At 28.5% G+C, this 72,089-nt stretch overlaps 2 protein-coding genes across 2 annotated transcripts; both read left to right on the forward strand.

Annotated features, from left to right (window-relative positions):
* Positions 1–2,087: 2,087 nt before the first annotated feature.
* Positions 2,088–3,896, forward strand: LOC100207684 (leucine-rich repeat-containing protein 58). Its single transcript, XM_065788456.1, has 2 exons — positions 2,088–2,703; positions 3,103–3,896. Exons 1-2 carry the CDS (start codon positions 2,255–2,257, stop codon positions 3,689–3,691), a joined length of 1,038 nt encoding a protein of 345 aa, XP_065644528.1. The 5' UTR covers positions 2,088–2,254; the 3' UTR covers positions 3,692–3,896.
* A 13,882-nt stretch (positions 3,897–17,778) lies between these two features.
* Positions 17,779–42,191, forward strand: LOC101241404 (ragulator complex protein LAMTOR4 homolog). Its single transcript, XM_065788457.1, has 4 exons — positions 17,779–17,916; positions 25,202–25,291; positions 34,464–34,581; positions 41,645–42,191. Exons 1-4 carry the CDS (start codon positions 17,914–17,916, stop codon positions 41,737–41,739), a joined length of 306 nt encoding a protein of 101 aa, XP_065644529.1. The 5' UTR covers positions 17,779–17,913; the 3' UTR covers positions 41,740–42,191.
* Positions 42,192–72,089: the final 29,898 nt, after the last annotated feature.

Raw genomic sequence — 72,089 nt, forward strand, 5'->3', positions numbered from 1 at the left:
AGTTTATTTTATGTCTGAAAGTTATTTATCTCAAAGATCAAAAACAGTTTTTCGAACGTTTGACTTCCAGCTCCGGCTCCCAAAATTTTTCTCCAACTCTATAAATATCTGTTAAAAAAAAATAACTTTGTAGTTAAAATATTGGCATCATTTAACAAACACAAACGATGTATAATTCTTTTATCAGTTTAAGTTTTATTTGACCGTAACATAGTTATACAATTGTACGATATATAAATTGAATTGAAGATTTAAATTGCAAAGTTTAAATAATAAAGCAAAGAAACCAACCATGTTTAAAAGGGTTCGGCTCCTGCCAGTGGCTTAGCAAGGGTAGGGTATTATTTTAGGGGCAGCAAATTTATTTTTAAAAATTCTAAAACTTATCTGTTTTGTATCCCTAAGCAAATACCATAACGCAGTACTTGATATTTGTTTTAAAAAATATCAAGCTAAATATTATAATGCAAAATAAAATCTTCAATCTATAAATTCAACGGTAACGACTTCGAAAAATGGGCATGTTTTTTATTTCTAAATGTTTATCTTTAAGGTCATCGAAAAGAATTTTGCCATCAAGATCAAGATGAAACGACTGGATATGGAGGAAACTTTTTAAAATTAGTTCATTTGTTGAAAAAATATGACCTCAAGCTAGGTGTATCAAACTTGAAAAAAAATTCTTTAACTTACTTGTCATCTACCATTCAGTTTAAAAAACCGAGTTTATTAAAGTTTTTGGATAAAAAGTCAAAAGAAAAGTTATTGAACTGATACTAGAAGATAAGTATTTTTCAATAGTGGTTAACAGCACCCCTGATACTTCTCATAAGAATCAAACCAAGTTTTATGTTAAGTTAGGATTAACAAAATCAGATGTATGTTGCGGAATCCTCTCTTGATTTCATTGACACAAAAGGGAAAAAATGCTAAGCCATTTCAACCAAAATTTGGAAAAATTAGAAAGTGATGGAACAGATGTTCAATATTGTTGAGGACAAGCATACAATGATGTTGCTGTGATGTCTTGCCACATCAGATGCGCATTAAAGAAATCAACGAAAAAGCAGAGTTTGTTGCATGTACAAATCATTCAGTAAACTTAGCAGGTGTGCATGCAGCATCAACTGCTTTGAATTCTGTTAGGTTTTTAGCAACTAGGCAGCAGTTATTCATACTCTTCTCTTACTTGACTCAATGCTGGAATGTTTTTACTTATGTCACCGGTCAAACTGTCAAGTGCAAAATAGAAACACGATGTAAAGCAAGGGGATATGTAGTTAGTGTTGTGAAAAAAAAAGTTACTCAAAAATCTTAAATGCTATTGAACGATTAACTTTTGAAGAGGAGAATAGATGTGCTATTGTGGGTAGTTGTGAAAGAGATTTTTTTAAACTAAAATTGATAAAAATAGACCTTACATCTTCAATGAGTACCCGCGTTTAAGAAACCTTGCCATACTATCCATTGAACAGAAACTGATTAATGAAATTGACTTTATAAGCCTCATTGATGACTTTGCTCACAAAAAAGAAAGAAAACAAACCTTCAAAATGTTGTAACAAAGTCGATTTTTTGCGAATAAAAATCAAGTTAAAAATAACCTTATATTTAAATAAGTCTTTTGATAAATGCAATGGTTGTAGTTTTTATGTAGGCGGCACAAATTAGATTTCTCCCCGGGCTGCATAACCCCCCTCCCTCTTACCTCCCTCCCCCTCCCTCCCCCAGGTACAAATACGGTTTATAAAAGTTCAACGTTTAAAAGTCGAAAATATTGCAAAAATTGCATTGGTTGGTGGATGAGTTTATATTATAAAGAGGCATTCGTCTAACCAATATAGGCGTGAAAAAACAGTAAATTTTATTGGACATAGCAATGTTATGTAAATTTGCGATTAAGGGTTTAAAGTCCGTTGTTCATGTTGTTCGGAAGTCTTGTTATTATTATTTTCGAAACCAAAATGATTTAATTAGCATATGTGATGTAATTTTTTTATAATAAATCACGTTTAAATCCATGTTTCTTAAATTGTTTTTTAAATTTTCGTTGTGAGTTCAAAGTTTAATTTTGTACTTTGCGGGGTTTTTTATTGTTGTTCTTTTTTTTATTTGTAAAAAGCTTTGAGTGTGATTACGAGGTGACTTTTTTAAGAAAACTAAATTTTAATCTAATTATTACGGTTTTCTTATTTCAGAAACTTGATGTATTTATCATTCATAAATTTTCACAAGACACCTTTTTTATGAACAAATGGAAGACCTAGATACTTCAGATGAACTGGATTTGTCTTGTTTACTTTTAAGTAATTTTCAACTCAAAAGTCTGAGTGCACATTTTGGGTTTAACCCTATAAATATTAGGAAACTTGTACTTCGGAGTAATTCATTAAAAGAATTGCCGTCTAGTATTTCCGATTTGTGTAATCTTCAAGAACTAGATGCTTCTTCTAATCAAATATCTTGGATATCAGGTGAAATTTTTTGTCTAAAACAAATAAATAAACTCGAGCTACGAAATAATCAGCTTCAAACTCTTCCTAAAGAATTTGAAAATTGTTCATCATTGAAAATCCTAAATCTTGGAGGTAATTTGTTCACTGACATCCCACCTCCAATATTTAATCTCAAAGGACTTCAAAAACTTTTTCTTGGTGGAAATAAAATAGCTGTTTTGCCACCTCAGATTGAGAAATTAACATGGTGAGAATTTAAAATTTTCTATTTATAAATGTATTACTGTTATAATTACTTCATTAACATTATTCACTACCACCATATTCTTTATTCACTCATGGTTTTTCTCTGGAAACTACAATTCTCACAGTGCATTAGCAAATCGTTTTTAATATATCTAAAACAGAAAAAAGGTCTCCCCTACGATATTCTATTAAATAATTTTTTTTTAAGACAAAGTTTAAAACAAGCATTACACTTTAAGGCAAAAACCTTTAATTTTCTAAATAAAAGTTTTAGTATCATCATTATTATTGTTAATGATAGTATTGATGTTGCTGTTTATTTTTATTTTTGAATTCATTATAAAAAAATTATTTTACAGATTTTTTAATTATTTATAATAAATTTGTTATTATATTTTAGCTTGGAAGTTCTTTATCTTGGAGGAAATCTTTTGAAGACTGTATGCCCAAATTTAGGGAAGTTAAAACATTTAAAACAACTGGTTTTATGTGATAATCAATTAGAAGTAATACCACAAGAGTTTGGTTTTTTAAAGAGTCTTGAATCATTAAGTTTGCATCAAAATTATTTAAAAACACTTCCAATGGGTATTTTATCCCTTGTAAATTTACAGGAATTGACGTTGCGTGACAATCCATTGGTGAATACTTTTATTAAAAAGCTTGAGTTCAACCCGCCAACTCTTCTTGAAATTTGTGGTAGATGTATTAAAAAGGCAAAAGTTCCATATACACAGCATGATTTACCACGAGTTCTTTGTAATTATTTAAATTCTGCTCAGTGTTGTGTTAATCCTAAATGTGATGGTGTTTATTTTGACTCTCGTGTTAAGTGTATCAAGTTTGTGGACTTTTGTGGTAAATACAGGTTGCCTCTTGAACAATATTTATGTTCTCCTTGTGATAATGGTGATAGTAAGTTTGATGCAGTTGATTCATATATAATGCAAAAAGTTCTTCTTCCAAAGAATGTTGTTGACTCTGATTGAAAAGATAGATAGGGTGAAGAAGTGTATATATTAGATTTTGTGTAAATGTCAATAAACTGATTTGAGTCAAAAAAAAATTTTTAAAGTTTTGCCTTTTATTAGAAACTCTCAATTTACGTGGTGCAATAAACTCTATAACTAACTCTATTGTAAAGGATTTTATTTTTTTGCAAAAATGGTATGGTAAATACACTGTTTACTTAAATGATTTTTTTAATTTTGTATTACATTAATTGGGGTGGCGGGAGAGAAAAGATAAACAGCTTTTTTGATGCTAATGATCTTCTGGACATAAAAAGATAAAAATCTAGCATAGTAAATTTTGCTTGTGGTAAGTATATATTGCTTGTGGTTAGGTGCAGGGGTACCAGAGACTAGCGTTTTACACTTTTAACAATTTTTTGGTTTTGTTAGAAAGAAACATAAGATAATCTAAATAAATATATAAAAAAATTGAGCATAAGAAAAATAAAAAACTGATGCCCATCTTTCTTTTTGTAGGTTTGTAATTAAGTCAATAATCAAGGCAAAGGTTATAATAATTAAAGCATGAGAGCTGCATATGATTTTTTGTGTGGATATTTCGATCTGTTTGGTACATACTGTCGTCAGACGTTCGTCTGACAAAGGTCTTGAATCAGAGGCTTTAATTTTTTCTTGCAAAAAATCAAAACATTTTTGAGGGGAGGGGTCAATATAAAAAAGACAAGGGGGGGTCATCAGAAAAGGACGTCATGTTACAGAATTTTTTATTTTAGTTAATAATATGGAAGTTATTTAGTAATACTAGTTTTCCGTGTTATTACTTTATTTTAGTAATAACATAAAAAACTATGTAAACATGTTTTTATGAAGTCAACGGAAAACGTAATGTTTTTATCGTAATTAATGAAAAAGAATTAGTGTTAATATTTGTTCGCCTTTTGCGCGTCATCGTTTTACTTGCTGAACATAGACCTGCTGCCCACGATAAGTGGCAATCTGAAGTGTATAGGGTGAGGGTACAACTTTAGCTAATAAAAATTTCTGTTAAACTATATTAGGCTTAAATATAACTTTTTAGCCTCTAAACTTATTTACTCATAATTTTTTAATTACTTTGTAATGAATTTCAAATCGTTCAACGAGCTAGATCCCGAGCTCAAAAAGAGAAGCTACCATCTTAGCAGAAGTGCTTTATATACTCGGTTGATGCCAAAATGGAGCAAATTGTTTGAAGGAAAGAGACGCATCCACACGTTCTAGTCAAGTTGATGTGAGCCCAAAACAATCTTCATTCAAGGAGGCTACTTGTGGTTATAACCCTTCTCTCAACTCTATAACTCGGAAACACAAACCTTTTCAAATGGATTATCCACTTTGTACACCAACAATAAAGGATGTGGAAGAGGTTTGCTCTTTTATATTCCCCAAGGATGTGTGCTTTATAAGTCAAGACAATAAAGCTAGGATCCCATTTGTAATCACCGCTGCTAACAAGCAGGCTCTTATATTAGTGCATATGCAATATCATGTTTCTCATCCTGATCACAATTGAGTCATCGCTGCAAAGCACAAGCATATCTCGTCTCTCTACTCAAGCATTGAAATCAAACCAGATAGGCTTGGAAAATCTGACGTAGTTTCCTATTTTGGTCCCACTTATGTTGCTATTTGATCTGGAAAGCATTCATTATCAACAGCGTATGCTCACGGATCGGACTTTGAACAACTTTTGACTCTGCCAGAGTTTGATTTTGTTACAAAATACCTTTTGACCATGATGGTCAAGCGAGAGATTGTCTTCAGTGTTGATTTAGTGGGATAGATTCTCCCTCATGATCATTATGGAAATGATCTAGACGCTCAAGAAATTCAATTCATTTTTAATATCAACTCTTTATCAAAATGCAATGTATGTAGCAAGACTTAAGGAATTAATTATCTGCATTGCGACTTACATTTAAGGTAGGACTGTGGATCTTCTTTTGGAGAAACAAAATTTTGATTTCGCTGGAAAGATCTGTTCCTCAGTTTTTTCAGGTCTGATAATTGATCAGTTTTCAACGGCGGTCGAGTATATCAATCCAGACAGCAAGATGGAGCTCGGTGCTCCTAATCTTTTATCAAAGGATCAGGAGTGGTTTGCCTTTCATGTGCGCATCTGTCAATATTTCATGCAAATTTTAAAATGTGAGGATATCGAATGCTGTTCTTTGAAAAGAAGTTGTTCTTATTTCCATGTTATTCCCGGTCAATTTTTGCCTCTACCAATTCCAATCTGCCAGTCTTAGCTTGAAAGTTGTAGCCATTTCAGACGTCACTAGCAAGAATCGTTTTCCTTCTGTATTTTTTCATTATCCTCTTCGATATTTAGAGAACCATTCCTCGATCATTGAAATAATTCAAACTTCCTTTTTACGATCTGTTTTGTTTCTCCGTGCAATCAAGTTTGTCTCAGAGAGTCTGTAAGCTTGGTATCTTGTACTTTAGCTCCCAAGTCATGTCAAAAAAAACATTTCAGCATTAATCATTCCAATCTTATTAACCAAATGGCTATTACTCTTTCGCGAGTTAGACCTGTTTGCATTGCCGCCAAGCGCAAAATGAGTTAATGGCTGTAATTGCGGAAGAAGAGAACGAGTCCTTTGCTGAATGATTTGATGAGGACAAAATTGAAACAAAAGGCCTTAATATTCCTAATGCAACTATTTTAGACGAATTGGACTGCCCTATTCCAATCATATTAATTGATAATTGTTTAAAATATCCTTGGATGGACGAAGAGTGAGCATATTTCCTTGACACGCTTTGATTAAATTTAATATATAGAATAAGAGTAATATAACAAAAAAAATTTTTCAGGGAGGCCTACAAGAACAAACAACTGAAACAAACGTGAAAATACCTAATAAGCAGCTTAATGATATTTAAACACATAAAAATGAAATTCATGTGAAAATTTTCACACAAAAAAAGTTAAAATTAAGAACGGACTTTGTTTTAAAAAATTGGGGGGAGGGGGTACTAATTTTATTTCATCTTTTTTAAGGGGGTATAGGAAAAAAAGACAATCGGTGACAAAGTTAGAGGATGAAAAAATGAGGACGCTATTTATGAATGGTCCTTAAGTATTGCTCAAACCTTAACGGTTTTAACCAAAATTTCAATAAAATTTAACTTTCGATATTTTCGGACATAATTGGAGTTAGTTTTGTTACCAATTTTCAATTTTTTATGTAATTAAATGAACTAAATTATAGCAAAAAATATTTTCAAATGAAGTTTTCTTAAAAAAAAACCTAAAAATTTAATATATTTACAGTAGTCGTGACGTAGTGGTTCGAGCGCTGGGTTAAAAAGCAAGAGGTTCAGGATTCAATGCGAGCTCTGGACATATTTCTATTCATAAGTAATGGAGGAGTGAATTTTTTAGTTAAATACTCTTTTGTGGTACTTTCCGAGACGATATAACGTTTTTTTGGGGCACCTAAAGTAAAAAAAACTTTAAAAATGTTTTAGACAACTTAGTGCTAATTGAACTTTTTGAAATTTAAATAAAAACTTTTTTTCTATCCCTTTTAGTACGGTTTAAATTTTTTTTAATATTTTTAACTTTATTCTGTTTTCTATATTTTAATCTTTAAAATGAGCTGTAGCATTTTTTTTACCAACGCTTATTTATTTAAGGTGGTACACTATTAAAAAAACTCTTTTTTAATAGCAAGTTGCATATGCAGCTTACTCAAAACCTCTTTTACACAGAGATAAAGAGACTTCAGCAACTGAAAATAGTAAGTAATGACAGACTTGGGGTGAAAAATGATGCAGAAACAAAATAAAACTCTACATACTAGATGATGGGAAGAATTCATTTCTTATTTCACTAGCAACAACACTTTTCAAAATCCTAATCAAAGAAATTTATTTTTTTGAGAAAAAATTTAATTTTGAAAATTTTAGGTGTGTTCTAAACTTTAAATTGTTGCTACATTACAATTTTAATGTAGCAACAATTTATTATCCCTTCAGATTACACTTAATAGTGAAGAATCACAAAAGTTAAAGGAGCCCTTTGGTTGAAAATGAAAAACAAATTTGCTGAAATGAAGTTGAATGATTAATTTTCTCAAGAAACTCTCCAACATCCAAATTTCAAGAAATATTTTTTCAGGTCTTCAGAAGTATTTTAACAGTTAAAAAACAAGCTTTTGACAGAATTAGCTCTATTTTATGATCCTACGCAAATAAACATATTGTCACAACTAAAGAAATTGTTAAAGGTTTCTTCCAGTTATAGACACAAATACTTTCTCTGTTCAAATATTAAATAAACTACAACTAAAATATTGGAGCTAGTGACAAGTCAACATGACCAATTGGGTATTTGTCGTTAGTCGCAACAAACCTAAAAAACCTTTCAAGCAACTTAACATTATCAATAGATATCTCAATAGATAAAAATGAAAAAAACAAAAAGAGTTCCAGAAACTTCTAATAACCAATAACAATTCCAGAAAATTCTAATAAACAGCTAATTGCTGGCTTCAAAAAACCTACAAAATCCATTTTATATGAACAAGCAAATGCTTTGGTGGAGATTAAAAAAATACAAGCTTACATTAGTAGTACCTAAAAATCAATACAAGTTAAGCGATTCAACAAATAAAAAGATGAAAGAAAACCAGGTCTAATTTTTGAAGAACTTCCAAATAAGTCAAGTAGAAACCTTCTTAAAGCTGCATCTGGTTTAGGAAATAGCAAAGAATATAAAAATGTTTATGTAAACTCTGATTTTACAGAAGCCAAAAAACAACTAGATTTTCAGCTAAGAACTGAACGTAACAATTTAAATAAAAAACTATCAAATAAAAGTACCTTTTGTTATGATATTCGGAGTAACAATGTTGTTAAAATCCAAATCAAGTAACTTTAACGCATTAAAAGGAATGAAAATAATAATTGCAAAGAAACGTCCAGCTTATTGTATATATATGTTATTGTATATATATGCCATCACGTTAAACAAACAAAAATTGTCGAAGTTGAAACTGATAAGTCTAGATAGTCTCCACATTTAATATTTATCCCACAAATTTGGTTCTTTTACGAATCCATAAGCAAGCTAGGTAACAATCATGTTTACTGGCGTGATAGGTCAGGTTATGATAGCGGAGTAGCTATTTATATAATAAGCAATCAAAGTTTTTCAAGTTCTTTTAAAGATACTTTTAAATCTGACTTATGTTATTTGTATTCACAAAAACTTTGGTGCCTATTTTTCCATTAATAAAGAAATATTCTTCTAGGTTGTATTTATTGACCGATTCGATCTCTAATCATTAAATTATTAGCAAAAAGAAATTTTGTACAACAAATTTACTTAAAAGTATGGATTATATAAAGAAAATTAGTATCCAAGAAATTTTGGATTATTATTATGTTTTTTGATTTTATTAAGGCTTTTGACACAATATCTCATAAGAAGTTAGTTTACAAACTTGAAAAGTATTTTTAAAAGCTTCTTAAATGGATACGCTAATTTTTATTAAATAGAAACCAAAGAGTAGCCACGAGAGAAACCGAATCCAATTTGAGCAATCCGATTCAGCCAAATTACAAACTGACAAAATGACTAGGTTGACATCAAAATACCAAATGGCTAAAAAACATAACTAAATGCAAAACTATGCATATCGATTGCTGTAATCAAAGCACGAAATGTTTTTAAAATATAAACAAATAAAACTATGAATTAAGTAATAAATTATGTGAACGTGATCTTGGTATCCAAACTTTAAAAGTTTAAAATCAAAATACCAAGTTAGTAAGTAAATCCTGCTCTAAAACAAACTAATTCACAAAAATTATTGTGAACGTGATCTTGCAATCCAAATTTTAAAAGTTTAAACCAAAATACCAAGTTAGTAAGTAAATCCTGCTCTAAAACAAACCAAATGCTCGGTATGCTAAAACGTACATTTTCACATCTTTGAGTTCTGGTTTGAATTTTCACATTTATTAAATTGGTTGAACTCTTTCGATACGCCCATTTAATTTTTATATTTGTCCAAATATATAAAAGTTACAATATTTATATGGAATTTATAGGGGAGAGTGGGGAGAAGTGTGACGCGGGAGAAGTGGACACCCCTATAATTTTATTTAGGAGTGGCACCTAATTACTTTTATTTAATGAAAACGTATATATTTCTTATGTTCTTTTTATTAGACAACGTTTCACCTTCCTGCGTGCGGTAGAAACCATTTTTTTTAAAAGTATCACTGAGAATTATTTTTGCTCACAGCCACTCATATTTGTATTTGTTTTCGACTGTTGTTGCACCTTTAGTCTATTTTATAGGAAAATGCAATTACCATCTAACATTTGATACTTAAATTTGAATTTTAACTTTAATTGTGCGGCTGTAATTTTAGCTTTATTTTGTCTGTCCTACATAGCACAGTGGGCCAGAGTTTAGCAAAAAGGTCAAAACGAAAGGCCGTATTTTGACTTTTTTAATCATTTGCAATTAACATGCATATTTTAATGGCAATGAATGTTTATTTTATAATCCACTTGATCAATTTTGTAAACCCTTTAGAATACTTCAAAGCCAAAAAGTTGTTAAAAATGTGTGAAAAACGTGAAAAACATGTAAATACTGGTAAAATATCTGTGACATTTAGAAATAATCTATCCTTATGGAATTTAAAAATATTTATACATATTTACCTATAACTTTATAATTATTTAAAAAAACGGAGATTTTAAATTTTTTAGCAGGTTTTTTTACATTATTAAGACAAAATTTTTACGGTTTTTTTATGTAAAAAAAACTTTGCGGTAATAAATTTACCACACGTTATAAAACGTTAAGATGAAATTAATTTAAATGCATACTATATTACTTTAACTAACACATTATAAAAAGGTTTTCTGCCCCCCCCCCCCCTCTCTCCGGTCGACGCTTGACCAAATTTTAAAAATTTAACAAAAAAATTACTTTACGAAAGTATATATGTAATTTGCTTAAGTTTTTTATTCGAGTCATTGTTTTTAGTAATTAGATAAATAATAAACACCTGCTACCAACGTGTTGATCAATTAATTTAAATTGACAACAAGCCGTTGCAGCGTTGACCACAAACCGTTAACGGTTTATGGTTAAAATAAATAAACTACATAACCCACTTTTAATAGTTAAAATTGAAAAAATTTGAATATATTGGGTGAGATTAAAAGGGGTTTTTATATTTTTATTAAACATTAACTAGAAATGACCATATCAGATGGCAAAAGTAGCAACAGCCCACAGTGATGTAGCTCATTCAACTCTTTGTTGCTCTATTTGTGGGACACAAATAGAACAATAAAGTAAAATAAACAATCTAGATACTTTTAGAATATAATTATTATTTATTATTTATGAATTATAATGAACTTATTTATGAAGGAGAAGAAAATATTGGTTCAGCGAGGATTAAAAGAGAAGATATCCAATGATGGTAATATGGCAAGTCGTTTTTTCATGGTATGTTCTCTTATAATCTTTATAATTTAAGTTGAACGATAAATGATCTATAAAATATTTATAAATAAAAATGTTTTCAGGATTATTCTGATTCTGCGAAAGTATTGGGTATCGACGAGGAACTAACCTATTCTTCAATAATTTTAATATCTTTTTTATACAACGTATGTACTGCACTAAACAAGTTTTTACCAAATAAAGCATCATTTCGAGAACTGATCCTATCACCTAAGATTGACCAGGTTATGAAAAAAGTATATTTTTGATTATAGAACAAGCAAGTATTAACAACATATTAACAAAATATTTTAACAAAAACTATTAAAATCGTAAACCACGTAATCTTCATCAAAAAATTCAAATGGTTTCCACAATATAATTACAAAAAAGTAATATGGGATAAATGGGAGATCAATTACTTTTCTTTGTCCCACTTTACCTCTCAAAAAACAACTTTTTGTTCCCACCTCTCCTCACTCTTCCCTTTTCGGTTTCGACTGGAGAGTTTGACCAATTACAGTTGCGTCAGATTTTGGTTTTAGCCTAAAATTTGAAACCAAAACCAAAGCCGATTTTGGTTCTTTACTTGTCATTAGTGTTTTTTTAAGATTTGATTTTATTGTGTGAAGATAAAAGTTTACAAATAAGTTTTTGCTACCGTCCACCTTCGGCGACACCTTTTATGTATCTTTACAAAACAATATTTTTAAAAAAGTACTTATAAATTTAAACGGAGTTGCATTTTTCTAAATGTTTTATCAATACAGAATATTATGATTTGGTCTCTATTTAGGTATACATTTTTAATTGACATGTTTTTGAATCCTGCGTTAATTGCAAAATTAGTTCAATAACGGTATTTTTTTAAGTAACGGTAACGTTAGAATCAAGAGGTTCAAGATTCTATTCTGTTTTGCCAATATGTGCAATATCGTAAAGAAAACAGCGTGGGCATTCTCGTTAAATGTTTTTCCGTAGTGCTTTAAAAAAAACCGTCAGGTCTATTAACAAAAATAAATGACATGCAATTAATTTGCTTAACCAATTAATATCTAATTTTTGATTTCCAAAGATTAAGTCACATTATTGTCGTGTAAGTACCAATAAAGAATATCTTGTGTCATGATCTTTACAAAGTTACAAGTATAAATAATGGTATAGAGCCAGTGAAAAAATCCATTTACTGTCATATGTTTTTCGCAGAATTTAACCATGGTCTTATTCTTCCCAAGCAAAATAAAGACGAACTTTGCGAGAGGTTTAAAGTTGCTGAATGGTAGAATGGAATAATGTTAAAAAAATTTGTAGTTTGGCTCTGCATGCAGAAATTAGTTCACTTTTTTTTTTCTTTTTTTTTTTTATCGAATTATAATTTGTATATGTACAAATTATAATTCGATAAAAAGTGTATAATTCGAAGGCGCATTATTCAACAAACAAAAAGGAGTGCTGTGCATTATGGACTGAATCAATGGCTCGCAGAGCTGGAGATAATATTGTTGATGCTTTTTAAAAGATATTGGATGTTGATGTTACCTAGTTACTTGATCTGACTCTTATAGTGCTTGGAGCATAGATCTATGCTCCGAGCCACCTAACCTTGACTTACGTGTAAAAAAGTTAAATAAAGAAAAATTACTACCAGTATATCTGATAAATAAAAGCTAAAAATTTTAAGTACTTATTACTAGTAATTCAAAATCACAAGTAATCAAAAGTTATTATGTTTTCTGTGTAACAACTTTCTAACAAAATGCTATGCAAGAAAATCAAAAAAATAAGAAATGAAATTTGTTTTTAAAACTAAAATTTCCCTTTAAAGTATCTTTCTCCTCTCTCTTAATGCAACTCTTTATTCAGTAAACTCTTCCTTCTAACCTTTAGTCTTTTTCTTTTTGCATTTATTTTTTGTGATGCTTTACTAATTAAGATTTGGATGCTGCATCTGTTCATTTTTTTAAAATAATGTTAACACGGAAGACGAGTATAATTGTCGAATGAAACTCTCGTTGCGTATGAACGACGAGTATACTCGCTTGACTTTAAATGCTTATAATTTTTTATTCTGAAATTTTTATTTTCTAAATATGCTTTTATATTTTAAATTAAACATCCATCAATTGTAATAACCTAAAAAATTGGTGGTACTACCAGTTACCTATAAAAATGGTGATTCTAGACTAAAAATATTTTGAAAAAAATATCTTTTTAACTACTTGAAGATTACGGCTAAAATTTGTATCAATTGTTCATCTGATTACTTTGAAAGGAATTGACCAAAACGAGATTTTTATAGTTGGCTGTTGTTGAGATATTGATATTGGCAGCACACATTTTACATAAAAATTAAAAACCTTGACTTAAAATCCCGCCATTTTGATACTGTAAATGATGTGATGTTGATTCTGGTCAAATCCCTTAATCAACATGTTGTTAACCTTCTTGCAAAATTTTAGACTCAAACACTGACAAGTTTAGGAAAAATACTTACTTAAAAATGTAGTTAAAACTGCATACTTTTTGCTGACTTGCATGTTTATGAGTATATTTAAATTTTTTATTAGATTTACTCAAAATGATTTTTAATACACACAGTTTTTTACAAATATTCAATTTGACTGTTATATTAACTGTTCAAATTTTAGTACCACCTTAAGTTTTTAAGTGGTATCATATATTTGACAATATTTCATTTTGTTTTTATATATAAAAGGCACTCTTTACGGTTTTTAGGAGCAAGATATTTTAAATATATGTGTTTAAGATATACTTTCAAGTATTTCTTTATTGAAAAAATTACGAATTTAACTATAGCATTTATATATAAATATTATATATAATTAACATCGCTCGAAACCGTTAATGCGTCATTTTGTTGTTGTTGTTGTTGTTCAGGTGCCCCAAGAAGACAAGAAGACCTAACGGCCTTGTCACAGAGCACCGCAGAAGTGCATTTAACTTGGAAGTTCACGCTTCCTTCCTTACCGTGACGCGAAAATATGTCCACAGCTCGTTTCGAGCCTGGATCTCCTGCTTATGAAGCAAGCGTTCTAACCACTGCGCCACTGCCGCACAAACTATTTCTTTTTTTTTCTTTTTTTTTGTGATACAATCTAAAACAGAGATCAATACAGAGCGCTAGTTGGTCATTGCAGTACCCACAAGCATCTCTTGATTCTCTTCTAACTTGATTTTTTATACAATACTCACATTTCTTTGTAGATTTTTTTTTCACCTTGTGAAACTGTCAATAGGTTATGGAAATTTGCCATTTGTCTTCTTGCATCTGGTCACTTCAATCAATCCCAGACATAGAGTTATTGTAGTCTCGGACAGTATTTTTTATTCTTTTTCTACTAGTTGAAGTAGAGGTGTTTTTATATTCTGGTACCAGTGTATAGTACATATTTGTTTGTTTACAAGTCCAATACATTCCAGTTTAACAGGTGCTTACAAATTTTGTCTTTATAAGTCTATATATATTTATTAATAAAAATTTCGCTAAAAAGTTTGAAAGTTAAAGAAAAAAATTTAAAAAAGATATTATAATGATTTACTAGAGAAGTATTAATATAATTCAAAGCGCACATAGTCAATTATTAGTCAAATTAATGGAAATAATAAATTAAAAATATGTTCTATACTTATCACCTTAAAAATTGATGACGTATTTTTATATGAACCCAAACATATTGCACAAGAGTTAAATAAGTATTTTGTATCTGTAGAGCCTAATTTAGCTAAAAATATTTCAAATATGATAAATCCAATAAATGATTATGTGTTTCCATTAATCTCGAGTTTAAATACATTCGAAATATCTTCTTCAGAATTCGAAAGTGTTTTTAAAATGCTTAAAACTAACAAAGCAAAAGGTCCTGATAACACAAATTGTAATATAGTTAAAGATTCATTCAGTACTATAAAATATGTTCTTTTTAAATTTTTTAAATGTTCAATAAATCAAGAAGTTTTCCCTGATCAGTTGAAAAGAGCTAAAATTACGCCTGTATTTAAAGGTTGTGAACCATCAAATGTCAGCAATTATCGCTCAATACCTGTCCACTCTGCTTTTTCAAAAATTTCAGAAAGAATTTTGTTCATCAAAATATCTAATCATCTTACTATTAATAATATACTTTATAAAAATCAAAACGGTTTCAAAAAAAAACTATACTAAACATGAAATAAATCATCTTACTCAAAGTATAACTAATTCGTTTGAAAATCCAGATTATGCTTTAGGCATATTTATAGACTTATCTAAGGCTTTTGACACTATTTATCGTGAAATATTATTTTAAAAACTTGAATATTATGGTATCCCTAATAGAACTTTAATGCTATTTAAAAGCTATTTAAAACATCACAAACAGTTTGTCCACGTAGAAGAATCTTTTTCACATGATTTTTTAAATATAACCTGTGCAGTTGTGCAAGAATCTATACTAGGACCCTTATTATTTCTAATTTATCTTAATGATCTCTATAAAGTCTCAAAATTAACAACACTAATGTTTGTTGATGATACAAACTTATTCCTATCTAATGATAACATCGATAACCTTTCTTATGATATGAACGTTGAGCTGTCAGAAATCTCTGACTGGTTCAAATATAATAAACTTTTACTCAATATTGATAAAACTAAACGTCTCTTTCAACCAAGTTCTAAAAAAAATTTACATCCAAATGATATGCATCTTCTTTATATTGATAACATTCAAATAAATAGAGTAAGATCCACAAAATTTTTAGGTATTATTATAGATAAAAATCCATCTTGCAAAATTGCAAAAAGTATTGAAGTTTTATATAAAGCAAGAAGCCTTTTAAATAAACATTTATTAATTCAACTATCTTACTCTTTTATACACTGTCTCATGAATTATGCTAATATTGCTTGGGGTAGTACCTATAAAAGTAAACTGAATCAAATTTATTATCAACAGAAACATATTACACGTCTTATAAATTTTAAAAGTTATCTTACTCATTCAAGGCCTTATTTAGCATGAATATTCCTATTATATATCAATTTACATTTTAAATGTAAAACCAACTTATCTCCAGCTTCCTTTTTTGATTTATTTTCTTTAAAGGAAGAGTAAATATTCTTTAAGAAATGATAATTTTATTAAGCTACCAGTTTTCCAAACAAACTTTAGTAAATCTTGTATTTTTTTTCTTTTTATTGGACGAAATAATTTTAAAAAATTTTAAGTTTTCTCATTAATAGAATTATTATTTGTTCAAAAGAAAACTAAAAGAAGTAATTGTTTCAATTGAAAATATACTTATATACTTTTAAATAATAGACAGTTTCGTTTAACATAACTATATTTAACTTTTATACAATATAAACTTGAAGTGTGAGAGCTTTTTTTTTCTCTTTCTTTCTCACTTCTTTCTTTCTTATTTCTTTCTTTCTCATACGGCATTATTTTTTAGTGATAATTTGGGTTTTGAAAACCCAGGTGTTCTTCTACGTTTCAATTTATTTTTATTAGAAGAATATTATTATTTAACAATTTATTTTTATTTTAACTTATAATTTTTATGTATTTATAATTATAATATTGTATTACGAAATGTATATATTTAAAAGTAGTTTAAATTTGGAATGTAAAGGAAATATAAAGACCCGGTGTTCTTCTATCCGTGTTTAATTTTGTTTATACGGTCGACTTATTTTATTTATCGAATTTTATTTTCATTTTAATTAATAGCATTGTATAACGAACTTTATATACTTCTAAATATCAAATTTAGTTTTGTAACAAAAAAAATGTGTAAATAAAAAAAAATAATAATAATAAACAAAACAAAAAAATTACAAAAATATTAGGAAAAAAATAATGATAAAGAAGTCAATAACAATATACAAAAAACAAGAATTGAAAAATAACAAAAAATAAAAATATACAATAATAATGAATGGATGTATGTGTATGGATGCGTATCTTTAAATGTTTGTTATGTATTATTGGAGGTGAATTATCCTTTGACAGTGATTTGGCGTTTTTGTTGGCGGAATCGTAATCGCTCCTACCTTTTGTAAGTTAATTTCATAAAATCTTTTCACAATCTGGAAGTATATTGTGAAGTACGTCAGTCCAAAACTATTTTTATTATATTCGACGATTTAAAATCTCAGTGAAAAAGATGTGTTCTTTAGAAAACAATGAAATTTTTTGATTGAAAAGTGAAAGCTATTATTACTGTTTAGATGAGTCAGTGATTCAAAAGATTTAGTAGACTTTTTTTAGACACACAACAAATTTTAATTTGATTGACTATGTTCTTGAACAAAAAAGTTTAAAAGTTTAAAATTTTTAATTTAACTGATAATATTCTTTAACAAAAAAGTTTTTTTTGTCTCCTATCAAAACTAAACTTTTACTTTTCCACAGATAACGCTGTAGCTACTGACATAACTTTTGACGTTTCTTGCAACGTTACCTACGTACTTTACCACGTAACGCTACCTATGTACGTTATCGACGTAGGTAACGCTGCAAGTAACGTCAAAATAATATTGTAAGTAACCCAGTCACATCGCTTATGCATTTTATAATTAAAACCGAAACAATAAATGTAAACATGCCTCGATAAACCAGTACAATAAAAATACAATCATTTTTTCAACCGAATTAATTTTCTTTTTTTATTCCTAGTTTTCTATTATCCTAATTAACTTTTACAATTATGGTAGGTTTTATTTAAATTTTCTTTTTTTTTGTCTATTTTTTTGCCATACTAGCTAAATATACATTTTAGATATTTCATTTATATAAATAAAGTTGAGTTATTGACAAATCTAAATTGGTATAAAATCATATAAATTATGATTAAATTGTTTTAATAAAACAATTTAAACTTAAATAATATGGTTTATAAAATTGTTATAGTATCACAAGCTTGAAAACATAAAACTTTTATGTTTTCAAGCTTGTGATATTATAACATTCTGTGTAAATTTTCTCTAGAAGTTACATTAAAAATTTCATAGGTTGTTAAAATATCAATGCAGAAATTTTCTTTGATTTTGATACATTTGCTGTGATTAATTTTAATTTTGTAGTATATAATAATATTCTTCAAGAGTTTTATTATATACTTTATAATTATTATATTCTATATAAGAATTCCTTGTAAAGAAAATATCCATTAATTTTTTTTATTAATAGGTATGTGACATGAAATTTTTAAAACAATCAAATACTAGATTGTCATATATATTTGGAAAGACCTTAAAAACAGTATTTTAAAGGTGAAAAAATCAAAAAAAAAAGTTATAGCGTTTTAAGTACCAAATTTTTGATATATGGATTTGTTGAAGAAACCGTGACCAAATTATGAGTTTTTCTTAAGTTAAAATGTTATATCTTTGTCAATTCTTATCAAAATTTATACAACTTGGTATCAAAGAAAAGGTCTAAGTATGTATAAAAGAATAAATGTATATAAAAATGGCTTTGGGGCATTAGAGGGGTGTCTACTATATACTCTAATATGTTCAAAATCTAGATTTCTTTTAAGAAAACGTTAATTTTTTATTGAAATTTTGAAGTTTTTCTTTGGATTTTTAAAATATATTCTACCAAATAATCATTAAATTTGATTGAGATATCTTGGGTTGGGTGGAGAGAAGTTTATTTGGCACTAGTTGGCAATAGTTGCCCCCTTCAACTTAATATCATTGTTAAATCAATGTATATTTATAACTAAATGTATACCATTTAGCATCAAAAGAAAGAAACTTTTAGGGATAACAAATCCAATTTAAGAGCATAAAGAGAGTGCAAAAGGGAAAATTTTCAAACCCACTCCATTTTGGGTAGATAGAGGGGGGGGGGTGGCTCTAAAAACTCAAATATAACATAATATTTTTAATAAAACACAAATTTTATATACAAAAAATAAACTATAAATATATAAAAAACCTAATACACAAAAAGACTATATACAAATATAATCTTATAAAAAACACTATACATACACCTACCAATAGTTGATGTAGATACACCTATAAATGTATCTACATATACATATTATTAAGTGTATGTATAGGTTAACAGATAGGTGATTAACAAATATGTTTGTTTTTTGTCTTTCTTTTTACCACCTCTTCTGTCATCCTTTATGCCACTAGAAGGCTGAAATTTAAATTTAGGGAAGTTTTTGCCTCCATATACAATAGACCCATTTTGATTTAGGCACAGGGTGGTTTTGGCGCCAAATCATAAAATCACATTTTGGCAACCCTATATTTTATATAAAGGATTTTTAAATAAAATAATCAAAAAACAAAAATGAACAAAAAATTACAACAAAAACTTACTATGGAGGCCTTCACATAAATTTGTTGGCACCAGATGGCAGTGGTAAAGGTGGCATCAATAAAAAGGTAAATCTGAAAAATTATAGTAACTTTAGTAAAATTACAAAAATCTTATTCTAACCTGTCTATAAACAATTTTTAAGAAATAAATTAATTAAGTAACTAACAAAATACCACATCTAATTTGCTCTGCAGCAGTTAAATTAAAAAAAAAAGAGTTTTAGCTTCATTAATAAATCATTCTAATCTACTCAATAAAATAATAAAAAGTGTTTCTTTTTTTTCTTTTTTTTTAGATGTCAAGCGAGCACTATTAATGTGAACACTTTCAGTTATTCTGTTATTGTAGTGTAAAATTTTATAGTAAGATGATTGTTTTTAAATACAATGACTAGTTTACAAGTCATTTGCTCATCAGTTCTGCCATTGGGAATATCAGTAAAAATGACCAGTAGCCCTACTATATACTATATTAACATTGGAATATTACCATAACAACCTGTTATAAATTATCATTTCAATATGTATTTTCATCTTCTGAAATTTTCAAAATTGTAATTTCATCCTCTTCTATCAGAAACATGTAATTTTTAAAGCAAAAAATCACTGTTATTTGCCATTATATTTGAGTTTAATTTTTTTCAGGTCTGTAGTTTTTGTCCTTAAAAACTTTGATAATTTTTTGCCTAAGTTTGTGTCTTTTTAAAAGATGCATTACCTGAGTTATATAAAAATATGCTAATTATGAGACTATATTGCTCTGCAACATGTTGAGTATTTTTTTAAATAACTCACCATTGTTTGTGAGTATAAAAAGTATGTGCCCATTCCTACCACTTGTAGTGCTGTTCGCTGTTCAATCAATATTTAGTTGTGAAGGTAGTGCAAAAGTAGAAGTTAAATAATTTTTAGCATAAAAAAACACTTCTCTTTGGGTCACATTACATTACAAAAAAACAGCAACCTGGAACTATAAAAAACAATTAGGCCTTGAAAAATTTAATCACATACATTAGTCTATCATTCACATTTTTTTAATCAACGAATAATAAGTATTTTATATACCAAATACAGATATACGAAATATAGATAAACACAAATAACATATTGTTTCAACCTATAACAATATAATAAGTGTTACTATAAGTTCAAACAATAAGTTAATTATCTATAATTCAGTCACTAAGTTATTAAAATGTATACATTAATCATTAACCTAAGTAATTTGAAATAAACTTTAAAAAGTATTTGATTTCTTCGTAAACCAAAAATGAAAATATACAGCTTTGCCTGAAATAGTTTGAAACAAAAGAAGTTGTGAGGTTATTAAACAATTACTTACAGAATCAATGATAATTAGGTTTTTAAGTTTTTTTTTGCACAAGATTTTGAAGCATTACATTTTCAAACAGAAAGCAAGTACAATTTCAAACTGAATCTACAATGATTCACTTGCTTTATCAAAGCTAATAAAGTATCAGAGGCGGATCCACCATTTTTTGATGCTTGAGGTAGCTAACTTTTAGACATGGAGGAAATTTCAAATATTTATATGTTTATACTTATTTTAAACAAGAATGCTTTGCAAAAAAATTGAAATGATTGTAGCCTGAGAACGAAAAAACCCTAAACTTTCAGCTACACTTGCCCAAAATGTGAGAGCAACAAGTTGATAAAACATTTTTTTTACTATTCTCAACTAAATTTATATTCAGTAGTAAAGTAATCTCTTAGTGTTCAATAATTATAAGCTTTTAAAATTTGTAACCTCCTTAAATTGAGGGGTTCAAGCTTTATATGGTCATAATTTTTAAAAGCTAATTGATTATTGTCTTACAAAAGGATTTTTTTTAGAACTGTTTTTATTATTTTCTAAATTATTTAATAAGTGCCTAACTAAATCTTGTCTTTCTGCCCCCTGACAACTTTATACTCTATTCTTGAAAAAAGATCTTCAGTTTTTCGATTGTCATAAGTGGCAAATCTCCTTCTCTTTTCTATAAATATTACCATGGTTGCTGCTCAACTGAGTTATCACTACTTGTTTCATTAGCCAAAACTCAATCTTGTATGACTTGTCATTTAGATAAATTGAATCTTTAATACTGTAAGTATTTCTTATATTATAACTATTGGTTGCTTACAGAAATAATATAAGTTAATATATATATATATATATATATATATATATATATATATATATATATATATATATATATATATATATATATATACAACCCGTAGATGTTGTCCGAAAGTTTTTTCCATATTTTGTTAACAAAAAGTAAAAATTAAAATGCAAGACCGGAATTTTTTTTTTTTATTAATTGAGAGACTGCCTGCCCCAACCAAACCCTCAGTCGATGTAGCAACACTCCCTTGCGGGTCAGGCTAAAAGATAGTAGATGTAGCAGCACTCCGCGCATGATTTAGTCAGGCTATTTGTCAGTCGATGTAGCAGCACTCCCTTGCGAGTCAGGCTATAAGATAGTCGATGTAGCAACACTCCGCGCATGATTTACAGTAAAAAAAAATAAAAATAAAAACATTTTATTAAAAAAATTAAAAATAAAAACATTGTTTACATTGTTAAAAACATTCAGAATGTTTTTAAAACATTCTGGTCAATTAAATTTGCGTTTTTGTGGTTTTTTTTTAAAAAACGATTTATTTATAATTAAATTAATGGTTTTTACTTTCGTCCAACACGCAAATGTTGGACGAAAATCAAAAGTAATTAAAAGTGACGTATGTGTTGGCGTAAGAATCACTTTTTTCCTTCTGCTCTTCCCAAAGACAACAAACTATAGATCTATATATATATATATTTACATATACACAGAATATATATATATATATATATATATATATATATATATATATATATATATATATATATATATATATATATATATATATATATATATATAAACTGATTTAAAACATCAGATAATTCGAATTCTCTCAATAATAAATAATTTATTTGAAATTTATTTTGAATTACTTGGTTAGAAGAATACAACCGGTCTTAAATAAAAATCCTATTAGGTTAAAAAATTCAAAAGACTTTATTAACAAAACTAAGTAGTGGTTAATTGACAAAGATGAAATACAGGTATCCTTGATATTGTGAACTTATACCCATCAATACCACTAAAAGAAACAACTTTAGTACTTTTGGATCAATTAAATAAAAGCGTTTCTTACAAAAACTCAACTAAGCTTACTTTAACTGAAACAAAACAACTGATTAAACTTTGTTTGTTTTGTTGTTATTTCTTGTGGAATGGTGAGATTTATGAGTTAGAGAATTCAGGCTCAATTGGATTGTCTTTTATGGTTGTTTTGGCTGAATCTTTTTTACAATACCATGAGGAAAAAGCAATAAAAATAGCAATGGCAATGATTCCTTCAATTGATATTAAATCCTTTCATAGATATGTAGTGGTAGCCACGCTAGGTTTTCTAACTTAAAGCAAGCGTAACAGTTCCAAACAATCCTTAATAGACAACATCCTTCTTTAAAATATACTATTGAAGTTGAAAACAAAAATAAAATACTTAACTTTTTGGATATAACTGTTATTAATAATACACATGGAAAATATCAGTTCAAAGTTTATAGGAAAGATGCTATAACATATATCCAAATCAAACCTCATTCTAATCACGATATCAAAATTTTGAAAGCAATATTCAACGGATATATACATAGAGCATACTTAATATGCAGCGAAAACCATTTAAAAGATGAGATAAATTTTTTAATTCAAGTGTTTACTAAAAATGGGTACGATGAAAAAATGCTTAAAGATATTTCTTATCACGTTCGAAAAAAACGTTTAGCAAATAAAAATTAAATTCTATCAAACTCTGATAACCTTCCTACAATTTCTTTACCATGGATACCAATAATATCTCCCAGACTTAGAAGAATATTCAGAAAAACTAGTTACAGAACTGTTTTTAAGTCAAATGCTAACCTAAAAATGCTATTAACATCTAGAAATAAATCAAAATTACCATGCAACAGCCAACCTGGAACCTATTTAATTAAGTCCAAATGCTCCAAAGTGTCGGTGAATCAAAACTTCAAATAAGAACAAGGGTTTAACAATACCAAAAGTTTTTGACTGAAGGCAAGTTAAACCAGTCTGCATTAGCTTTGCATAAAGTAAATTGTGATGAGGATATTCAATGGGATAGGGCAGAAACACTTAAAGTTGAGGATAAAAAATTTGAAAGAAAAGTCCGTGAAGTCTTGGAGATACAAAAACATCAATGCCCTCCAATGTATGGTGGTATAAATTTGAACAATGGACAATATGTTAAAACAAATTTTTGGACTTCATTTTTTTCATACTTAGGTAAAAGAAGCCATTATAAAGGTGACGTCAAAATTTAAAAAATTTTTGTTGTTATTTAATGGTCACAATTTTTGTAATTATATTATATGCTGATGATGTCGGTGCCTATAATCTGTCTAAAATTTCAAATAAATTATAAAGTATTGAGAGAATTCGTATTATCTGATGTTTTAAATTAGTTTATATATATACTCTCATACAAGATGTTAACATTTAAATCATATATATATATATATATATATATATATATATATATATATATATATATATATATATATATATATATATATATATATATATATATATATATATATATACACACACACACACACAGTAATAATATAAGTTATAATACAAGTTAAAAGTGAGTTTGTTAGTTTGTTAAAAAAAAAAGTAATGCTTTAGCTTATCTATTCTTAAATTGTATACAAAAGGCATTAATAGATATAAATCTACCTGAAAGTGAATCTTTGACTTTACCTAAGAATGAGATTAAAAGTGTATTTACATTCATAATATGTTAGTTTTAGTGTAAGTAACAGTTGAGGCTCTTTGCTTTTGGGATGCTAATATGTTCACAACTAATATTACCATAAGTTTTATGTTAATAAAACTTAAAGATGCTAACAATGTTATAAGTTGAAAATTTATCCTGTAAATTCATAAAGAAAAAGAAACAACAACCATAAATTAAATTTCATTAATGCTAACCTCAGAATCAGTTTGGATTGGAATTGATGGTCTTGGTTGCAAAAATGGTAAAAAATTTAAAATAGAATGCAAAAAACAGTATTATGAGAAAGTAACCTAATAATCATTAAAAAATGTAGGGGTTGACTGAATGAGTTATCTTATCTAGTTATGTGTTTTGTGCAGGCAGGTCTTTTTAGTTGTGGCAAAAGCAACTTACCCAGGAAAATCAAAATACTAATGCAAAACCCCTATTTTAATTGTGGCTATAGTTAGAAGGAGCTCATAAATCTTAGATGTCAATCATACTAATAGTAATATCACAATGAAAATACTTAGCCTTGATCTGCATACAGGTTTAACTGGATACCCTAGAATGGTATCCAGTTGTAAAAAAGGGGTTTCAACTTTTGCATAATGTACTATTGAAATAAAAAAATCAGGGAAAAGTCTCTAAACCACACAAGTGGAAACATGGTTGTTAAACTTTAAAAAATTAACAAACAAAAAAATATTTTTTAAATATATTTTTGTGTTGCTGGTTTTGTATGATTGCTTAATTTAAAAAAACTTTGTGGTTTTTTTACTAATTTAGTCTGGATCATCTGCTCTTTTAATGGGTATCGATAAAATTGCAGACAACTCTGGTTATTTTGTTTTAAACCGTGAAGGTGCTGTTTTGTCGGTAGGTTAATTTTTTTTATCAACAGTAATAACTCATTTTTAGAAAATAGTAAATTATTATTTTAATGATAAATCAATCAATATATCAATCAATATATTTCGACAAAAGATCTTACAATAGAGGTCATTTACAAATAGTAAAGAGCTAATCTCAAGTAAATACCATGAAATAGTATTAATAATACAAATAATAATGATAATAATGATGATAAATTAGCAATTATTAGAATAATAAGTAAGTTATACAATAATAAACAAATTTAAAACAACAAATAAATATTATGCACAGACAGGAAAGTTACAAACAATATACTGACAAAATGTAACAACCTACCATGTAGCTAAAACAATTACTGCAAAAAAGTAATGATGATTTAATAAATATAATAGTCTTAATATCAATAATCATAATAAAAACAATAAAAGTAGTATAAATATTTCATTAAAAAATAACAATAAATAAAAAAGAATTTTTAAATAACACTCACAAATAAAAATGTGTCACACACACCCACACACACACACAAACATTTAGTCACAAAAAGTTTAGGTTTTTTAATAATAAATGAAAATATTCAAATAAAAAAGAAATCAGATCATAATACCCACCAAACACATATCCCTCAAAATTAATAAAATTTAAAAGTTATTCTATTTTTCTTCAAAAACGGAGCAATTTTTATATTTTATTTTAATTCTTTTTAATTACTTTCTATTTTTGAATATTTTTTTTCTTTTAACTTTTAATTTTTTGTCTTTCTTTTCTCGTTTCTCGTTTCTTTTTTTGTTTTTTTTTTCTTTTGTTAATTTGTTTGATTTGGTTTTTTGTTTATGTTTTTTGCTTTTTTATTGTTTTTTCTTTTTTTTCACTCTCTTTATTTTTGTTTTATTTATTTTTTATATGTATATTTTTTTCTTTCATATTTTTTTTTTTTTTTATATAAAAGGTTAACTGTAAAAGGTTAATTGTTAGCTGTATTTGTGAAACAGCTAGACACTTGATGATAAACCTTAATATATAAGAAATTTTCTTATATATATTAAGGTTTTCTACTTACTAACTTTTTAAAACATAAGTTTTTAAAAAGTTAGTAAGTAGAACCCCTTAATATATGAGAAAATTTCTTAATTTATACAATTGTTTCAAATCTTTTTTGGGTGATTTGTTAAATGTTATAGATTTGGCAAAAGAAGCAAATAAATTGAAAATTAAAGGATATTAAGTATCTACAGTCTTCTTTAAATATATAAACATCATTTATGCGTAGAGCTGTTGGACTTTCAGTGCATAAACAAACAATGGGTGTGGGCGTATATATAGATATATATATATATATATATATATATATATATAGATATATATATATATATATATATATATATATAGGCCTGGCTGGGAGCACTCATTTACTCCCACCAAGGATTTACTCCCGCCGCACTCAGCTCTTCTAAAACAAACATGGCGAGCCATGCGAACTGCTCCTCTCAACAGTTTCTTATGGGAGCTTTTGGTTTTTGTACAAGTTATCTGTTTATTTATTAAAAAAGTTAAATACAAAGTTTGGTTTTATACATGCTACAAGCATATGTTTTTAACTTTAATATTACAAGAATATATATATAACAAGCATCATTTATTGCTCCGTGAAAAAAATTCTTTAGACAAGTGTTGTGTTTGAGTTTTCACACTAGTTATCTATTTAATTATTTACAACATTACTTATTTGATAAAAAATTTGACAAAGACCTATTAAAGATTTTACTGATAATAAAAATATATTATATTTTCTTATTGTAATAGAATGCAGGCATTTTAAGAGTTATTACAACAATTAAAAATTCTACAATAAAAGTGAATAATATATTAAAGTTTATAAAGTATATAATTATATATTAGTATATAAAATATACATTACAATAAAATAAAAACTATTATGCAATAATTTAAAGTGTAATAACTTTTTATCAGTTAAATAATTTTATGTTTTATCAATATAATTTAAAGTGTAATAATTTTGTATTTAATCTTATCAAAAACATTTGCATTTTAATCAGAGCTCATTTAATTTTTTTTTTTTTTTTTTTTTTTTGTGCAACAATTGTGCCTTTTAAAAAGTATTGCAGTTTATTATTTAAATAAATTTTTTTTTTTTATAAGTATTACTTTTTCATTTTAGTTACAATGAAAATTATACTTTTCAGAAAAAAAATTATACTTTTGCGAAAGTCGTAAATTGCTCCTGTAGACCGTTTTAGGGGACTGTGGGGATATGTATATACAAATACATATAAACATATACACAATATTTTTCTAGAAAAATAATTTACAACAATGAATTTTAACATTGATTACAGATAACAATTTTAGTGATATTAAATTTACTAGAAATGTTTTATATAATACTGTAGACTGTACAGTGGAAATATAGGGTTGCTTTGGAACCCATGATGTAACCAAAGAAATATATAATAAAAGTAGTAGATGTGTGTCATTATGCATTGCATCTACTAATTCTAATTTTTTTTTTTGTATTTGAACTTGAAAAGGATCTCACTTCTGCTACAGCATGGGGCTCACTGTGACTGGTGAACTTAATTCAGATAAAACTCAATTATTTTCAGCCAATCGTTGTTGCAATAATTTAGATCTTCCTATATTTATGATTGGTAATGTACTCGATGAGTCATCTACCCTTCATCTTCTAGGATTAACTCTTACTTTCGATCTTTCTTGGAAACCATATATCAAATCAGTTGCAAAATTAGCATCTGCTAAGGTTGCATCTCTTTATCGAGCTCGAAACTTTCTTACTCCGGATTCTATTCTCTATCTCTATAAACTCAAATCTGGCCTTGTATGAAATACTGTTGCCATATCTGGGGCGGATCTTCTAATGATGCCCTTTCTCTTTTAGACAAGGTGCAAAAACGTATTGTAAACATCGTTGAACCTGCTTTTGCAGCCAACCCCCAACCATTATCACATCGTTGTAATGTTGCTTCTCTTTCTCTTTTCTACAAATACAATAATGGGCACTGCTCTAAAGAGCTTGCATCTCTTGTGCCATCTACTAATATTCATTCTTGTGTTACTTGTCATTCAATTAAGTGTCATCCTTTTTCTGTGACTGTTCCTAAGTGCTCCAAAAACTCTCATTCCTCTAGTTTTTTTTTTCAAACATCAGTTCTTTGAATTTCTTTCTTCACCATGTTTTCCTGATTCATATAATTTGCAATCTTTTAAGTCGTCTGCCAATCGTTATCTTGCTCTACAATCTTCATCTTTTCTCTTCCAATAACTTCCAACTCTTATTGTGGTTGCTTGCAGCCTTGTTGGAAGCGAAGTTGTTAAAAAAAAAAAATTTAAATATTTGAAATGTCAGAAGCAGGAATATAACAAAAAGCAAAACAAAATGCACATTTTAAAAATCATTCAGTGAAAAATGATTTCAAAAATGAATTTGAACTTGAACATGTATTTAGTATGTGTAATAAATATCTTTTGCAACATAATAAATTTTTATATATTTATATGTTGTCTTAATCCTTTATTCTATTAATGTATGCCTAATTTTTTTCTTAATTAAAATGATAGTATTAGTGACGTTTCATTCAAACTTAAATGCACAGTATATGTTGATGACATTTATATAGGATATTCAAAAAAAACTAACATTATTTTCTGTAGTTTTCTATTATTTAATTTAAAAAAAAACTTTTTACCAAAAATGCAGAACTTTAAATAAAGCTAAATAAGCTATAATACAGAAAAACCATTTCCACAGAAAACCATTTCAGAAAAACCATTTCCACAAATCACTTTTACAAGATTGCAGACAAATAAATGGCCAAAACTTCCCCAATATACAAAGAAAATTATATTTATGAAACAGGTTGCTTAGCTTAGATCTTAGTTTTAACAGTATTCATTAGTACGTGCTTTATATCCCTAAGCAATATTCTTTTGTACAAGAAAATGCAATTTAAAGTGGGTTTCAATTCAATGAATAAAGATAGAAGCCAGAGAGAAATTCCAATTATTTATGAAACTATGCTGTGCTTCCAATAAATATAAAGGCAAACTTTGAATTCTTTGAAACATTAAAATGAACTGTTTAGTAAAAAGGCTCTCCCAGAAGCTGTATTAAAATTTTGAAACTGATATAATCTCTGCTTGTAAATCAAACTTTAAAAAACTATATGCCTTTTCTAATAGTCAGAGGTTGTGCAAAATTATACCTCTATTTGATGGTGCAAAAATTCAACTAACAGGTGATAACTAAAAAATAAGAATTTTCATATCGGGCTATAATAAAAACAAATGTTTAGAAAAAGAAAATTATATTTGTTTTAATTGAAGGTACATCACTTATCTTTAAGAAAAAATTAATGAACATTCAAATATGGTCCATCATCAGCAGTTCGATGTAATTTTGTCATGATGTTGGAACAGGAGCATTGTACACCATTTATATCAATTTGACGAATGCATCTTTTGATTCAGGTAATTAATTGTTTGCAGTTCTTAGCTCTCCAGTTGTTTTTGTATACTAACGAACTCAAATATCCAAAGAAATCTTCAATTAGGCAACACTGAGGCAAGTTTGTCAGATTGCAGTTTTTTGTTACATATGGGATGTTTTGGTTTTCCAAGAAGACTTGTGGTTTTTTGGCATAATGTGATGATGCTTTATCCGGCCAAATCAAGTATTTGCTGTCTGAATGATATTTTTGAAGAAATAGAATCAATATTTTCTTCAAACATTGATTTTGGTATACTTCTTGATTAATAGCCAAACCACTTGGTTTAAACAATGGCTTGGAAATTCCTCTCTCAGATATGGCAATGTACAGCATCACTTTCTGTTCAAACTTGTGTTTATATTTGTATTTTACTTTTGTAAGTGTTGTAGAACTTTTATGTGCATAATATTGATCATTTTTTAGAACTTGCATTTTGGAGAGGGGGAAGTAACTTTCTTCATCCAAAACAAAACATTTTTCAGAATAATTTCAGGTCATCCAGCAACATTGAGATTTCACAGTTGATATTTGCTCTTGTTTTTTTTAGCAGACTATTCCTTGTTTTTTCAACGATTTGCAGATATAGGGCTTTGTACTTTGAACTTTTCTGCAGCATCTTGTTGACTTATTGAATCATTGTTGTTAAAAGCACCGTGAAGCAAATGAAGTCCCTTCTATTCATTATTTTAACTGGTCTTCCACTACCACTTTTACGATTGGTTGTTATGGATGCCAAAATACGGTAAATAGTTGAAACTGGAACATTTCCAGTTTCAAAATGGTTCGCAGTAAACTTTTTTCTGAGATTTTTGTGCATTTGATAGAACTTTACAACGCGCTCACATAGTACATTGTGTTTTGATGGCATTTTAAACACAACTAAATTAGCTGATGCAAAACAAAACATGATAAGTTTGTAAACAGAGAAAGTATAGTTTCACATAGGAGTACTTTACTTTTTTTGACTTGCGGTTTGAACCCTCTGAAGGGTTAGAATTGTTCTCATTTTTTAGTTATCACCTGTTAGTCCAAAAAGCTTTATGCTGATTGTTTGAATAAACAACTCTTTAAATCTTTTTGCCCACCTGATATAAATCTAGCTTTGTCTAATTTATAAAGTAGGAAAAATTCTGTATGTTTGCCAAGTACTGGAGTTATATTTAATGAAAATAAAATTAAGAAGCTTTTGTAAGATCTTGACCTACCAAAGGGCACTGCAATTAATTGATTTCAACATAATGCCTTGAAAAGGGTTAGTTCTTTGTTTCTTTTATATAAAAAGTATTTTAAATCTAATCTAGTTTTGTCCCGCTAGAAGCTAACATATATTACGCCGATTTTAAGAAAAGTCCATGACTGACACTGGAAACTACAGGTCGAAATCACTCGCTTTAGTGAGTAGTATCACTTATTAAAGTTATGATAAAGTTAATTTGAGATGGCAGGATACTTGTTTACAGACAAGCTTTTATCCTTACACCAGCATAGTTTGTACAAAATTGTTTACTACTGACCAATACTGAAGCCTTAAGTGATAGTTATTTAGCACTTTAAATTCTTCCTTTTACTTTGCAAATGCCTTATGTCTCATGCACCTTACTTCAATTCAAGCTGGATATGGTTTCTGCAATAAAATTTGCACTAGCTTAAGAATTTTCTTAGCAATAAAAAACTTTGTGTGATTTATGTGTTAAATATGATTTATGGTGAATTTTGTTCAGACTGGTTAGACATGTTTAGTGATGTGCCTCAGGGTTCTAATCCATTATTCCTTTTTGTGTTCACATCTTGGAAAAAGTTCAACAAAGAGCAGTCAAATTAGTATCACAATTAAAAAATATTAATTTTTTTCTGAACAAACTAGGTTTAACTAACCTTTTAGAAAGGAGAAAAAAATTAATTCATTTTTTATGATTTCTGTTAAGTGAAACCATTCTATTGTTAAAGCACATTTTCTATCCTCCCCAGGGTGCGTATTCACCAAACTTTCGTAATTCTTGTGTAGCTCAACTAAGGTTACAGAAACTGTACGTTCAGCATTGTTTTCGTAACTATTTGGTAGTCAATAATTTGGTTTCACAGCATTTCCGTAATGTTAGGGTTATGCACGAGTTGCGCTGAACTTACACAAAAACTTAGTGGTTATAAAGCGCAGATAAATTTCAACAATTGTTTAATATACAATTTATAAAAACTATAAAAAATTTCATTTTTTTCAATCATAAATATCACATAAATAGTGTTTTTTTAAAATGCAAATAACTAAAAATTTGTATACTAATTATACTTGGAGTTTGAATAATGCCTAAACAAGTCATATATAAAACATCAAAAAAATCTTTGTAACATTCGCAGATGTTATGTTCAACAATATATTATCGCCTTTGCTTTAAAAACAAAGTTTTAATTAGTATTCTTTGTACAATGCCAAGTTGAATTGGTGGACTTGTGTTAATTCAGCCTGAACATAATGTACATCATCTTCATTGTTGCTCTCAAAGTTTATGTCATCTGGAATTTCTAATCCTAAGCAATAGTAAAGGTTTTCCAGTAAGTGGCACATAAAATATGTTTTGCAATATATTGTTCAGGTGTTAGGAGCACTGAAGTGCTCCACCTTTCTTGTGACTTCCAATGGTTTTTGAAATGATCAAAGGATTGCTCCACATCACTATCTACCTAATGGTGAACTTTATTGAAATATATTTTCTCTGGTGTAGTTGGCTGATTAAATGGTGTAATCATGACTGATAACAAGCAAAAGAGAAAACCGCATTAGGATTATTTTCCAATGTCTTTTTCAATTCAGAATTAGAAATAATAAAAATCTTTATCAAGAATACTTTTTGACAAAATTTTTGAAAAAGGAAAAAAGCTATTTTTAAGTAAGTAGTCCATAAACTCTTTCAAACTTCATTCGTAACAGTCAATTAATAACAAGCATTTTAAACAATAAATGATCAATAGATTATTATTTTTTGTTGCGAACTTTTTTTACTTTGATAAAAGCCTCATTGATATTAGAATTTTTGCTACTGAAGAAATTGGGTTGCTTCTCAACGCGGTTGTTGACAAATCATTGTTAATGTGTTGACAATATCTCTATTTATTTTTTTACAAATGAAATTTATTGAAACATATTGAGCCTTATGCCAGATTTAATCTTGACCTAAATTTCCATTTAAACTAAAACTAAATAAAGCTATTAAAACGACTAAATGAACTACGATCGTTATACTTAATGACATATGTACCATTTAACAAAAAACTGTGAAATAGAATATTCATAAAGATATAGTTATTTTTTCGTTAATATATGCAGTGTTTTGTTAATATTTATAAAGATATAGTTGCTTTTTTGTGAATATAATAATTCAATAATTATATGTATATTACCAAAATCATAACTGCATCATAATGATATAGCATTTTTTTAAATATATAATATATACTTTATACTATAAATTTTATATATATAATGTTATTATTTTACATAACAATGTTACTATTATTTTACATATTAAGACGTTATGTTATATTAATAATATAATAACATCTTTATATATATAAATTAAATACATTAAGTTTAACTTAATTAATAACATCTTAATGGTTGTCATTAAGATGTTATATCAATATTTATTTATAATATCACATCATTATGCATATAATTTAAATATATTAAGTTCCCATTTTATGCTGTTATATTACTATTACAAGATAATAAATTAATAATATTATACAAAAATGTAACAATAATATTATGATATTATAAAACACAATATTTTATTTCTATAATTTATAATAATATAACATCTTAAATGTTAAGATGTTATTAAGGTAATCAGTTGTTAAATTATTATGATGCATTTATATTTGTGTTAATATCTATGATTATCGTTAACTTTATTATAATATATAGAATTTATATACATAAGTTGTATATATTGTAGTTTATACTAAGATTCTATATCAAACTGACAATATATGAATCATAATAACATTACACCATTTTTAATATTTAGTAATTTTAACGGTAGACCAAAGTTAAGACAGCTCATAGCTAATGTAACTTTTTTTGCTTAAATTGAGCTGAGCAAGTTTTTTTAGCGCTGAACTTACGAAAAAACTTACGTAAGTTTTGTTTAACGCAACTGTGCAAATTTCGTGATTACAAATTTCACTGTTTTGAATTTACCCCAAACTTGCGCAAAAACAAAAAATTTGTTGAATACGCACTTTGGTCTTGTTTGTTATATTGGTGGTGCTAAGTATAGAATCACAAAAGAAATTGCTAAAAATGTGCTTAAATTTAATTTTCTTTTTAACTTTTAAATTTTACTTTTAAAATTAATTTCTAATTTTCTTTCAAATTGTACCATTTTGGAATGCCCCAATGAATCTTATATAAATAAACATTTAAAAGTTATAATAAATAACAAATTATGATAATTAATATGTTATTAAAAATAATATATTATAATAAATAATAATTTAAAATAACCAATAAATTGTAAGAAATTTTAAAATATAAATGTTAAATAACAAGTTCAGTGTAATCAACTTTAACATTCAAAAAATGTTTGATTGCCCCCAGACCTCTAGACTCATAGGACTTTTCTCAGTTAGGATTTTTTTACTTTTTTTAGTCAGCTGGCGACCTTGAAAACGATGAAGAAACAGCAAGTCAGATATTGGATATAGTTTATTCTGCATCAAAAGTTTCTTTGTCCAAAAAAGATGATGAATATTTCCAAAGAATCTCATGTATGCTTTTTTATTTTTAGTTATCATTTGAAAACTAACATGGGGTATTAAGACTAAGATTTGAGAACATGTATTATATGCAACATGTATTACATGCAACATGTATTACATGCAACATGTATTACATGCAACATGTATTACATGCAACATGTAACACATGCAACATGTAACACATGCAACATGTATTACATGCAACATATATTACATGCAACATGTATTACATGCAACATGTATTACATGCAACATACACTAATTACCGCAACCAATTATTAAGTTTTGTCACTTTTGAACGCTAAGAAATCATTGCACGAAATTTGAAATTTCTTATTGAAAATGAATTTAGTTAAATAACTTGTTAACTCATTGCTCTCATGTATGGGGCAGAGGGGAAAATATTTTTGGGGTTTTTATTGTTCCTGGGCTCCAATCATCCCAATATTTTGTAAAGTATCTTTATTTGACATAAACATATAAATATTTAGAGTTTACCTTGTCTAGAAGTTTGCTTTCTCAAACACCAAAAAATTCTGAATTTGCCCCCTTGTCTCAACTATTTAAATACTTGGAATATCTCTAAAATGAAACAATATAGAGACAAATACAAAGTAATAATTTTTGCAAACATTTTTTATATGTGATTACTTCTTATATTTACAATCACGCAATATTTTTTACTATGTAATAAAGTATTCCTTATACTAGAGTAGGTTATGGCCATTTTACGATGCTTTTCTCCTTGGCATTTGCTCAGCTCCGAAGCTGCGAATCTTTTCATTGCCTCGTTAATATTTTTGTGAACAGTTTCACAGCTTTGCTCCAAGGATTTGTTTTCTCTTTCTAGAAACATAATGAGGTGTGACTGTATGATGCAAAGTTTCCAACCTAGGCAAATCTTGTGTGTTGTGTATTCTATCAAATACTGATGCAAGTTGCACATTACTAAGATAAATTCCTGAATATCTCTGATAAATTCAAGGGAAAGCTTCATTCCAAAACATCCTTCTGTCACTAAAATGAAGTTTAAAAAAATTATGTTTCTAAAAACTAATAAATATAGTATAAACTATAGGTGAAAGAGATTTAACTAATTACATACCCTTTTTGAATTTCCTTAAAGTCTCAAGGTATCATCAGAAGAGGAGTTATAGTTCATCTAAGCAAGAAAGTTTGACAGTTAGGTTCATCAAATCCTCCTCCATTGTAACTGTGCTTTGTTAAAGTTTTATTATTTAAGAGCTTTTTAGTTAAGTTCTCATCCATCAGAACATTTGTTATTTGTGTAACAATAAGTTCAAACAAATGTAATTCAGGAGGCGGAACTATATCAACAACAAGAGTTTCTCCAGACTCCTCAATTAGGCAATTTTGTCAAACAATATTTTTATAGTTTTTCATGTGCTTATAAATTTCACCATCCTCAATAAATTTCTGATGTCAAAATAGTCAAATTTTTTAAAGTCCATTTTACTTTCCATTTTTGTTGTCTTTTTTCTCCTTCACAATAATAGCAAGCATACTTTCCTACATGTGCCTTTAAGTGTTAGTATTAAAAAAGACTATATTAAAATATTAGGTTTAATATTGATAAAATAATAAAAAGCAATCACTTTTTATAAATTATCATGCAATTACATAAAGTAATTAATGTTTAACTTACAGATATGCCCAGTAAACAATTAATAAGCTTCAGGTCACCTGCTACTGTGTATTTTAGCTCATTCAGCTTAAGTAACTTAATAAACCTCTCCAAATTATAATTACTTTCTTGTACTCCACGTACAAGACCCAAAATAAGAACTGTATCAACCCCTGTATTTTTCATGTTTCTTTTCTCTGATTGTAGCTCTTCTGGGTTGAAGATGTTCATTACGACTTTCAGTGAACCATGACTCCAATTCTTATAAAGCAATTGTAGAGATTAAGTTTTCTGTGTTCACAAATTTTTTTTATTACTTCCCACAGTTCAGTAACAAATGCGACATCTTTCTGAATTGTATCTAAAACCATGCAGTTTCCATTTTGTGTGTTTGTTGAAAACTGCATGAAACTACTTCATAAAATTGATTTAACTGGAGAGATTAGTCCCTAATACTTTTTGAGGCATTTGGTTTGATACCTAGAAAAAAAAATGAAAATAATTTATAATCATGTAAGTAATATAAATATATGCAAAATTAAGTTCTTGTACAATACTGTTACCTCCACGACTCAAATCTATACATATCTCACTCATTATACAATCCATTCCTGACATGGGAAGATCCATTTTCTTTTTTATAGTAAATAATGTATCAGAGTAGAGCTTAACATGAAGAGCTTTACCACCTACAAAAGATATATTTCCTAAGACAAATGTTCTATTCACTCATGTTTGACTTCGATATATACGTATCTATATTTATTATTATAAAATTAATAATAAATATAGATAGAAAAATGTAAATACACATTTGCCTGTTGCTACAGTTAATTCTTTATTGTCAGATGTTTTATATATACCTTTTAGTACAGAGGAAATAACTTCTTGGGAGGTTTTCGAGTCTTGAGAAAGAATGAGCTGATGTAGATTTTGCACTATTGCAGATTTTGTGCCAGGGTGTCTGATACCTTTACCTACCTTTTAGCAGCAATGTGCAAAAAGATGCATTTATCAAATCTGAGGACTCAGGCTCTTTACTAAAATCTTCAATAAGTTCAGAAAGATTGATTTTCGATGACTCCTTTTCTCTTTTGCAATACAGCAAAAGAAACATACGCATAGACCAGTATCCTTTAATCAACATAGTTTCCGTTGCGTTCTTCTTCCAATCTTCCACAAATCTTCTATGTTTTGAGAAATATACCCTTCAGTCTAAAATTGTTTAATATAGTATTTTATATATGTTTATATATATATTTACATTTTCATGTACCATCAATTAATCAGCGTTAAGGACAAATTTTTGTTTAACCTTTTTTAAATGAAGACATTTTTTACATGTTAAACAAACTCCAGATGGTAGAGAATTAGTTTCCAAACTAAACCCTGGATCCACAAAGATCCTGGATTCACATAAAGAATAATGAGTTCTTGTAATAAAGAATAATGAGTTCTGGTTATTCTCTAATTTATGACATTTTATGTCTTTGTTTACACAGCAAAAACAAACTATATTCCTGTTTTCTTTATGAAACCTTTGACTTGTTAAACTCATTTTGACCCAATACTGGTAGTTATTTGATGAATCTTTAGCAAATTTTTTTAATTTTAATACCTAAATGTGAGGTAAATTTTTAAACACCCTTTATGCAGAGATATTTTCAGGTCCAAAATAAAGCTTAAAAGAACAACAAAAACATATTTATATACTTAAGACAGATTCAGATTCTGCTTTTTTTGGTGTTTGAGAAAGCAAACTTTAAGACATAAGGTAAACTCCAAACATTTATATGTTTATGTCAAATAAAAATGTTTTGCAAAATATTGGGATGATTGGAGCCTGAGAACAAAAAAAAACCCCAAAATATTTCCCTCTGTCCCAAATATGAAAGCAACGAGTTAAAAAATTATTTTTTAAGTATTCTTAAATAAATTCATTTTCAATAAGAAATTTTAAATTTCGTGCGATAATTTCTTAGCGTTCAAAAATGACGACCATTAAAAGTTTTAACTTCCCTCAATTTGAGAGGGTTACAAATTTAATATTGCCATAGTTCTTGAACGCTGAAAAATTTGAACATAAAATTTGAAATTTTTAAATTGTATGATTTTAGTTAAGATTAGTAAAAAAAAATTTATGAACTTTTTGCTCTCACCTTTAGAGCAGGAGGAAAAATTTAAAGGGCATATTATTCTGATGGTGACATATCACTCTGATGAATACATGACTCCCATTTAGCTTCAAATAATCTGACCCCCATTTAGCTTCAAATCATTACACAAAATACATAAAGTTTAAAAGTTTGTTGATATAAAACCTCTAAATGTTTCTGAATGCAACCAAATTGAAGCCTTTCTAATTACTTTTATAGGTGAAGTTTAAATTTTATAAAAACAGTTAGTATACTTAATTTCCTGGTATCAACATTTTTTAAATTCATAGTAGTAGCCATATGGTACATATACATACTTTAAACAACAAAGAACTTTGACATCTGTCCAATACCGTCTGGAAATTCAATGACCCCTAGCAACATCTTTAGGAAGATGTAACTACATCTGGTTATTTTTATTTAAGTCCAATAACATCTGGAAGAATTTTATCCAGATCCAACTAAATCTGAAAAAAACCATATATGAAACTACATCTCGTTAAAATAATGCATTTATATATACAAAACCATATATTAAACTACATCTGGTTAATATAATGCATTATAATTTAATAATTTCTTATGTTTAGAATAGTCACATCTGTACAACTACATATATGACTATTACTAGGCATAACTACATCTGTAGCAATCATATACTTTTTACACAGATGTTATTAGGCATCAATGAAATTTCAGATGTTGTTGGACAGATGTTATTATACCTCAGTGTATTTACCGATGTTTGGGGGTACGTTGAAATATTTTTGTATTTTGTATCACATTTGCATCTCCTAAAAAAAAAAAGTCCTCCATTTCTATGATATTTTAGGACTTTCAGATTCTGGTGGTGGGTGATGCATACCCCCATACCCTCCCCTGGATCCATCACTGTCCTTGACCTGTTTTAAAAAGTCTACACTAATTTTTTTTTCTCCCAAAAAACGAATTGGCAGGCAAATATTAAGGTTGCTTACTTAGTTATGCTGAAACATCATCAGAAGTTAAGGCTGTTGCTCTCAACATTTTCAAATTCTTTGATAAAGTTTGGCATGCTGGTCTTCTCCATAACCTATCATTTTATGATGCATCAGGTAACATCTTTAATATTATTGAGTCCTTCCTTACCAATCATGATATAAAAGTTGTCCTCGATGGACAACACTCTTCTTCATTTCCTGTAACTTCAGGGATTCCTCAAGGTTCTATCATTTACTCTATACTTTTTTAAATTTACATTAAGGATCTCACAGAAATTCTTGCGTCTAAGGTGGCATTGTTTGCTGATGATACTTCCATTTATTCTTGTCTTGAGAAGAAGCCAACACTCACCAATTGCTTGGAGGGGGGATTTAAGCTTGAAAAGGATTTCACTTCTGCTACAACATGGGGCTCACGGTGGCTCACGGTAAACTTTAACTCAGATAAAATCAATTTTTTTAGCTAATTGTTATCTCAACTTTCTAGATCTTCCTATATTTATAAATGGTATTGTACTCGATGAGTCATCTAACCTTCATCTTCTAGGATTAACTCTCACTTCCTATCTTTCTTGGAAACCTTATATCAAATACATTGCAAAATTAGTATCTGCTAAGGTTGTATCTTACTCAGGATTCTATTCTTTATCTCTATATGTATTGAATACTGTTGCCATATCTGGAGCGGATCTTCAAATGATGCTCTTTCTTTTTTAGAGAAGGTGAAAAAATGCATTGTAAACATAGTTGCACCTGCTTATGCAGCCAACTTTTTACCATAGTCCATCTTTAGTATAACTTTTTTTAATCGTTATAAATATTTTGGCTTCAAAAAGATGACATCAATATAACTTATTATATGTTGAAATTACAATCAAAGTAAAAGCATTACACTAAAAATATTTAATCTTGAGTTGTAAAAAATTGTTTCCATTATTTTGTAATGTCATATTTAAATAAAAATCTGGCATTATGGAAACCTGTCCAAATCACACAAGTGTGGATCCATGGGTGTTATAAAAAATATTTCATTTTAATGTTTATAAGTTTTATAAACTTGATTTTTGAGAGACTTGATTGTAAAAAAGATTGTAAAAAACCATAGAATCCTAGGATCCCAACCCCAAAATAGTTTTGTACAAATGGTACAAAACTATTCCTACTAATTATCCAAAACTATTATCATAAAACTAAAGTAATAACTTTATTCTATTTACTTGGATAATTTTTCTGTTTTATTCCTTTTAATTTTATTCAGATATGTATTCATAAATATTACTCAGGTATTTATGTTACTCTGGTACAAATTGTCATCTGTCAGGTAATACCTCCTTGCCTCAAATCTCATCTAGATCAAATAGATCAAATATGCTATCAGTTTCTCAAATTTCTTAACATGTGGTTTGCAAGCCTCATGTAGTTCTTTCGATATCAAGATGCGGTTCTTTAGCTCCTTGAACATAATATTGAAATAATGATGTTGGTAGCTCTTTAAAAGCTAAAAAGCTTTGTAAATTGCAACTTTTGGCTCTTCTGTCTCAAAAGGTTGCCGACCTCTGGTTTATACAATTTTAGAAATGCGTTGTTTGTTATACTTGACTCTATCAGAAATAATTGGCTTTTACTGTGAAATTGGATTAGGTCTAAAGTTAAAGTGAGGAGGTTAGACACTTTGAAGTATTGTATTAATTTGAAATATGTTCATAATTTAAACATGTAAGGTGTGTACATTTAGCTTTTGTTTAAGATGTATACATTTAGCCTTTGTAGTTATAAACTAGAAATTAGTAGTTATAAACTGGAAAAGTTAACAAAAAAATGTTGACGTAACTAATGGACAGCCCCTTAAGGCGGTAGCGATATAGCGATGAAGTGCTTGCTTCAGAAAAAAGAGGTGCAAAGTTTAAACCCGCCTTTTGGTACTCCAATGTCCCTGAGAGTACTATTATGTCCCTGAGAGTACCAGGGACATAATAGTACGAAATTTAATTAATACCAACTTTTTGCTTTACTTTAACTTACTAAAAACTAAGCCAGCCAATCGTTTTTTTTTTCAAAGATCTCAAAATGGCTGCTGTATTATCAAATAAATTACCTGAGTCACAAAATTTTGAAATTTAATCAAATTTTAATGTATTAAATTAATTTGATGTGAATCTATAACTCTCCCCATTTATTGCCATTATTTGTACAAATAATAATTAATTACTTTAAAAAGTTCTGGTTATGTAAATATTTGTAAAACTTTTTATATAGCGTTTATCATCAATGTTTTTTTTGTTTTTTTTTAGTAATTTACAGTGAATTTGTTTTGTTGGTAACCGTGTGCAACTCGCGAATTTTTGTCGTAAAGCGACCGCTGGCAAAAAGTGACAAAAACGAATAGGAGTTTAAATTTTTTTTGTAGTTGATAATTTTTGTGTGCATTTATATGAATTCTTTTTTTCTAAATACAAATAGTTTTAAAGTTAAAAACATTTACCACAATTTGGTAGTACTTCATAATAAGGATAGTATTACGTACGACAATTTGGTAGTACTTCATAATAAGGATTGTATTACGGTATGGCAGAGGTACAAATATATTATGTTTGATACGTCATAATTATTAGTTTGGATGCGAAAGAAAAATACAATAAGAAAAGTAACATTAATATATTAAAGAGAATTTCATTTATAGAATGTTGTGTCTGATTGTGTCAAGTGTAATATAAAATTAAATTTTTGTTTTAATTAGAAAAATTGTTGTATATTTTAAAAAACGTTTCTTAAACGATATTGTTTTCTTTGTAATTTTTAATGAGAAAAGTTGTATATTTCAAAAAAATATTTCTTAAACATTTTTTTTTATGAATTCAGTCAATATTAGTGGTTTTGCAATTATTTTTCAATTCATTCTTTAAATCTCTTTAGCTGTATTATTTTTGGAGTTCAGAGTAGCGGAAGATAAATTTGTATACTTAAAGTGAAATTTGGCCAATCAAAATGAGTCGGGCTAAAAACAAAATCCTTTTTTCTTATATTTTAAATAACAACCTATATCCAACTAGATAAAAAGAGCAAAATCATATGCAATTAGAGTAAAGTTTAACCAAATATTTTGCTAAATTATTTGTCAAACTACGTATATCAACTAGATAAGTTAAATAAATATATAAAATATTTCTATTGTTTAACAAAAAGTAAATATTGTAATATATATAATATTATAATGTTATAAAAATAAAAGAGTATGCCAAGTAAATTTACTTTGGATAACTTTTCTAATCTGTTGAAAAAGTTTTTCTCGAGATTATCTTATTAAAAGTACAATAAAAATTTACTTCTAATAAAGCTGTAGACAACTACTACTATTGAAGTAGAAAGTTTGTTAGAAAACATTAAAAATTTACTTCTAATAAAGGTGTAGACAAACAGACAAATTTTTTGCAATTTAGCTCAACATATATAATTAAACGAGGGTATGTTTGTGGTTGCTACGGCGTTGCTAAGGTAAATAATTTTGCAAATGTAATTTTTAACACATTTCTAAAAATAGTTTCAGTTCCATACTTACATCAAAAGAAAGAGGATGAAATTTTGAATAAGATGAATTAAAATATTTTTTTATTAGAAATTTCAACATATAATAAGTTATAATATAACACCTTATAATCACGAAAAGAAAAGAAAAAAGAATTTTTATTTTTTAAAAACAAGTTTACCCACGCAAATCCATTACTTAAACAAATGACTGCTTTAAACATTTACCAAATCAACATATACACTCTAAAACATTTACCAAATCAAATATACATTCTAAAACATTTACTAAATCAACATAAATCAAAATGCATTGTTTATGCTCATTAACAAAACACAACATAGAATAACATAGAATAGGAACTTATTAATAACTTTTTTAAAACTAATGAAAATAAAATTAACACTAGAGCATATGTATTTAAAATCTTAACCATAAGGGCTAAGATCCCCTTTTGATACCCTTTTGCCCAATTAATGATTGTTCCTGTATTATTTTAAAAAAGCTCTTTTAAAATAATAATTCCTATTGTTACAAGACAAATAATCTTGAACGAAAAAGATTTCATTTGGTTAAAACAGCATAAAACCTGGTGGTCTTTTTAGACCACATGTAAGGCTATAGACTTTTTAATTGTCAGATTTTGGTATCGAAGACACAACTTTTAAAAATCTTTTTAAGTCTTAAAATGTTTTTAAATGACTTTACATAATTTTAAAGTAATATCTGTTGAATCACTGAGAATATTATTAAAAAAATCTGTATCCTATAAATCTGTATTTACAATCATTCACTGCACAATGAGTAGAGATTTTCCTTTTAAATGTTACTATACCGCAGCACTTAGCAATTCAAAATATTAAAATAAATCTTTGTTTACCTCTACTAAATTTGCTTATGACGTTTAACATGCGTGTGCAAAGCTTTTACTGTAATCAGAGAATCGTGAATTCTTGCATAGTCACAAGAATAAAGTTATCCTTTTGCAGGGTCGACGACACCTGGGGTCCAGGGGCAGGTGCTACTCCCCCACCGCACCCCCACACACTTTTTTTAAAGAAAATTCTAGATATAGAGGACTTTTTTTAGAAATTTACAATTGTGCCCTCCCACTTCGAAACCCGTGTCCTTGGCCATGTTATGACTATGATTTCAGTGGCAAAAGTAAAGGTAACACGGTGTGTTGTTGATTTAGCATATTTTATATTATATTGCGAATATCAAATTAGATCTTTAAGTATATCATTTAATTTGTTAATTTTCAATATAAACTCAAAATAGAATGAATTTACTTATTCTTTGCTTCAAAAAGGATATATATTTCTACATAGCTAACATATAATCAAATTCAGGGTAACTTTGAATATACAATGTCACCCAAAAGTGTTTTTCTTGCTGTATGAGTAACATTGAATTATTACATAAACAATAGACTTTTAAAATAGTAGCCATGAATATCAAAAATTAAAATATTTATTGAAAATATATTTTCATAGGGTAAGGTGGGGTAATCTGAGCCTATTTTTACCTATTTCTGACTTTGAGTTAAAAAAAAAACCCATTTTTAGGTATCGGCTTTCTGACAAATGATGTCTTAAAATCATGATTGGACATCCTACTAAAAAAATTTAACAAAAAACTATTACTTAAAATACTATCAATAAGTCAGGGGAGCCTTTACTCGAAGATGCCTATATATAGACCCACATTACCCCACATAGTGGGGTAATGTGGGTCTACATAAAATATTGGTAGTTCTGGTTTAAAATACTGCTGCCTATGAAAAATCTGACATACATTCTATATGTACGCACCGTTTTATAGTATATATACAAGGTTTTATTTTAAAAAGTAGTTTTAAGTTGTTTTTTTTTGAAAAAAAAAGTGCATACATACACAGCACAACAATAAAAATTAAAAACTCGGTCAAATAAAAGTAAAAAAATGGTGATTTAAAACAGAAATCATGTTTTAATAAAGTGTTTAAAAGAAATAACTATTTTTTTGATGATTGCACTTTTATGGTAAAATACCTGCTATTTTGGGCACTTCTTAGATCTTTTTGGGTATTTCTTTGATACTTCAGTAAAGGTAATAGTTTTTTTGTACATTTTTTTTTAACTTTGATTTTTTCCTCTGACTTTTTGTTCCTCAAGTAACCGTCGTTTGACTTTCTCATTTGTAAGGAGTTCTCCACATTTTGCTTGTACTCTCTTCCATTTTTGTTTTTGTTGTTCAATTATTGCTGCTGTTTCTGCAGATACATTAGGACATATGATTGACCTTAAAGCTTCTCGCATAGCTGATCTCGGTGTTTGTATTCTTGGAGATTTAGGGCTATAACGTTCAGGTGATTGATTGAGAAAGTCAATACCTGTTATTCTTCTTTCCATCTTTTCTTTACTTAATGGTGAGATACCTGAACCACGAAATCCTGCTATAGCATTTGCTGGAGAGAGTCTCTGACACAATTGTTTCAATAATCCTGTAAAAGCTGTCTTATCAATATTTTTTTGTTGTGTTTCTCTTGCAAACCGCTTTAAAATTTTTCTCCACTCATTCTTTAATGGTCCGAAGACAGCTACATCTAACGTTGTAATGCGTGTGAGCAATTTGGTGGAAGACAAATAATTTGGATATCGTTGTCCATGGCTGCTTTTATAGTACCATATGTTAAATGACTTCCATGACCGTCATAATGCAGGAGTATTGGTTTTTGATCTTGGTCAACAAATGGTATGAAGTGCTCGACAAACCTAAATAAAGAATGTATTTACTTCTATTGAATCATTTGTACCGCCTTCAAGAGCAACAAAGGCTATTCAGTGTAAATACATTAATAAAAAAAGGAAAGAAAAAAAATTAAAATAAAAAAATGAAAATTATAAAATTCAAGTAAAATATCAGTTTTCAAATAGAAAGTCTTGCATCCATCCACTTGCTGTTGCCCCAAAAGCACATCCTGGTGGGCCATTTTCTACCCATTTAGAATACAGATAGCCTTCTCCCTTAAAAACAACAAATGGTGGAAGATATCTTCCATCTGCAGACACAGAACAGCACAGAGTACATAGCTTTACCAGAAGAACCAGCCAATTCATAAGCATCTTTGCTTTTTGGATGTACAAATACTCTCTTCGTTAAGTGATTTGTGGAAAGCCCAGTCTCATCAAGATTGTATATACTAATTGGTACAATGTTATTATTATGAATCACATCAGATAAAATAGTCAAAAATTATCTACAACTTCATGTGTTAAACTTTTAGCTCTTGAAAATGTAAGTATTTCAGGTTTGCGTAATCGAAGTTTATCAACATGACGCTTCTTAAAAGAAATTATCCAATCTTTTCCAGGAATTCCATTTTTAAAAAGAGTTTTCATCCTCATTGTTGTGCAAAATTGACCAACTAAATTACAAATGTCAAGAGAATCTAATGGAAGACCATATCTTTGACAATACTGCGCTGCAGCTACAATCATAGTTTCATCATTATCACTCAGTACATTTTTTCGACCTTCACGTTTGTTTGCATTAAATTCTTGTTGTTTTATTCTTCGTCTCAATGTTTCTTTAGGAACAGAACATTCTTTAGCAGCATGATAAATAGTACTTTTTTTCTCACATACTAACACAATTGCTCTTTCCAAACTATCAGTATTGTACTTGGGTTTTATTTTTTTATTATAACATCTTGGAATTTTTTAAATATTTTCTAAAGTAATATTTATGAAAAATCTGTTAAACTTTTAGTGAAATAAATTAGCATAAATCATAAAATATCACCAAAAAATATTTTAACACCATATAAGTCTTATATAATATTTTATTTGACCTAGGTATTGTTTCATTCAAATAAATACACATGTTTCTTAATATAAACTTCAAAGATATAAACTTCAAACATAAGTGTTTAATAGTTCTAAAGAATTATTAACACAAAAGTAGTTAGGTCTGATGAAACTAATAGGTTTATAATGTTACTAACAACAACTTCGATAATATAATTCCATATCATAATATTTTATATACATATACCCACTTTACCCCACCTGATTATATTTTAAATTTTAAACAAACCATGTGCGTTAGTGTCTTACAGGTATACTTTCCTTAAAATATAGTAACTTTACTTTCAAAATAACCATTTTTCATACGTTTAGGCTTTATTTGAATATATTTTCTCTGAAGTTTAAAAACGGAGAAAAAAATGGCTTGGTTTATGTATCTAGCATTTTAGCTAAAAAAGTGCCGTTTCTAACAGCGTAGCAAGGTTATATTTTAAAATTAATTAGCCTAATATGCTATAACAACGTGGTAAAAATTTCAACTTTATACTTAAAGCCATTATCAATATAACAGATAAATATGAATTAGACCCAGATTACCCCGTAGACCCACATTACCCCACCCTACCCTATTGGTATTTTACATTGATTTTGATAATATATATTGCGAATATACTTTGATACTTTAATTTTTGATATTTATGGCTATTTTGATAATTTTTTATTAATAAACTAATTTTTGTTAATAATAACAATTATCTTTATATTTTTTGCATTCAAAAATGTCAAAAAAATGCTTCGCCCTGACATAAGTAAATATTGCATTATATCCGATTAGTCAAGTTTTATTCTTCGAGAGGCATTAGCTAAAACTAAATTAGCAATTAATATATGTGAAAAGTATGAATAATATTTATGTGTTTGATATCCGATTTCACTCAAATATTGCAACCTCTAGATGTTGGATATTTCTTAAGTTCTTAATCAATGGCGTAAAAAACACCGTGAAAAAAAGGTTATTATTAACAAAAAATCTGTTTTCGCAGCTTATGAAATTTTTTCATACTTTAATTTGATCCGTAACTCTCCAAATTATCCAATTTTACAAAGATAGAAATATATACAAATATTCAACTCAATATTAGAGAATCGTTCAAGAAGTATATTGAACGATTGTAGAAGGCTACAACCAAGAGGGTTTTGTGTATAGATATTATAGAGGTACGGTGAAAGAAAGAGTTCTTGTCTTACTTTTTGTTTAAGCAAAAATTCGTTTGATCTTGGCTTGAGACATTTGCACAGCTATTATAGTATAGTAAAAAGATTGTCTTGCAGAGCTTTTTATCGAAGTATAACAAAAAGATTTTACTCGTTACAGCTATGAAAGGACTTTTTGGCATCTAAGGAGCATAAATAAACAATTTTTACCAATTGGTCCTTAAGAGATACCATTTTGAGATCATCAACAAAAACATCATTAAAGCCCTACAACACACACAGAAAGTCCTAATCCACAAAAGCAAAGAACTCGACGAAACGACATCTTTCCCATAGTCACACCTTACAATGATCAAGAAATACAGAGCCAACAACTGCTCAGTGATTAATAGTAACACAGCTGAATTAAAGAGCAAGTTCAAGAACAAGAGCCAGTGAGCCAGAACCCGAACCACCATGAACAAGCAACCGCAAGAAAATTTAAAATAATCCCAAACCTCAAACCTTCTAAATGTGCTGACGTCTTTAAAAGTAGCCATGTTTTGTTTTTACTTTTTATTTAATTTTTATTTTTTTAAAACGTAAATAAACAGTGGTCAAACGGTTACTGTTCATTTAATTTTTAACGGGAAAAAAACGGACACATTCTGGATTGCAATGGTTTTACACGTGACGTTATTCTGTTTTTATTTTTAGAGTGGTCAGACAAACACTGTTTTTCTAAAATTTAAATAGCTACAAATAAATCAAACAGGAAAAACACTAATTTTTATTTATATTTCAGCTGTATTAATTGAAATGAGTTCAAACTTTTAAGAGAAAAAAACTCGAACCTGAACGTTGAAATTTTGGCTTAAAGTTCGAACGTTCTAACTCGAACACGTTTGAGCTAGCATTTCAAACATATGTACTAGTAATACAAACTCAACCTAAAATTACGGTGAAACTTATGAGTTTTTAATATAAATATTTAAATATAAATCAATATGAAATATAAACATTTCAGCTAAACTAAAATTATCAATGCGAAAGGTAAGTGTTAATATCGTATCAAAACTGAGTTATACAATTTTGAGAGTTTGCATATTCTAAAATGAAAAAATTTCAACACTTAAATCGTTGTACAGCATTATCGTTCACGTCCAAACATTAAACGTGACGTGACTAAAGGCGGAATTCTCGAAGTCGAACGCGTTTTCCATACATAGAATATATATATATATATATATATATATTATATATATATATATATATATATATATATATATATATATATATATATATATATATATATATATATATATATATATATATATATTGTTTAAAGCAGTTAAGACCACAAGAATGTATGATAAATCTAAACGAGTTCGACTCCAAGAATTCAGCCTTTAATTTACAACGATTTTAAAATCTACAAATTATAATTTTATAATATTTAAGTAGAGAAACTAATCCTAATTATCACAATATTATTTTTTGAATTCAGAAATGCCAAAACACAAAATAAGTGGGGCTCAGCGTTGAAAAAAACAGAAAAATGATGAGAAAGAGGCATTAAAGTCCAAAGAATTAATGAACAAGTTTCTATATTCAAAGAAAGCGAAAACAGATGATGCAGAAAGTGAATCAGAATCTGAAGATGACAGCATACTGAAACATACTGAATCAGAATCTAAAAATGACAGCAAAGATGAAGGCATTTATCAATTGTTTGCGGAAAATGAAGAAGACTCAATGAACCAAGGAAGTGAAGATACCCGCGATCTGGATCCTAATAATGACAGTGACGGTAAAAATGAAGAAATGGTTGAAGATCTTCCTATTCCTGCTGTATTGTCATTTCTTGATGTTGTTTTTTTATAATTTGACCAAACAACACAGCGACCTATCATGTTGCAAAGTCTTAGAACTGAGATCACAGCTCGCGGATCTGATTTATTTCAAAACAAGAATGGACCTTTTGTTGCTAACTCAGGAGGACGTTCAATGAACTCGACGTGGTTCAAACGACGACTTGCTAATGGTGATTAAGTGGGTCGTTCGTGGTTGTTATATTCACCAGTTAACAAAGCAGCTTATTGTTTCTGTTGTTTACTATTTCCAACTTCCAGCTCAAATTCACAATCGTCTTATGAATCAGCTAGTGGATTCACTAACTGAAGACACACAGAACGATTAAAAGATCATGAGAACAGTCTCTGTCACCGCATCATTTACTATATGGAAAGAAGCTGAACGAAGAATAATTTATGGAAAAGGAATAGATTCAGAACTCAAAGCCCAAATTGAATCTGAAAAGCAACACTGGCGAAATACCTTAAGAAGTATTCTTTCTTGTATTAAAGTTTTTGCTTCTCAGAACATGGCTTTACGTGGTCATAGAGAAAAATCTAGTACTGCTGATGAAGGAGCCGATATTGGAAACTTTCTTGTCCTTTTGAAACTCCTTGCTGATTATGATCTTCCCACTGCAAACCATCTACAGCATGTTAAAGAAAATCCAGGGTCCGTCTCTTATCTGTCTCAAGACATTCAAAATAAATTCATCAACCTACTTGCCTGTACTGTTAGAGATAAGCTCCTCACCAAAATCAAAAGAAGTAAGTATTTTGGTATCTTACTTGATTCGACTCCTGATCTGGGACATCGAGAGCAGTTATCCGAAGTAATAAGATTTGTGGACATTGATTTTGTTACCAAGAATGTTGTGATCAGAGAGTCATTTTTTGGATACATTAAAATCCATGTCAAAGATGCAGCAACTCTTGAAACTGTTATTACTGAGAAACCTAAATCGGACAACCTACTACTGGCAGATTGTAGATCCTAATGTTACAACAACGCTGCTGTGATGACAGGACATATCTCTGGGCTTCAACAACAAATATGTGACCGAAATTCTCGAGCATTGTTTGTTAACTTTGATAACTATAGTTTTAACTTGGTTGGAGTTCATGCTGCTAAAATAGATCCTATAGTCATAACATTTTTTGGAACAATTGAAAGCATTTATCTGTTTTTCGATCGACTCTGAGATGGGAGCAATTGAAAAATGCTGTTAAGTTCACTGTTAAACGAGAAGCAGAAACCAGATGGAGTGCAAAAGCAGAAGCTGTTAAAACAATTTCTGAAGGAGTCACTGAATTGGTTGAACTTCTTGAAAGTCTTTCAGATGACATAAGCCAAACGATGGATACAAGAAATGAAGCTGGAACTTTATTCCAAAATATTCTGAAATTTAATTTTATTGTTTTACTTCATTTCTGGAACAACATTCTTGGAAAAGTAGACCGCCTTCAAAAACGACTAGAAGATCCCACAATGAACTTTAAAGATGAAGCATCCGATATGGAAATGTTGGAAAATTATCTCAAAGAATTTCGTGATCATTTGTGCAAAAATGCAATTGAGTATAGCAAGGGCAGGTGTATGGAATGGGGAATTGAAGTTGAGAGGAGAGTCAGGCGACGGCGAATAATTCCAGGTGAAAGGGCTGGAGATAGTGGCCTCTCCGCTGAAGATGAAGTCAGCAGAGTTTTGAAAATGATATTGGATTGTTTCCAACAAGAACTAACAACTCGCTTTAGACGATTAAATGATCTCAATAAAAAGTTTAGATTCTTGCTCGATGTGAGAATATTGCTAAAGAAGGATGGTGATGAAAATCAAGAAAGTTTGGAGCAACATTGTTTGGATCTGGGAAACTTTTACAGTACAGATATCAGTGGAGCAGAATTATTTACTGAAATCGCAGACTATCAGATGCTGCTTAAATCTCGTGGGGGCCCAATACCAACAACTCCGCTGGATTTACTTTCATTTATTTTGTCATACGGAGATAACATTTTTCCAAACTTACGCATTGCATTACAAATCTTGCTCACAATTGCAGTTTCAATAGCCAGTTGCGAACGCTCCTTCGGCAAGTTGAAGCTTATTCTTTCATATCTACGAGCTTTAATGGAGCAACAACGTCTTGTTGATTTGGCAATCCTTAGTTTCAAAAGAGAAACTCTAGAATCAACAGACTTTGACGACATAATAGATAAATTTGCTGCAGCTAAAGCTAGAAAGATCAAACTATGATTTATAAATAGTTATTGATTATTGGATCTGATTGACCATCTGTCACTTTCAATGACTAATTTACATGAACCATAAGTTAAATTGAGTTTGCATTATGATTAGCATTTGCATTTTTTTATTAAAGTTGTCATATACTTGGAGTAATTAAGTGTTTTTTTTTAGTTCCGATGTCTGGTTCAGGAGGCGCCAACTTTCAGCATAGCCCTGGGCGCTAGAAACCCTAGCTACGCCACTGGAGAGAGGCTAATTCTCACTAAATACACTGCCAATAACAATAACTGTACATCCGCTGTTTCTTCCAAGTCATATTCAGCAGGTAAGACATGCCTCTGCCCCCACCCGCGTGTTATGATTTTGTATTTTAAATAGTTTTATACAGGTAATATACTTTATATTTTACGCAGGAAATATATACTATATGATTATTTAGTAGATACAAATTGTTATACAATTATTGACTCAACGCTGAAAAAACTACAAGAATATATAAGAAGGCTTTTACTAATACCCTTATCATGTCTAAGCTTTCTTGTATTATAAATAATACAAGAAGGCTTAGGCATAACAACATAAAAATAACTAGACCTCTGATTAACACTCAACTATTATTTTAGGATAAACACGCTATAGAGACGCCAAGCCACGGAGGACGCGAAAGCAACATTTTCAACACTTCTTAAAAAAACAACAAAAAAAAACAAAAAAAACAAACTGTTTTTTCTATTTCTAATTATATTTAAGCCAATAGTTTATATAAATGTATTTGCAATGTAAACATTTTTAAACGGCAAAATAGATAATAACAAAAAAAAACAAAAAATAAAAACATCTAACACAAGCATTAATAGAGAACGGAACAACGTTTATAAACAAATTGGGTATGCTTCCACCCTATAAATACCTAGTCACAGATTCATACAGATTTTATTCTGAAATAAAATGACTACCAACACTGAAACATTTAAATTTTCAAACTTTTTTGTTGGTAACGATGGTTTTCATTGGTAATATTGCAAACTCTCCATACTTAATATACTTAGTTGATTTTCCTAAATTTATTTTAATAGTTTAGTTATATTATACCTATATATTACTAATTGTATATTTTCTTGTCTCGATCTAGCCTTTTGCTATTTTCTATTTTAATTATCTTTTAGTCACTCTAAAAACTTATACCTTAAATTTCGATTGTATTTTTTGTAATTTGACTACAAAATAGTTATACTTTTTGATTCAAAATTTTTTTATCTGACGACAAGTTAGTTTGTTTGGTGTTGGGTTATTTTCTGGTGTAACGACTAATTAAAGCGTGATTTAGCTGGCTGTATCTTACACTATTTTCAATAAGGAATTAAGTGACATTTATATTACCTGAACAATTTGGCTCACTATAATTCACCCCACGTTTGGGTACTCTTACTACGTACTATTTTTATTCTAGTTTAAATCTTTACGAGTCGCCAATTCCTTGGTTGATATACACACACATATATATATATATATATATATATATATATATATATATATATATATATATATATGTATTTATATGCATATATATGTATATATATATACATATATGTATATATATATATATATGTATATATATATATATATATATATATATATATATATATATATATATGTATGTATATATATGCATATATATATGTATATATATATACATATATATATATATATATATATATATATATATATATATATATATATATATATATATATATATATATATATACATATATATATATGTATATATGTATATATATATATATATGTATATATATATATATATATATATATATATATATATATATGTATATATATGCATATATATATGTATATATATATACATATATATATATATATATATATATATATATATATATATATATATATATATATATATACATATATATATATGTATATATATATATGTATATATATATATATGTATATATATATATATATATATATATATATATATATATATATATATATATATATATATATATATATATATATACGCGCAATCCTTGCCACTCTAACAAGATCTCTAAAAATGTTGGAGCTGTACTTAATTAGGGATAGGGTTTTGGTGTTTTAATGATTGTAGTGAGGCCCAGTTATACTGTAATATTGACATATACGACGTAGAGTGCATGTGGTGAGATCTGTTTCAAGGATACACTACTGACTTTAGTGCATGTCTCGGTTTCCCGGAAACGTCGTTGCCAACGACGTTTCGGGGAAACCAAGACCTGCACTAAAAATAAAAGTATATAAAATGCGAGCCCTTCGTGGTTGTAGAAGATAAAAAATAATGGTACCGTTATAACTAACTAAAATTAAGTAATGGAGGAATGGTAATCCCCCTCCTCAGGAATGCACTGCGATCACAAACGACTCGTTGGTGATCTTTTACATCCACGAAGGGCACGCATTTTATATACTTTTATTTTTATATTATCCGAATTATCATTAATTATCATTTTTCTTACAATTTTATTTTATTGTTTTATATTGTAATAAGGAGTTTTGTCACGTGACATTTTATTGTGAAAAAAATGCTTCGCTCGTTATAAAAAACTTCGTCCAAAAACCGCAAATGATTTTATGTAGGTATCGAAGAATAAAAACCCACCCATGAAAACTAATTGTATATACTTATATATAGATGTTTTTTTTTTAAAAAGGATCACGGAGGTTATTTTTGATTGTTTTTCTCCCACTTGCTAAGATTTATGAGATCTAAAAAAATTATTTATTATGCGGATGTAACGAAAACACATTTACTCTATCTGTTTTAAGCATTCAAGTTTTAAGCTGTTTTAAGCATTCAAATATGTCCATATAGCGAGGTAACAACTTTTGGGTTGAAGAAGAACTGAGGGTTGGAACATGCCAACCCAGATAAACTAAAGAAATAATTAATGGTATTCATAGTGAAAAATCTTTTGGTGGAGATGAAATGAATAATACTGTTGAGAGAAATATAGGTTGGCATCTGGTATTGGCTGGTCCAATGATAGATGGCTACCTTAAAGAAATCGGTAAAGCATTTCTTCGTAAACTAGCAAAAGGAAAGACGACTGGTTTAGCTCCTTCAGTTTCATTTTTTATTCCATGGGGAGTTATGAAAAATATGGTTACTTTGATGAAAGCGTATGGTTGTGCTTGTAGCATGCTACAGACACACAATAACAACAACAAAAAAACTCCTAATGAAAATAACAACGATAGAAGCAGCAAAAAAAGTTTTTGATCCTTGTCGATTTGATGGAACAAATTTTTAGCAAATAGGATGTTTAACAAAGTTAATCAGGAAGGAAAGCAAAATAAACGCTTTGCATTTAATGGTAGCGCAGAGATTGTAATAACTGAAAACACTCCAATTCAATTTAAATACTCACACATCACACAATATATAAGATTAAGCTTTTACATTTAAAGATACACTCCAGAATATTATATATATATATATATATATATATATATATATATATATATATATATATATATATATTAGGGCGGGCTGAAAAATGAATTTTTTTTAGCAAATCAAAAAGTGCCCACTCCTAATACATAGCTTTTGATTTGTAAAACACATTTATGAAGAAAAAAGTCAGTGGTTACCAGTTTTAGCCGACCCATCAAAGGTTCAATTTAGTGATCAGACATTGTGGCCTGGTCTGTTTCTAAGACCTACCCAGCAGTGGTTGATTGTCCCTGTTAGGACAATCAACCACTGGTCATTTTGTCAGAAATAATGAACATTGGCTGGTTGTACCCCTTAAGTTGGTTTTGGGAATAACCCTTGGGTTCACTTATATCCGATATCTAAACTGAGCCCTTCTTACTCGAGATTATATAAAATACCTAAAAGACCTCAGGCATCCATGATTCATACCTTTTAACTTACTATGAACCTTACCTTTTGGTAAGCTTTGTGACATAGGTTAGGAAGAAGGCAGGAACTTCGTCTTCTTTTTTTTTTTTATTTATTTATTTTTTTATTTTTTATTTTTTTTATTTACACTTTGCCGATAAAAAAAATATACAGTCGTAACTTATAAAAAAATAATTTCATGACCGGAGCTAGAAGAAGACAAATTTAGTCTTATCATTAAGCCCCAAAAAATGCGTCATTACTAGACAAAATATAGTTTGACAATAAAATATAGTTTCAATGTATATATCTCTGATATATATTATAAAAGAAAATTTAAATATATCGCATATCGTTTAAAATCTATAGTTTTTCAAAAAATAAGATATAACAATTGCTTTGTAAAATAAAAGAAACAAAATTTATTAAAATATTAAATGACAAAAATAACATTTAAGAATTGGTTTGAAAAATAAGAAGATATGATTTTATATAAAAACATTTTATTGGTAGAGCATTTTATAGTTTAACTTATTTAATTATATTTATAATACTTTTCATTGCCAATTAAGTAAAAGCAAATAAACAGTATAAAATAAAAGTAAAAGATTAATAAATAACGCAAAAATAAAAAATAAATTTCTCAAAAAGAAGATTATCATTTAAAATGATAAAAATATACGTACAATTATTGATTAATTATGTATTAATAATCTAAAGTAATTAAATAATTAACTATTAATTATTGATTTCTAATATAAAGAAGTTTTATTAGAAAAAATTTAATTTATTTTCAGCTAACAAAAGTAATTGCTTAAGTTTTGTTTTGAATTGGTTTAGAAAGTAATTAGTTTTTACTTCATTATTTAATATTATGTTCCACAACTTTGGTCCTCGGTTTACAATAGAGAAATTTTTTGGTATTTTATCTTCAACTACACCTATATGTTCCCTCCAGGTTACATTTTCGTCTAGAAACACGCCTAAAAACTTTATTGATTGCTCTCTCTTTATTAATTGATTGTCAATAAAAAGGTCCGGAAGTTCTAAGGGAATATCTGATTTTTTATGTAGGCGATGGAATAAAGTGTATTTTGTTTTAGTAATATTCAAAGATAACTTGTTTGATTTAAACCATTGGGTTAGTTTGTCTAGTTCTTTGTTTAATGTTTGGAATAATATATTGATATCTTTATTGGAATAAAACAAGCTGGTATCATCTGCAAATAAAATTGTATTTAAAATGTTAGAAAATTTATTTAAATCGTTTATATAAACAAGAAATAGAAGTGGCCTTAAAATTGATCCTTGAGGAACACCACATGTAATTGTCTCATAATTAGTTTTTCCTTCATCATAAACTATATACTGCTTCCTACTAGTCAAATAACTCTCGAACCAAGACAAGTTAGTATTTTTTATACCATAACTTTTGAGTTTCGATAGAAGGATTTGATGATTGACTGTATCGAAAGCTTTACTTAAATCGATAAAAAGACCAAGGGTATACTTGCCTTCATCAAACGATTTAAATATGTCCTGAAGAAGGTGAATGATTGCATGATCGGTGGAATGGCCAGATTTGAATCCAAATTGTTTATGGTAAAGAATATTATTTATATTTAAAAAAGAATAAAGCTTATTATACATAACTCGCTCTAATATTTTAGAAAAACAATTAAGAATTGAGATTGGACGAGAATTTGCAACTTCAGAAGGATCGCCTGATTTTAAAATTGGAATGATTTTTGCAATTTTTAGGTTTTTTGGAAAAACACCATGTTTTAAAGATAAATTAAAAATATGTAATAAGTGAATTGTGATGTATTTTATCGATTTAATAACGACATTACTACTCATAGAATCGAAACCTACACTTTTTTTGGGCTTTAACAAAGAGACTGCGTCTAATAATTCATTTTCCGTAAGTTTAAGATTAGACATAACACTAATGTTGTTTGAGGTTACGTAAGACTTAAAGTGTATTTTAGAAGTTGCTATATTTGATGATAAAATTGGACCTATATTTTCAAAAAACTGATTAAGTGTTTCGGCCACTAAGGATTTATTTACAATACAATTGTTATTAACTTTAAGATTTTTCGGAAGTAAATTACCGTATAAACGTTTTTTACCGATTACCTCCTTTATAATTTGCCATGTTTTTTTCGAATCATTTTTGTGTTTAAATAATTGTTCCGAATAGTAATGTTTCTTTGAGCGTTTTAAAACTGATTCATATAGTCGTTTATAGGTTTTGTAATTAGTTTCATTTTTAAGAGTTTTTTTTTTAAGAAACTTGTTATATAAACGTTGTTTTTTTTTTGAGGATTTAAGAATGCCCCTCGTGATCCATGGTGCACTGTGATAAAAACCTAAGGACTTCTTTGGGCACCTAAATAAAAGAGCATTTAACACAAAGTTCACGCCTTCTTCCTAACCGATATTGCAAAATTTGCCCAGAGATGGGTTTGAACCACTGATCCTTTGTTTCTGGGGTCTTTTATATAACCTCAAGTAAGAATAGCTTGATTTAGTGGTTGGACTATTACTGGACTATTACTGAAACTAACTCAGGGGGGGGGAGCAATCAGTCAAAATGACTTGTGGTTGGTTGCCCCTGTTGAATAGGTCTTAGAAACGGTCTGGGGGCCACCAATGTCTGATCACTAAATTGAACCTTTGGTGGGTCGGCCAAAACTGGTGACCACATGATTTTTTTTTCATAAATCTTCATTTTGCATCAAAAGCCAAGTAATTAGAGGGACACTTTTTTATTTTTAGGTTTCATCCCACCCTAATATATATATATATATATATATATATATATATATATATATATATATATATATATGACAGATATTAGGGTGGGGCATAAAACCCCAAAGTCAATAAAAAAAATACTATAATAATTTTTCTGGTTCCTTTTGATATGTGTATTAAAAAATTGTAACTTTTTTTTATAGGTCCCCCTATGGTTGGTCCCAGCAGTCCGAAAATTAGTACATTTATTATGTTTGTAAATAATAAGGGGGGCAGGGTCACTTAAAAATATTTTAAAGATATTTTAAGGGTTATTTTTGTAGCCTGATATATCTATTTTTAGATTATGCTTTGTATTTATTGCAAAAAATGATGGAAATGGTCAGCCATACCCATTTAAATACATGTTTACATTTGAGAGGTAGGGGGGGGGAGGGTTAAGTTAAAAAAATCGGTAATTTTTAAAATTTTTATCTTAGTGTAAATAAAAATAATGTCAACAAGCAATAGTTTCGGAAAAATATCTCATCGTGAAGCTTTTCTTGTTGGAAAAAGAATTGGAACAATACCTAATTCACAATTGCCAACTAAAAAAACTGTATTGCAATATTACCATTGCAGAGATACTAAGAGCTGATTTTCCAAACATTTCCTCAGTTAGTATAGCTTCCTGCGCTCTTGGTGATTTCTTTACTGCACAATGTGCTGAAATAGGTAGTTTTCTACAATGCGTTGTTTATGAGGTAAAGAAAGTATGACAAAAAGCAGGAATTCCTTCTATACTGACAAGCATATCAGGTTTTTATAAAATTAAAATAATTTTAATTTTTAGTTTAATCCAATTTCAAATTTATGTTATATAAGTAACAATTATAAAGTCATACAATTTTATATATTTATAATAAATTACATTTATTTAAGTGCATTCTTCTACATTTGTTTTAGAGACAAGATTGTTGACTTAGAAAAGAAAAGAAGAGAAAAGATTTAAACAAACACAGGAACCGTTTAAGTACAAATTTAGTTTTAAAAAGAGAACAGTTTTCTAGAATGCTAGAGGAGGTATTTAATGTTGGTCAAAAGAATTGTGAAGGTATTATTATGAAAGATAAAAGTAAAGATATAAAAACTAGAAGAGAAGATGCAGATTTTCTTAACAACCAGAAAGGAGCGCGTGTACAGAAAATGTTAGGTAAAGATAAAATTTCACAAAAATTTGTAAAAGACAAAACAAAAAGAAAAATGAAAATAAAAAATCAAAGAACAAAAGAGTCCGTAAGAAAACAGAAAGAGTTAGTTACTGAGAAATATGAAAACACAACAAAATTTTAAAATGCTTTAGATGATAACCAAGATGAAGAGTATCTACAGCCATCTAGAAAAATTAAAAAATTTAATGTTGTCCCTCTTATTGTTCCAAAAAATATAGGAAAAGATTTAACTCCAGCAGCATCACGATATGGAATAAGTTCGACTGCACTGAGTGCAACTCTTGCTTCTCTTATAAATAATAGTTCTGGAACGACAGATGATTTTTTTATTTCAATACGAAGTATTTTGAGGCAGAAAAAATTAAGTATAAGAAAAACTGCCTGTAATATTAAAGACAACTTTATTACATTGGCTAAGGGTAAAAGTCTTAATGCGCATTTTGACTCAAAAATTATGTTAGAAATGAAAGAACTTGGTAAAGAAAAAGTTGAAAGAGTAGCTGTACTAATCAGTTCACCAGATCTCTCAGAATCCCAACTTTTGGGCATTTTATTTGTGAAAGATGCCAATGCTGAGTCTCTTGGGAAAGTAATCAAAAAAACTTTACAAGACTGGAAGCTAATTGACTATGTTGATTGTCTGTCCTTTGACACCACAGTTACAAATACTGTTGGCTAAAAGGAGTCTGTACTCTAATTGGAGTGGAGAGCAGTGGAGAGGAAAAGCTTTAATTTGGATGGCTTGTCGTCATCACGTTTATGAATTACATATAAAAGTAAATATTGAAAAAATCATACAATATTTTTATATTTATTTAATTATTTAATTATGAATATTTCTTGATGAATTAAATGCTTTATTAATAAAATTTATTTAAATGATTTGAAATAAATATATTTTATACTTTTCAAATGTTCTTACTGGTGGTAAAACAAGTGGACCAAAGACTGAGTTATTTGATAGGCTGAAGGGTAATTGGAAATCGATTTTTGAAAAGAAGATAAATTATGATAACCTAAAGAGATTTGACTCAGAAAAAAAAATTGTATCTTTTTTGGAAAAGCAGGTTGGTTTAATTGGCCTATTTAGATTAATGTGTTTAATTATAAGTTTTAATAATAAAGTTTTTTTTAATTTAGGCTTCTGAATCATTAACATTCCTTCAAAATTGCCTAGATAATGATATATTTCCAAGAAATGACTACCAGTATTTTAAACAATTAGCAGTTCTTTGGTTAGGTGGCAAAGTAACAAAATTTCAATTTAGATTTCCAATGGCTTCGCATCATGCCAGGTTTATGGGATAGGTAGTTTATTATTACATATGATCTTCTTTAGCCACAATTCAGTAACTTATGTCCTAACATAATATCATTGCAAGAGGGAAAACTGATTTATGAAATTGCTTCATTTACAGAACTATTTTATGATCCATGGTTTATTAAAGCTCCTATCCCATAGCACCTTCCTTAAATCTAAAAGCTATTAACGAAATGATACAATATTCTGAATTCAGTTTTAAACCAGCAGAAGCCGTACTGAAATCACTTAAAAAGCACAATTGGTATTTAAATGAAAGATTTGTGGTTACGTGTCTTCTGATAAATGTTTACCTGTAGATCAGCTACAAAAATTAGCTCAAACCGCGAAGCCCACCATTTATAAGATGGGGAAACTGAATTCTGAAATTTTTACTGACAATAAAAAAAAATATAGCAAAAAATACTGAAGATTTTATTGGTCCTGAAAGCTGGTTTTTATTTGATTTATTAAAAATGACATTACATGATACAGAATGGCTTAAAATCAGTTCATCGAACTGGGAAAAATTTTCGGGTTATATTAGATTTAAGAATTATGTCACTGGTCTTCTTGTTGTAAATGATAGTGCAGAACGTACTATTAAACTTGGTCAAGACTTCATTGAAACTTTCAGAAACGAAGAAGATAGCCAAGCTAATTTATTCGTTGTTGTAGATCATCGGCTAAAATTTCAGACAACAGAAAAAAAATCTTGGTTGAAAACTTTAAAGTAATCTTTCTTTAAAAAATAAATGCAAATGTAAAAATATTTTTTATTTAAAATGCGTAGGAAAAAAAATTAAAAAAAAGCCCCCCTACCTCTCAAATATAAACATCATAATTACTGATTTTTTTAAAAAAATTTACGGATTGCAAAGATCGCTAATAGAAATTAAAATAAAATGTTTAAATGTATATAATAAGGGGTCGTTCGCAAATTGCGTGACGCCAAAAACCGACTTTTTAGACCCCCCTCCCCCCTTAATCACATAGTAATAAATTTCTCCCCCCCCCCTCCTTGTCACATCACAGTTTAATTTTTTTTTTTATGAATAATTAGGCACAGCTCTAGTATATATTATTTTCTAAGTATCGACATCGAGTATCGGGACTTTTCCTTGGTATTGGAATCGGGAAAAAATTGTCTTAGGCACAGTATACGGTATTTTATTTTATTCCGTTTAAAAAAAAGCTTTGACATCACAAATAATTTATCTATACTGAAAAATCGTCTACTTCCAGTTGCTTCTTTAAGAGTGCTGTAACAGTAATGAAAAAATATATCGTATATTCAGTACAAATCTTATTAGTACAAAATCTTTTACAGCGATAAGACAAACAGAAATTATTTGTATAAGCTTTTCATCAATGGAGCATAAATTTGTTAAAGATCGTAAAACTAGGCTCCTGAATAAACTCTTAGTTTATGATTATAATTATTATATAAATATTATGAAACATGCACTCTTGAATAATATATAAATATTATGAAATATAAACTCTTAGTTTATGGTTTTAAAGATTAACATCTGACAGACTTGAATTACTACAGTGTTTGATAAATGAAACTGGTATGAAAAATGAAGGGTATAGAAAATGTGAAAATGGTTGCCACGATAACTAGGAATGATATATCATGGTAGTTTGTTATTATCTAGATAATTAACACATTCTTTGTATTACCTTTGACGCCTTTAAACCTCATTAAATTCGTTGCCTTTTTTTAGAAATCTAGTGCTTTTCTAGAAGTTGATGAGTTGCCCCCCCCCCCCACTTAAAAGGCCGTGTCGACGGCCCTGGTTTAGCATGATCAGATTTGGTTACAGTAAAATAGTTAAGTGCAGATTTGTCTGAAATTATGTTAAATATTTGTGAAATAATCAAACCATAACACTTTAAAAAAAAAAACATGTAAAAACCTGAATAAATTATAACAATACGATCCACTGTGTTACATATATAGTTGTTATAACAATGAACTGTAAACTAGTATGTAAAAGTAAACAAACAATAATAATAATAAATTCCATAATAGAAAATGTCAAAGAAATTTAAACAAATATACATAAAAGTGCAAATGCAAATAAAAAATAGTTTAAAGTTTTTTAAATTGATAAAATTACCATCAAATTAAGTTGCTTGAATCTTGATTAAATTTTTCTCCAGTTTTTTATTAACCTGAACTCTTTGTTTATGATTTTAAAGATTAACATCTGACAGAGGTTAAACTATTGAAATCATTTCTAAAAGCGCAGGTTAGCTTTTAGTAGCTTGACTCACATAGCATCACTACAAAGAAAATTTAACTTTAAATTTAAAGACATAAACACATTTAACTAACATAACATTAACACATTTAATTAACACTAACATACACACATTTAAAACTTGTATATACATAATCTTGAATAAATATTATATTAGAAAATTAACTGACATAGAATTGCAAACATGTCTTGACCTAACAATCTTAATAGTATTTTGAAATATTTTGATACGGTTTGATACTGAATCTTTAAATCTTAAGTTAAGTTAAATTAACTGAATCTTTAAATTTATAAATATTGTTAAAAAATACAATCCAAAATAACAATTTGTTTTTATAGAAAGTATAATATTTTAAAATATATAACAATTAAAAATTAATACGCTAAGAATAAAAATAATTAGAAAATTCACATTAAACAAAATTATAAATAACGCATAAAATAAAAATACTAAGAACTCACCCCAAATAAAAGTTGACCTACCCCAAGTTTTAAAGAAAAACCGTACTCAGGGTGATATTTCACTTAGAGTCAGGCTTCGTTAAAAAACGGACTTGGGGTTGAACACTACTTTAAGTAAAACTTAATAGTTTCAAAAGAAGATTATAAGTAGTATTTGGAAGAAATTGATTATTGCGCACTCTTAGTGTCATGTCATGTCTCAATAAGAAATCAACACTTTCTGATCTCTTGGAAGGGGCGTTTGATATTGAATATAACAAACAGAACCCTAATATACATATAACTAGTTGTTGCCCCGTAAAATACAGGTTTGGTAGGTCTAATCAGTAAAATCACATGTTATATACACTGTAGAAAATCACATGTTATATGCACTGTAGAAAATCCCTAGTTCCACTGCTGGTAGCTTAAACAGTAACTTAAAAATAAGCTAAGGCCTAAATATTTGAACTCAAGGGACAATTGTATTTAATATACATTGATATATAATAACTTATGGGTGTGCCGACACCATGTCAGAGGTAAAAACAGAATAAAAATATACATATAATGATCGCATACCTATTTGTATATATAGGTTTATCTATTTAGTTAAAAAACCCTCTAATCTCCTAATTAACTCCGCCTTGTTTCCACTAGTACTTTTACTGCGTAGTCTTAATTCATCCTTTAATTGTTTTAAAGAAAGTTCTCTAGGAATAATATTGATAATTTGATTTTGTGCGTGGGATGTTAAGTGTTGTAAAAGTTTGTTATTGTCACCAAATCGTTTAATGCAAACTTGACATTGGTATGGTTTTAAAATAGCCAAAATGTCTTCAGTTAATTCACTTTTTTCGACACATTGCATCAATGGAACTGCAAATATGCAACAATCACAAAGTTGCTCTGTTACAAGTTATCGTGAACAATGGCATATTGATTCACTATCTAAGTTAGCTGGTACTCTTGATTTGTAGTTTGAGTGATAAGATATGTTCATAGGAAAATGATAAGGAAGATAAAAGCTTCTCACAAAACTAGATCTCATCAGCTGATGCCATTTACCTTGTTTGTCACAAGAAACTGATCGATTACTGTTATTTTTCAGTTGTTGCTTTAAAGATGAATATTTTGATTCTTAACCCTACATCGATAAAACTCCATAACCAACATATTTTGTATATAAATCCATTGCATGGTATGGTACAAAATACCCCACTGTCCATACAATACTTTGGCAGCTTTCTGGAAAAAACAATGAAAACAAATTAAAATACCTGCTGCAATACTTAGCAACATCTGCTGAGTAATTTTCTGATGTAATATTATACTTGTTAATCATAACCCCAGCATCACGCAAAGATTCACATACTTTAGCTAATGCAACTCTTTTAAGTTTTTGAATATTACCTTCGCTGGCAATCTAGGTAATGCAACTCTTTTAAGTTTAAGTAACTCTTTTAAGTAACTCTAGGTAATGCAACTCTTTTAAGTTTTTGAATATTACCTTCGCTGGCAATCTGTAAACTGTCAACAAGGCGAAAACTATATTGGGCTAAAGAAACCGCTTGAGCTCCTATCAGCCTTGTTTCTAATTTGTTCATTTGTTTACTTTCATTTTGATAATGTTCTCTAATATTCTTTGCTAGAAACTTTAAATCGCACCCTAACTCATCTTCTTCTTTAGGAGGGTTACTTAAGGAACTTATAAATTGCTCAAAAACTCCATGACGCACTGATTCTTTATAAATTAAGTCAAGAACGTGTTGCCAATTATTTATCTCTAAATGAAGTGGTTCTGGACGAATGGAATAAGCAAATTTTCCAATATGTGGTTCCCCAAGTTGTCGAATTCCATTTTCTGCCATAAAATTTAACTTTTCATTGCATTTTGCTAATTCTGAAGCAATCACATTTTATGTGTTCTCAAACTCCTTTAGCATTGCTAATTCCTAAATTCGTGATTCTATGGTAGGTACCTGCCACGTGGCCTCGGCATCCCTCCAATGGTTTTATTACGTTGTTTCACTCTTATGCACGTTTATAATTCACTCTTATACACGTTTGCAAAAGGTGAAGGATATGTTGCACTTGTAGGTAACACATTGTGCAACAAAACACAACCATGAAATATCAGCCAATGGCTCAAATTCAAAACTTGTTTTAATGTTGTTGATGTTGAGTACATTGCCTTCAATTAATTCCATTTCTTTCGAATGTTGCTTCTACAATAACTCTCATACTTTATCTTTTTCACTAGCTGTTATCATATGTAGTGGAAAAATAAACTCCCTACTGCGGATACGTCTAACAAAATTCCACATCGATAAAGTCCCGATTGTCATAGTTTTTTCTTTAGACTCTAGAGCTCCATCATCAGAAAATTCAACAACAAAATGGTTAATGTTTCCATTAAACCAAACAAGATTATCATTTAAAGTTTTAACTTTTAAATTTAAATCAGCTGTTGTTGATACTCCACTATAACCTGAAACTTGATGGATTTCACCGATGTCCAATGACTTTACAAACTTTTCAACAGTTTCATTTGAAACACTTGACATGTTCAATTCAAAGTTGATATCACCATATTGAACTGAATTTACAGAAGAAATATTTCAAATATCAGAAAATATGTATTTCTGAACTTTGCATATCATGTTGTATTGTCGAGATAAATAAGTAGCATATTTTAAAGCAACTGCTTTGTTAATACCAGCTTTAGGTATCATATAATTGTTTGAAATTGATCCATATAAATTTTCAAGGAAATTTCCTCTTTTGTAATTCACAAAGAACTGCTCCATTAATTTTACTGAGGTAATACTACATATAAGATCCCACACACCATAAATAGCTCCATAGTTGCCTCCATTAATAAACTTCATAATGTTTTGTGACTCAGCTCATCTTCGATATTTTGCTGAACATGCTGCATCATTAATCATAAAGTCAGTTGTAGGGTTATTTGACCGTTTAGTTCTTGCATATTGCTTTTGTTCAATCAGTAACTTCTTCATACTGGGCATTTAAACTCATTTTCAATTTCTGCCTGTTCAGATATGGCAGCATCAATACTTTGTTGAATAGCTTCTTTATCTTTTTTTAGGGTCACAATATCATCATTCAGTTGATTTGTCTGTGATACTACAAAAAAGAACTGAAAATTGTTTAAAAAATTATAGAACTACAGGGCGTTAGCTAGAAATAAATTTTATACCGCGTTTTTGCCATTTTGGAAATTTTTATTGTTGTTGTTCTAGAAAATGTTGGGAATTTTCTAGAAAAGGTCCTAAAAAACTCAAAAAAACACTCTAAAAAAAAAAAAAAAGTCATTGAGCCCATTGGAAATTTCGCGTTATACGCAGCACCATTGGGCGAGCTAACACCCTGAACTAATAAAATATTTATGTATATATAATATATATACATAAATATATATATTTTATATAAAAATAAATGTATATGTATTATCAGATAGATAAGAAAAAGTCTATATAATTTTCACTAACTGTAGTATTTGTCAATATAATGAGAAAATTACTAACCTTTAGCTGCGTTCAGTTGGGAAAAGACTTTAATACTTTGTAGCAAATTATCTGAAAGCAATTGTTGCTGAACAGGTGAAGTGTTTCAAAATGACTCACTAAAGGCACGTTTAGTGTCACATTTTGATTTATGGTTTGCCAATTTAGAGCAGGTTTTTCTTTTGCCACATCTTTAAAAAATAAACAGGCTAAGTAAGCAAAACTATAAGTGTAATGCAATTTACTCTAATTTCATAATTTAATTATTTTATATCATAGGTGACTATATACAGTATCGGACAAAACGAGTGCAACCAAATAATGCTAATTTAGTTTCTTTATATAAAAGTGCTGCATTTTTTCAATTTAGAGAAATAACTGTGTAACTGTTTAGAGACAAAGTTCTTCAAGTTTTATTCATCACAAAAATCATTTATTTGTACACGAAAATTAATAAATTAATCAAAAGTATTAAAAAAAGTTGATTTCCTTCTGGACAAAACAAGTGCAACTCAACAAAATGTTGACCAAGCTGTATTTCGCTATCAATATTTCGTGGCGAATCCTTTGTTGTCGATCACAGCCTTGCATCTTTGAGGCATAGATTCGATCAGGTGATCAACGAAACTTTGTGGAATCGCTGCCCAGGCCTTTTGGATTTGTTCAAACAGTCGATCCTTATTATGAACACTTTCACGAATAATTCTGCGGTTGACGATCTCCCACAGGTTCTCGATAGGGTTGAGATCCGGAGATTGAGGCGGCCAATCCATCACCGATAGGTGGTTGTCTTAAAATCACTGCTTGACTACTTTTGCAGTGCGTTTCGGATCGTTGTCTTGCTGAAAAACCCATTTTATTGGCATATTCCATTCAGCATGAGGTAACATAACATCTTTCAGGATATTTTTATACATGAAACGGTCCATTATTCCATCGTTTTGATGTATTGGACCTAGACCGTTTGCAGAAAAACACCCCCAGACCATTACATTGCCTCCACCATGCTTCACGGTCTTATGGCAGTAACGTAAATCGAGGCGTTTTCCGGCCGGTCAACGTACACGGCAAATGCCATCGCTCCCAATGATGTTGAACTTCGATTCATCACTGAACAGGGCAGTTCTCCATTTCTGCACATTCCAGTCAGTATGAGATGTAGCAAACAGGAGTCTTTTCTTCTGGTTTTTTAGTGAAATCAGCAGTTTCTTTGCAGGGCGTCAAGAAAACAATCCGGCTTCAACAGCACGTCGTCTGATTGTTCGGTCCGATACAGGCAGCTCTAATTGCTTTTGTATCTCGACTGATGATATCATGGGATCCTTCTTGACAGATCTGGCTATCATAGAATCTTCTCTAGAAGTGGTGGAACGCGGTCTTCCACCTTTGTTATCTGCTACCAACTTCCCCATAGAACGATATTTGGAACATAGTCTTGATACGGTCAATTTTTCATGCGATATTTATCACAAATACTTTTTTGTGACATTCCACTTATGTAATCGCCAATAATTTTCTTTCTTAGTTCCAATCCAAGACTGTCGGGAGCCATTTTTGCACTTAATTTAATAATCACGCTTCTCAAGGCTTACCGTGTTACATTTACCTTGTGATGATACAATAATGCTCTGTGGAACACAACGTCTTGGTTGGATGTGGACTGTATTGATGTAATGAAACACTTGTTGTATTTCACTTCTTGTATTGATGTTCTTCGATAAAATACTTTGATAAAACTCACTTCGATAAACTGTCTTGAGAATACTGACTGATTGACTTCTATATACTGACTGAATTACATGTCAATTTACATGTCTCTTATATAGTAAACTGAACCTGTGTGAACCTGTTCTGGAAGATTCTAGATGCTTCTTTTCGATGCTTCTGGATGCGTCTGGATGCTTCTGAATGTTTCTGGATATTTCTGGATGCTACTGGATGCTTCCAGATGCTTCTTCTGGAAGCTTCTGGAAGCTTCTGCATGCTTTTGGAAACTTCTGGATACTTCCTTTAATTATTAAAAAACTTCCGTGACGTTGCCGTGTCAACGTGTCAACTAGACTTAAGAAAATGAAACAAACCAAAATAGTTGCACTTGTTTTGTCCACTGCAAAATGGCACTTGTCAACGAAATTCTGCCTGTGTGCTGTCACCTGTCAGCTGATTGCTCATGTCATGGCATGCTATGACTCCAGACTCCTGAACTCTTTGCTGTGGTAGTATAGTTCGTTTCATTTTGAAGACATGTAAAATTAGGAACACTTTTTAGCATTGTTCGATGTTGGTTGCAAATGTTTTGTCCAATACTGTATATATATATATATATATATATATATATATATATATATATATATATATATATATATATATATATATATATATATATATATATATATATATATATATATATATATATAGGTGTTATGTGTATACCTAAGTATACACACTATATATAACATTTATCACATATATAATGATTTTTATATTTATTGAGTATAAGAATAAAGTACTATTTAAATGTTACATTTTCAGACATTATTGAAGATAGATAATAATAATCACTCTTAAAAAACGTGTTACAATCTGTACCACATGTTTCAATCTGTGTTGGCTGCCATTGCCACAATCTCCCTATGTTACAATCGTTTTGTAATAATATAAATACTTAATAAATATATAAAATAATAAATATATAAAACCAATATATTTATTAAATACCTTAACTCTGTTTACAGATTTAAAATAAAATAACCTTAAAAAATAAGGTTATTATAAGGTTATTTTATTTATCATAACCTTAAAAAATAAGGTTATTATAAGGTTATTTTATATATATATATATATATATATATATATATATATATATATATATATATAATATATAATATATATAATAAATTTAGTATTTAATTAAAAACAGTTGAAATTTATATTATAAATATTAACTGTTTCTAAATCTGAAAAAATTTAGTTTAAAAAAACAGTTATCATCGAATTGTGCTAAAGTTACTTCTTTATTATTTAAATAAATAATTTTTTCTAATAACAAAATTACTTTCCCAACCTTACAACATAATCTTATTATTTTTATTTTTATGCATCGAACCATATAATAACACCGACAATAATATATTTTGAAATTCATAATGGTTTCTAGGTCATCAATAAAACAACTAACTAACAAACTCTTAGATAGCCTTCATCCATGATTAATCATATGATCTGAAAATTCCCGCATAGATTCCTAATACATACATCTACAATTCCAGTTTACAACATATATCTTCTTTTAAGGAATGCTGCAAATAAATTTGTATTTTGTAAAAAAACAGACATTTTGATGGTTATTTTGCTTCAAACTACTATATAACTCTAAATTAGACATATAGTTGTAAACTGGAATTTAAGATCAACTAGAAAACTATTTTTAAAAGTAATAATATTGATAGCTAATAACGTCGCTATGTAGTTTATCAAGTTGATTATTTTTAGTTTTAGTACTACTTTTTAAAAGAAATTGAATTTCAATATCTATATAACTTTTAACTAGCAGACTTTATAAAAAAAACGAATGATATATGTTCGAACTTTATTTTCTATTTAACGAAGTATACTAACAATACTATTATATAACCCTATTTTAATGCTAAAGATTATACTTTTTTGCAATTTTTCGAAAAAATTATGATTTGCTGACATTTTAGATCAAGTTTCGATAAATTATGGTATTTTCTTAAATAAGCATTCAAGAGAAAAACAGTTAAAAATAACCGCCGTGGATGTACTACAATAATTTGTTTGGGGACGATGTTTTGCTTTAGAATTGATAAAGTTATATGATTTTAAATGTTTCAGTTTTGTTTAATTACAAGTAAATTAGATAATTTTTTTGTCCCCACATAGACATAGATTCTACAACTATTTTTATATTATGAGAATAAGTTTTTTTTTTTTTTTTTGTAGTTTAATAGGGTGGGTTTTTTGTTCTTTAAATGGAGTTTTTTTAAATTTCTGTCTTTAGATATTTTTGAGTACAATCAAAACTTGATAAGATAAATTTGCCGTTTCTCTAATGTCTAAAGATTTTTCTCACACATACTTTTTTTTTATATATAGCTGAAATTTTATTAGAGATTTTTACTATCAGCTTCTAAAAGTGGGTTTATTTTTTGTTTTTGATGTTGTTGCTAACCAATTATTAATTGAATAACAACAGTTTATCAGTAAGACTTATTTATAACTGACAGTTTACATTTTTTTATAATTTATCTAATTTTAAATTTATATATATATATATATATATATATATATATATATATATATATATATATATACACATATTAAATGTAAAATAAGTAAAAAGACTTTACAATTAACTTAAATTGTTTAAATATTTTATTGATGATTAAATGATTACTTTAGATTTATATAAATTTATAAATTTGTTCAAAATGATGACTGGAAATCTCTATTTATTTAGATAAAATGATCAATGAAAGTATTTATGATTGGTGTTTGACATTAAAAGATACATCTTATGATGCAATATGTTGTAGATATTACATGGATTTTAATGTTAGGCTGTTTTGCTGCAAGAAAGCTTTAGCCAAAAAGTTTAATAGATTAATTGACACCATCAGAAAATTAAAGAAACAACGAAAAAATAAAAAATTAGCATTGTTGTTAGGTGAAGCCTTTT

The sequence above is a fragment of the Hydra vulgaris genome, chromosome 01 (genome assembly GCF_038396675.1).
Source record: "Hydra vulgaris chromosome 01, alternate assembly HydraT2T_AEP".
In the NCBI taxonomy this organism is placed as follows: domain Eukaryota; kingdom Metazoa; phylum Cnidaria; class Hydrozoa; order Anthoathecata; family Hydridae; genus Hydra; species Hydra vulgaris.

Bases quoted from the DNA above. Each gene is read 5' to 3' on its own strand.
- LOC100207684 (XM_065788456.1), top strand. From the start codon at position 2,255: ATGGAAGACCTAGATACTTCAGATGAACTGGATTTGTCTTGTTTACTT. The intron at 2,704-3,102 runs GTGAGAATTTAA...ATTATATTTTAG, and splicing joins CAGATTGAGAAATTAACATG to CTTGGAAGTTCTTTATCTTG.
- LOC101241404 (XM_065788457.1), top strand. The intron at 25,292-34,463 runs GTAGGTTAATTT...TACTTTTTTTAG, and splicing joins GTGAAGGTGCTGTTTTGTCG to TCAGCTGGCGACCTTGAAAA. The intron at 34,582-41,644 runs GTATGCTTTTTT...GTTTTTTTTTAG, and splicing joins ATATTTCCAAAGAATCTCAT to TAATTTACAGTGAATTTGTT.